This window comes from Arachis hypogaea, chromosome 4 (genome assembly GCF_003086295.3).
Source record: "Arachis hypogaea cultivar Tifrunner chromosome 4, arahy.Tifrunner.gnm2.J5K5, whole genome shotgun sequence".
NCBI classification, from domain to species: domain Eukaryota; kingdom Viridiplantae; phylum Streptophyta; class Magnoliopsida; order Fabales; family Fabaceae; genus Arachis; species Arachis hypogaea.
The window spans coordinates 9766329-9838417 of NC_092039.1; the positions used below are offsets into that span (position 1 = coordinate 9766329).

At 33.6% G+C, this 72089-nt stretch overlaps 5 protein-coding genes across 15 annotated transcripts; 4 read left to right on the plus strand and 1 right to left on the minus strand.

The window, feature by feature from the left end:
- The first annotated feature begins 8957 nt into the window (after nucleotides 1-8957).
- LOC112794615 (homeobox-leucine zipper protein HDG11) lies at nucleotides 8958-14124 on the plus strand. The gene is made up of 9 exons (XM_029297559.2): nucleotides 8958-9076; nucleotides 9830-9947; nucleotides 10016-10252; nucleotides 10725-11270; nucleotides 11565-11666; nucleotides 11757-11972; nucleotides 12047-12227; nucleotides 12537-12895; nucleotides 13663-14124. Exons 1-9 carry the CDS (start codon nucleotides 8958-8960, stop codon nucleotides 14086-14088), a joined length of 2304 nt encoding a protein of 767 aa, XP_029153392.1. The 3' UTR covers nucleotides 14089-14124.
- A 3178-nt stretch (nucleotides 14125-17302) lies between these two features.
- On the plus strand, nucleotides 17303-19643 carry LOC112796195 (uncharacterized). Its single transcript, XM_025838539.1, has 2 exons — nucleotides 17303-17998; nucleotides 18633-19643. Exons 1-2 carry the CDS (start codon nucleotides 17398-17400, stop codon nucleotides 19412-19414), a joined length of 1383 nt encoding a protein of 460 aa, XP_025694324.1. The 5' UTR covers nucleotides 17303-17397; the 3' UTR covers nucleotides 19415-19643.
- A 156-nt stretch (nucleotides 19644-19799) lies between these two features.
- LOC112796196 (putative germin-like protein 2-1) lies at nucleotides 19800-20556 on the minus strand. The gene is made up of 2 exons (XM_025838540.1): nucleotides 20439-20556; nucleotides 19800-20341 (listed from the first exon to the last, which is right to left on the minus strand). The coding sequence occupies exons 1-2, from the start codon at nucleotides 20554-20556 to the stop codon at nucleotides 19800-19802; spliced, it is 660 nt and encodes a 219-aa protein (XP_025694325.1).
- A 3091-nt stretch (nucleotides 20557-23647) lies between these two features.
- Nucleotides 23648-30820, plus strand: LOC112796197 (uncharacterized). Of its 10 annotated transcripts, none has more exons than XM_072235034.1 (13): nucleotides 23648-24148; nucleotides 24415-24535; nucleotides 24933-25053; nucleotides 25450-25571; nucleotides 25950-25993; nucleotides 26712-26814; nucleotides 27047-28337; nucleotides 28468-28715; nucleotides 28800-29006; nucleotides 29103-29195; nucleotides 29287-29394; nucleotides 30074-30463; nucleotides 30551-30820. In XM_072235034.1, the coding sequence occupies exons 7-8, from the start codon at nucleotides 27578-27580 to the stop codon at nucleotides 28665-28667; spliced, it is 960 nt and encodes a 319-aa protein (XP_072091135.1). In that variant the 5' UTR covers nucleotides 23648-24148; nucleotides 24415-24535; nucleotides 24933-25053; nucleotides 25450-25571; nucleotides 25950-25993; nucleotides 26712-26814; nucleotides 27047-27577; the 3' UTR covers nucleotides 28668-28715; nucleotides 28800-29006; nucleotides 29103-29195; nucleotides 29287-29394; nucleotides 30074-30463; nucleotides 30551-30820. The 10 variants fall into 9 exon arrangements, with proteins under 10 accessions (XP_072091135.1, XP_072091137.1, XP_072091141.1 ...); XM_072235035.1 differs by having other exon boundaries at nucleotides 23695-24148; nucleotides 25908-25993; XM_072235033.1 differs by having other exon boundaries at nucleotides 23700-24148; nucleotides 27604-28337.
- Nucleotides 30821-32184: 1364 nt separating this feature from the next.
- Nucleotides 32185-35794, plus strand: LOC140184394 (uncharacterized). 2 transcript variants are annotated; one of them, XM_072235042.1, is made up of 4 exons: nucleotides 32185-32442; nucleotides 35066-35132; nucleotides 35249-35288; nucleotides 35425-35794. In XM_072235042.1, the coding sequence occupies exons 1-4, from the start codon at nucleotides 32251-32253 to the stop codon at nucleotides 35567-35569; spliced, it is 444 nt and encodes a 147-aa protein (XP_072091143.1). In that variant the 5' UTR covers nucleotides 32185-32250; the 3' UTR covers nucleotides 35570-35794. The 2 variants fall into 2 exon arrangements, with proteins under 2 accessions (XP_072091143.1, XP_072091144.1); XM_072235043.1 differs by having other exon boundaries at nucleotides 35079-35132.
- Nucleotides 35795-72089: the final 36295 nt, after the last annotated feature.

Sequence of the window (72089 nt, forward strand, 5' to 3'; positions counted from 1 at the left end):
TATACATACTAATTTTGATCTTTAAGATGTTTATTGTGTTATTATTTTGTTGTTAGGTTACATGGGTTGAGCATGTTTTAGCGGATGACTTATTCTAAACTCACCCTCTCTTTAGAGATCTGCTTGTTCACAGTGACACTGCATATGGAGCAGAAAAATGGTTCATGGAAATCCAAAGGGTGTCTGAAAGATTTGCCAGCTTCATTTCTAATGACTTTAGTAATGTCATTATGATATTAGAGGAGGTAAAGTAATTAAAAATACATTTAAAAATAAAAAATAAATTATTTTTCAATTACTAACATTTTAAAACTTATTTAAACATAAGATGGAAAATTCTGTTTTATACTTTTATCTAATAATTAGTCAATATTTATTTATTTATTTTTAGTTTTTGTTTTTCTCTCGCAATCTACAGCATATGTATTTCCTTAATTTGTTGACTAATTATTGATTATAGAAAAAAGCTGGTTCTTTAACAAAACCAATTTATTTATTGTTTGATCACTAATATAATAGTTGAATACATACATACTGGTTATGCATAAAACTTAAATATTAAGTAACTATATTAATTATATATAATAAATCAGTATCCAAATTAACCATATGCATAAAAATTCTATTAAAAATAACTTATGAAGTACGTACATTTTGTTAAATTATCGTGTCTATGTGTCGGACACATTTTGGACACGACATTTACTGACACTCATCCGACGCTGAGTTGTGAAAATTTAGGCTAGATGACTATAAGCTAAGTTGGAATGAATGAGTATACTTAATGTTTAGTAACTTTGGTAAGAATATGGTATGAATGATGAATTGATAAATGATGAATTGATGATGAATTTGGTGCTTGTTGGATGAATTATGAATGATGAACTGATGATGCTATATGTATGCAGGAGGCTTCTTAGGTAAGGAAAGAATATTTGGGCCCTTAGTGGTTCAAGATTCTTTATAAATCTTATCCATTAAAAATTTAAATCAACAGATGAAATTAAAATGTTATTTTTATTATATAAAAGATAATTCTATAAAACATACTTATATTAAAATATTAAAAAAATATATTTAAAAATATCTATTTTATCCTTCTTCTTTGTTACCACTTTATTTTTTTTTAACATTTATATGTGACTAAATTTTTTTTTGAAAGTAAAAATAATGATAAAACAGAAGAAGTGGGAGATAATTGTTTGCCAATTGTTAGGAGAGGTTGATGGAGATAAATAAAATAGAGGAATAGTGGGAGATAACCATTTCAATTCTCTTCTCATTTTTTTCTGTTTTATTTATTGTGCATCAACTTCATGCCATCTTTTAATTGGTATTAGCATCTTATAAATAATTAAATATAATTTTTGAAAATAATAAAAATATTAATAATTTGAATTGGACCAAACTCTTAAAAATGAAATATTTCAAATAATAGGAAAGATAGACGATTTTAAATAATATGAAAGATAAACAGTCCATTTTAAATAATAAGAAAGATGGATTGTCCATTTAAAATGAGCATAGTTAAAACATTCCCTATTAACGTATTTTAGATGGATTATCCATTTTAAATCATTTTAAATAATTTAAACGTGTTAAAGTATTTATTTTAAATGAACAGTACATCTTTCCTATTATTTAAAATGGATTGTTTATCTTTCTTATTATTTAAAATCGTTTATCTTTCCTATTATTTGAAATGTTTCATTCTTAAAAGTTTGGTCCAATTTAAATTATCAATAATTTTTATTATTTTCAAAAATTATATTTAATTATTTATAAGATGCTAACTCATACCAATTATCTCGTGGCAAGTTTGCTCGACTGTGCATAAAAATCGACTTTGGAAGGCATCTGGATGCCTCTTATATAGTGAATGATAAAACCTATTATGTGGAATACAAAAGACTCCATATGATTTGTTTTAAATATGGTCACTTTGGTCATATCAAGGAAATTTGCACCTTTAAGAACACTACTAAGCAGAATAAAAAATCTGAAAGATCATCCCAATAGGCCAATATGGAAAACATGCAAGACAAGGACCAGCAAGGCCAAAATGCAACGATGATGAAAATTGGAAAAGGCAATAAGGGCAAGCAAGTAATTTCTGACCAAAGAAAATTTAAGAATGGATGGTGGTGAATCGGGAAAAAAGGACAAAGAAAAAAAACCAACCTCCTACCAAGGACGATAATGGCACAAAATGCAAAGGGGACAGAAAAGGTGGAGAACCTGTGGGGAAAAGACTAGGTACAAGTTTCTTTCCAATCATTTCATGCATGAGCACAATAATGAGAATCTCGAGGCCACTAAAAGTACTATTTTAGTTCGTACAGAGACACCTCAGGTAACCACCAAAACCTTTTTGTCTGGTAATGATATAAGGAGAACCAAGACTAATATGGGCCATGACACACCCCAGCCTGCCATACAACCTGTTCCTCAACCATTGAATAATAAATAGAGGCCTACTCAGATAGACCATGACTCTATATCCATCCTCAAAATAAGACACCTTCAGCCACTAATAGAGGCTAATCCATTGCCTTCCAAAGTTTCCTTAGCCCAATATCAACTATCCCACAACCCACTCTTGCTCTTTCTACCCAACCTAACCTTGCTCCGGTTGACTCCCCACCACCCCAATCTATAGATTTTTCTGAAGAAATGATTTTCATGGAAACTCCCTTAGAAAATATAAAAGTTTGTACAACATGTCAAACTCTTTCACATAGTTGGCATTGTGGGATTAGATTGGAAAATCTTCCATCTCTTCTAAGAAACCTTCCACCTCTGTTCCTTTTTCTCGAAAAGCCTCTAGAATTGTTGGAGGGAATAAATGTTGAAGTCTGTGATAGTTTGGCAAGGGTTATTCTTTGTTTAGGTTTTTTGAACTTTTCAAGCATGTCATCGTAAGCGAATTCTTGACATCACTGAGGCAATGTAACCTTGATAATCTTTATTCAAGCTATCAAGAATAGTTTGAATGTGATCATCCTCTTGAAAAGGATATTCAATTGCTAATAACAAATCTATCAATTTTCTAATTGTAGTAATATAGTCAGCTATAGAAGAAGTCTTTTTTTTATAGATTGTAGCTGAGATTTTAGACTTTGGATCTTAGTTCTTGATGATGTAGTGAAATATTGAGTAATACAATTCCACAATTTATAGAAAGTAGTGTAGTGAACTACCTTATTTTTGAATGTAATGCTCATGCAGGTCACTGTCCAAGTCATTAGGACACGATTAATTTGCTTCCATTCTCTGAATTTTGATTATTCTTTCTTCTTGGATGATGAAACTTTTTTAAAATTGTCTTCATCACTTTTCTTGGTGGAAACAGCTTCACTTAGCTTGTTTCAGATGTTGTTGTAGCTGAATCAGATTGCAATAGAACTTTTGCAGGATTAATATGATCCTTCACCTTCACTTTCAAAGATTGAAGAGTGAGCACTATATTATGGCACCATGTGAAGAAATTGTTCTCCTCTAATTTGTCAGGTAGTGGAGTTAAGGAGTCTTGATAGTGGTTGAATTGGTAAAAGAAAAGTCATGAATCTAGATTAGGCTCTTGATACCATGTTGTGATTTTTTGAGAAGAAGAAATTAAGAACTGAAAGTGATCAAAGGCAACAAACAAAAGAACAAAGAACGAAGAAAGATAATTCTGATTTCTTGAATAATACTTCTCATATGATTCTAATGAAAGCATTATATTGCACCAGTAAAAGGACTTGATATATATACTAGTACAAGAGCTTTGCACCTTGCGCAAAATAATTATAACCACTAATTAATCATAACATTTTTTCAAATTGATTCTTAACAATATTTTTAATTGACTTTAGGGTTAAGTACGATTTTGTCCCTAAGATCTTTTTTTGTCCCCAACCTTTTTTACTTACAAATAAAATCATCTCTAAGGTTTTAAAATCGTCCTTCGAACCAAAATACCCTCTACCTCTACCTCTACCTCTTCATCACTCATCAGTACCTTCTTCTCCATTCTTCCAATTCCTGATTTCTCTCTCATAACTCACCTCCTCCACTAGATCGTGTCGTCCTCGGCCTGCTCGCCACCTTCTTCGCTGTCATCGCTCCTGCCTGCTCACTGCCTCTTCCAACTTTTCCTCTGCCTCACTCTCACTCTTGCCTTCAGTTTCAATCCACTGATGCTGCCATCCTGCTTCTGACCTTGAGCCCTCGCACCCTCACTGCCCGTCACCCTCACTGTCGTGTCGCATCGCATATGCATCTAGCCACTCGCCGAGTCTCTCTCTCTCTCTCTCTCTCTCTCTCTCTCTCTCTCTCTCCATAACCCCATCAGTCTGTCAGTGCGCCTTTGCATCATCTCACCTCTCCTTCATTTGTCTCGCTGTCTATCTCCCCTCTTAGCCTCTGCATCATCGACGTCCTTCTCAAATCTCTTCTCAGTGGTGGTACGGCAATTTTAGATTCTAAGTGGTGGTAGACAGCTTCTCTCTCTCTTTCCTTTTGTGAATTGCTGATTTGATTGCTTGGTTTTACCAATTCAATAAGCACCATTGAAGTTGTTTGACCTAGCACTTGCACAGATTCAATACTGAAATTAAAGAAAATAGAATAAAAGTTTGGTCTTGTTGTTCTGCTAATGCTGATTATTAGTTTTTATTTTCGGTAATTACTTTATTCTGTGGTTGCTATGATTTTTCTCCCACCAAGCTAAAACAAGCTTCCATGGGGAGTTCAATTTTTGTGAAGCCTTACTAAGAATCTTCAGGAATGTAACTTGGTGATTGGATTTTGTTTTATTAGATTGCAATGAATGATTTTGTTGTTGTTCTTGAATTTGAATATTATATTATTGTTGAATATTGTGAATTATTCTTGTTGGTGTTTCATTAATGGCTTTTTTGTGGTTCCATGTTCCTCCATTAATGGCTTCTGTTCTTTTTCTTTCTTTTTTTTTAATTTTACAATTTTTTTGTTAGGGGTAATTTAATCCAAAATTTTAAGATTTAGGTCAAAAGGACGATTTTAAAACCAAGTTAAACCTTAGGAACGATTTTGTAAGAAAAAAAAGGTTTGTGACAAAAAAATTTTCGGCCTATACCTTAAAGACCAAAATCGTATTTAACCCACTGACTTTACCCAAGCTATGTTATATGTTATGCCTTCACAGTCTTGCTGTAAACTCCGCTAAAATCGGTAAATAATTAGCTAATAAATTAAATTTTAAATAGAAAAATTCAAAATGCAAAACTAATATCAAAATAGGATAGAGCTCATCAAAATGAAAATTTTGATATAAATTTCAAAAAATTTGACCCAAAGTTGGACCTGATGGGCCGAACCAGTTGAACTGGGGTCCAAACCAGACTCATGGGTCTAACCGGACCCATAATTAAAAGAAGCAAGCAGCTTCTTCTTCCCCATTTCATGCAGCAACGCAAAATAGATTGGGGGAGGGAAGAAGAGCTCTCAGACCCTCTTCAACTTTTGATCCACCATAACTCTTCCGCCAGAGCTCCGATCGCTGCACCGTTTGCGACCATGCGTCCAGCGCGTTGAGCTCTACATTTCAGTCAAATCAATTTTACTAGTAAGCTCCCTCTTTGTTCCAGAATCTCTATTCTCTTCTATTCTTGGATTTGAAACCCTATGGCAAGATTCTTCCCAATTCGATGTTCTAGGTTCGATCTAGCTTGCGGGAGTTATTGAGTTTGAGTTGCTATGCGTATGGGTGAGGTAAGAATGCCCTAAACCTTAACTCAATTTTAATTTCATTAGGTAAAATCTGAATTTGGAGTATATATGTGTAGTAGGTGTGAATTAAGTTCATATATATGCATTGGAATTAAATTTGGAGCATTTGAAAGTTTGTTGGTGATTGAAGTCAAGACTTGGGTTGGTTTCTCAAGCTTGTGAGGGGTTGTGATTGTGTTTGTGTGGCTGTCTTGGTCCAAGGCGGTGATCAGTCAAGGCATAGTTTAGGTTTCGCGCGTTTAACATTTAACGTGTTGTGAAAATGTAGGTTAGAAAGCCATAAGTTAAGTTGAAAAGGTTAAATGTATTAAATGGTTGTCTTGTGATGATGTTGGATAATTATATGATTGAGTTTAAATTAAAATTTATGAGCTTGAGTTGCTGATGTTGTGGTATGTATGCTCTTGGATTTATTTATGATGGGTTGGTGTTTGTTAATAAGGAGTGGTTATATGAGTTGATGGATTAATATATGTGAAGGGTTGATAATGTATTAATGGAATGATATATGTATGTATATGGTATATGTTAATGCAAATTTATGGTTAAGACTATTGGATTTAATTTGAATTTTATATGAAATTTTAGATATCGTATGCTGCTGCTGTTTTCTAGTTTCTAAGCACTATAGAGCAGTCAATATTTATCCTCTGTTTCTGAGGCTAGTTAAACCAGAAAATTGTAATTTTTGGTTTGTTAGAAAGCTTATTCCGAGCTGAACGTCTGGACATAAAGTTTGCCCGATTCTGAGTTTATTTATTAAATTAAAAATAGAAAAGAAAATAGAGTGTCGAGGATGTCTTAGTGATAGTCATGGGTCTGAAAAGTCAAAGATTAATCTTCGTGTTATGTGATTGATTTAATGTTAGTATTGGGTTGATTTTAAAATTATTCGATACTAAAAAGGTTGAGAAGAGTTTGATAAATGGTTTGGTCAGGACCCGGAAAGGGTAAACGTGATGAATTATAAGGGAATGATGCGAAAGTTAAATGAATACATGTTGCTATGCCTATAAAGAACGAATGTAAGAAAATAATGATGATAAATAATGAGATTTGGGAATGACTGTGTGTGACCGAAATGGTCGATATGGCAAGTTGAGGACGGAAGTTCCCTCTCTTGTCGTGATGCAGATGTGGAGAAGGTGGAAAGGCACTCTCCTTCGTATTGTTTCCCCCACATTCTTTTCTGGTTGCAAGGTGGAAAGGCACAGTTCTTCAATGTGGAAAGGCACTCTCCTTTGTATATCCTCCAAGAGAAGGTGGAAAAGCACACTCCTTCGATGTGGAAAGGCACTCTCCTTCGTTTATGATCCTCCTGGAGATGCGCAACCTAGAGACCAATGTCTGGGTTAGCTACCAGATGTGTCGAATTCTGGCAAAATAACTGACACGTGAGCTCACAGCTAGTATGATAGACATTCATCATATGCATATGTGTGCTTTGTTTGCTATGCCTTAATTAGGAATGCCTAATTGATATATATCACATGCTACTTGTATATTTGCTACTTGTATTATATGTTCATTACTTGTGCTTGAACTTGTTTGGTTGTTTGTTACCTGTTGCATTATGGATGATGGAGGGATGGAGGAAACGGAGAAATAGTTTGGTGTTAGGTGTGGATTGAAATTGGGTAAGTTAGGTAGATTTAGAATACCTATCCCTGTTTATGGTTTTTGTTTAGTAATTAAGTTGGATAATTGAATAACGGAGTTCTAGGATTGCCTATGGGATTTCCAGGACCTTATTTATTATACACGTGGTACCTTTACCATGCTGAGAACCTCCGGTTCTCACTCCATACTATGTTGTTGTTTTCAGATGCAGGTCGAGAGACTCCTCGCTAGGCATTTGGAATCTTGAAGCGGAGTAGTTCTGGGTCATTTTGGGTTTACTGTTTGTATGTATATACTTATGTACTTAGCCTGCTCTCTAAGAAACTTGTTATTTTTTTCTCATAGAGGTTACAGGAGATTTAGGGTCCTTTTTCTTTATTCTGGTTTTTTGGATGTTTGTATATGTATGTATATATATTCTCCGGCCAGCCTTGACTTCGCAGGTTGAGTAAGGAGTTAGTTATACTGTATTCTTGGCCCTCTTTTCTCTCTCTTGCTTATTTATATCTTGAACTTTTAGGTTTCTTAGCACGCAGGTAATTTTTTCCCGAGCAATGCGCTTTTTATTTTACAAATTTCGTTTTACCCATTTTTCAAGACTCCTAGTTTATTATATTCATTCTATTATTATATATATGTATTTTATTTTTAGAGGTCGTAGTGCCTCACCATCTCTTTTTACATCCTAGGTGTAAAGTTCTATGTGGTAGGGGGTTACACTTGCTACTCTAGTTGTCGACTAAGCTCTATGTAAAATAGAGAGATATGCTTTTTTGAATCTGGCACATTCGCAGTAAAATGATCATCAAATTTATAAAGAGACCAATTTTATATAAAATATGTCATGAAATTACTTCTTCCAAAATTTTAAATTGACAGGAGAAGATACATGAATGGTTATCCTTCAAACAAGATGTTCTTTTAAATTTTACGTAAATTTTTACATAAGGTTTTTTTCTCTTCTTTATATTTTTGCCTTATGCTAAATTTTTTTTTTAGGTTCAACGAAAATCGAATTTTAGGCCTTACCCTCATAAAAGTTCTAATACCATATCATAAAATCACTTTTTACAAAAGATTAAATTTATAAAAAGAGACACATAAATAATTTTGCGTGTTATAAAACACATTTAATAGAATAATTTTTAAATAAGGTACTCTGGCCATTAACTTTTTTTTATTTCCAAATAACTGTTATGCTTAATTGCAAATGAATTTCATTTTCTCCTTTAAAAATATTTTATTGTATTACTTTTTGTCCAAGAATTAATTGCTCCTTATTAGATTTTTTTTTCCTTTTCTGTATTATTAATAGTTTGCCTTTTCTGGCCATTGACCCACGAAGGTTATCATAACCATGTGTAGCAATTCATTGAGGTGTCCTAATGGATTACTAATCAGTAGTATAATATATATATATATATATATATATATATATATATATATATATATATATATATATATACATTAAACATAAGATTATGCAGAATAGTCCCAATCACACAGAATTAGGGTAGAGGCTAAGAGAGAAAAGAATCTACCACTAAGAAATTGCAAGTGTATTTTGTTATCAAAGTTGAAATATGAGTTCTTCAGTGACAGGAGCTGCTGGATCTGGTGATGATGGAAGAAGTAGTAACAACAAAGGAAAAAGACCTGCCTACAAACGCCTTACTTCTGCTCAAACAGCTAAACTTGAAAAGTAAATTGCTTATATCTTGTTTATCAATCTTTATCGTTATTTTTAATTATAAAGATAAAATATACTTTTTATTTCTAACGTTTTCGATTTTTTTTAAATACTTATAACGTTTAATTTCGTCTAAAAAATTGCAACCCTTAAGAACAAAATACATACTTTATCTCAATTATAATCATAATTATTTTTGTGTCGTCTTCTCATTATTGTTGTTTTTATTGCGCATGCAACGACCCGGTACGCTGCAAAATTATGTGAATCTCTAATTAAATTTACTCTTCAACCAGAAGTCCAAAACTATGAGGAAAGAGAAATAACGCTCAGAGACAATAGAATCTGATTTTGTCAATAATTATTGTTTTGAGATGTAGATTTGATTAATTGCGCCGAAATATTTGATTCCCTACGGATTTTCTGTTTTCTCAAAATTAAAGGATCAAAGACCCAAATGAAGTAATTGACGGCAACAAGGACATAAATTACACGACGAGATAATCAGCCTAACGAATAAAATTTAAAATACTTCAATAAATTTAAATGTAAAAAAAAAAAGAAATAAATCTAAATATTTATGTTGCTTTTGGATTTTAAAAAATTACAAATTAGCTTTAGTGTAATAATGATTATTTATATTCAACAAAATTTTTAAATTAAAAATTGTGTAAATCCTCAACGATCTAATTAGCTTGTTCCTTGTTAACAGTTACAGTTATGAATTATCTCTTAACATCTCAATTTTTTATTTTGGGAATCTAGGTACATTATTGATTGTCCTCATCCTGATGAAGCTCAACGAAGGCAACTTGCTGAGGAGGTTGGGATAGAGCCAAAACAAGTCAAGTTTTGGTTTCAGAATAAGAGAACTCAAATAAAGGTGATTTTTTTTTTTTTTAAGCCTCAAATAAAACTTAATGATCATCATATTACAAACATAATTTTCAGAATCAACATGAGCGAGCAGATAACAATGCTCTTCGGGCTGAGAATGAAAGGATACAAAACGAGAATCTCCTAATGAAAGAGGCACTTAATAATATACTTTGCCCTTCTTGTGGGGGCCCACCTGCCGCTGGTGAAGACCATGAACACTTCATGCAGAAAATGCTTCTTGAAAATGCCCACCTTAAGGAAGAGGCAAGCCTAAACTCCTTCAACACATCCTCTTTTCAACATGTTTCGGTATTGAGGATTATTATAATTTATTATTTTGAATAAATGACCATTTGTATTTATAAAAGATTAAAATACTGACATATGTATTCATACTAAATCGAAACTAAATTTGTATTTATGTAAAATGTTCTCTGTGTAACAAAAATACCTTATTTTTAGAGAGTTGTAGTGACACGTAGGGTACTTTTGTCACATATAAGGTATTTTATGTGAGTACAAATTTAATTTCGATTTAATATGACTACATATATGAATATTTTCATCTTTTATGGATACAAATGATTATTTATTTTTATTATTTTTAATGATTATTTAATTATTAATGTTTAAAAATATGAGATAAAATACTTTTAATGCAATAATCAATTAGTGCTACCACATTTCTAAATAATAAACATAATTATTAGTTTTATAAACGAAAAATGAATAGAAATTAAAGTCGGAATTAAGTATCCTTGTTTGTGAATTGGTATTTCAGCATGGGAAAATATCAAACATTCTTTCAAGGTACTTGGAGAAAGAGGTGCTACACCCTGAAGATATAGAGCAGCTAAACGCAATTCCGAACAACATAGACATTGCGGGGTCATCATCAACAACACCACTGTATGATTTCTCAGTTGCAAATGGAACCTTGTTGAACCAACAACAAGGGGTTAGCATCAATGATGTTGTTGCAGGCCCTTCTTCTTCACTACTTCATCATCAGAACTATGTTCCACCACCAATTGTTGCTGATAATAATAATAATGGGGAACAAGGTGTGGCAGTAATGGAGGTTGCATTGGCCTCCGAGGTTGCGGCTACCGCCCTGGATGAACTGCTTAGGCTTATTCGCCTCAATGAACCGTTCTGGGTTGGTTCTGCTTTTGATGGGAAGCTTGTGCTTCACGGTGAAAGCTACGAAAAGATGTTCCCTAGGGTTTATCAATTCAACGATGGAAACTCTCGTGTTGAATCATCAAAGGAATCAGGGATTGTCAACATAAGTGGGATTCAACTGGTTGATTTGTTTCTTGATTCGGTTAGCCCATTGCATACAACTCTTCTTTATATCATATAAAGAATAAAAGATGACAATGTCATTTCACACATATTTTATTTTACAGTATAATAAAATTATTCTTTTCATAAATGAAAATTTAAAAATTAATTATTTTTATCGGTAAAATAACACATAATTGATTGCTTGCATACAATTCTTTAAAGATATTATACTAAAACTAGCTATTAAAATCAGTTAATATATATTTGTGTATAAATAGATGTGTTGTTTAATTTGTTTCATCGTATATTTTATGAATATATGTATTTTCAGGAAAAATGGGCGAATGCTTTTCCAACAATAGTTACAAAAGCGCAGACACTTGAAGTCTTTGAAATTGGATTGCCAGAAAGTCGAAGCGGAGCCTTACAATTGGTACTAAACTTTCATTCTTCAAATTAAGAAGTGATGATGATTTGAAACAATAATTAATAGTTATATATGTATGTATGTATGGATGTGCAGATGTATGAAGAGATGCACGGGTTTTCACCATTGGTGGCATCTCGTGAATTCCAATTCCTCCGGCACTGCCATCAACTGGAGCCTGGATCGTGGATCATAACAGATGTGTCTTTCGATTCGCTTCGAAACTACCCCTTTCGCCTTCCTCGCTCTCGCTCTTGGAGACGTCCCTCTGGATGCTTGATCCAGGAACTCCCCAACTCCACTTCTTGCATGGTAATAAGATAACATGTATGTGATTGAATCATCATCAGTAATAATATATAACAATCTTGGTCACGATGCTTTAGGTTACTTGGATCGAACACGTGGAAGTGGATGATAAGATTCAGACTCACCGGCTTTACAGAGATCTTGTTAGCACCAATGCTGCATATGGAGCACAGAGATGGATTATGGAACTTCAAAGAATGTGCCTCAGATCTATGAGCTATGCTCTTGAAAACATACCTGATCATGAATATGGTGGAGGTACTTAATTAATTTAATTTGAAGTTTACGTTAAATATATTTAAAAAAAAACACATAAAAGAAGGAAACATTTAGGAGACGGCAATTTTATTCAATTCTGCCCAGCATGTAACCAATAAAAAAATGAGTCATCTTTTATCATTAGATAAAATCTCACACTATTAAAAATATCATTAATGGCTATTTGATGACTACAAATTACAAAAATTGCTGGTCCTAACACTCCTCATTCAAATAAAGGAAAATTAAATCATGCTTATAGAATATTTAAATGGATATAATATTGCATTTGATGAATTGTATGATCAGTGATAAATACAAATGAAGGAAGGAGGAGTGTGATGAGGCTAGGTCAGAGGCTGGTGAGGCTATTTAGTGAGAATTTGAACATGAGTGGAAAGGTGGAGTTTCCGCAGTTGAGTGTGGAGTACAACAGTGGGGTGAGGATCTCAGCTCGAAGATGCACAGAGAAAGGGCAGCCAAATGGGACCATTGTGATTGCTGCAACGTCTCTTTGGCTGCCTCTCCATTACCACACAGTGTTTGAATTCTTGACTGATATCAACAAACGCTCTCAGTGGGATGTTCTTTTCTGCACAACTCCAGTCCACTACATTGCACACATCTCAAATGGAACTCATCCTGCCAACAATACATCAATTATCCAGGTATACATTAATTATCGCCTTCATTTTTTAAATGATTTCTTTTTTAACATTTTTAATTTAAATTTAAATTTACTCTATTAAAAATTAAAATTATAATCTGTGTATATTAAAATCAGTTACTAAAATTAATCTCTAGTATAAAATATACGTAAAAAATAATTAAATTATATATATTTATTCACAAATATATAGCGAATAATTTTAATATATATAATTTTGTAAAAATTAAAAAATAGTGATCTAATTAATTAAATACTTAAATTTTAAATTCTTAATCTTTTTAATCATTAAATCTGTCAATAAGAATTAAGAAATATTGATCTAATAAATTAGATACTTAATTTTAAATTCTTCATATTTTTAATCATCAAATCTTTCAGTTATAATTAATGTTTTACTAAAATTTAATAAAAAATTAATTTGTCTAATAAATTAAAAATTAAAAATTAATTTAGTTATTAAAATTTATTAAAAATTAAAATATTTAACTAAAATTTCGTATTTTAAACATGTATATATAAAAAATTAATTATTTTTAAAAAATATATTTGATATAATATATATATTAAATAAAGTAAATGAAATGACACTTATTTATATATAAATATGTAATATCTTTTTTAATGATTGATTTTTAATTTAGGTAGATCCATTTTGTACTCTAAATTTTATGGTTATTGTTGTTGTCTCAAGTTTAAGTAACTATAAACTTGATAAAACAAACAAAGTTGAAAATTATATTAATAAGATGACGGTATGTGGTGCAGCCATTCATGTCAAGCGAGAACAATGCCGTTATAATTCAAGAAAGCTTCATAGACCCAGTGGGATCATCTTACATAGTGTATGCTCCAGCTGACGTGGAAGCCATCCACGTCGCCATTAGCGGCGAGGACTCTTCCACCATCCCTATCCTTCCCTCAGGATTTGTTGTGTGTGGAGATGGCAGAGCATCAATGATGAGCAACAGCACCATTATTGCACCATCGGTTCTTGGTGGAGTTGGAAGCTATGGCTATCAGCATAGATCAGAAGGAGGGTCACTGTTGACGGTGGCATTCCAAATTCTGGTTAATACCATCACTTGTGGACCCAACCTAGTGAATATGGAATCTGTGGATTCTATTAACACCCTTTTGACTTCAACCGTCCAGAAGATCAAGGACGCTTTGAACTGCAATGCCTTGCACTGATTAATTAATATCCTTTTTTTGTCTTTTTGGGAATAAATTGCGGCAGAGAGTGGTACTTTGACTGCTTTCATTGACATTTTCTTAAATAAAATTATGGAACATCTTTTTTCTTTCAATTCTCTAGTTATATGTATAAGTGAGGATTATGAAATTATCCCCCTTTTTGTGACATGTCTCGAAATTTTGTCTTAAAGTTTTTTAAATGAATTTTGGACGACGTTCAATTTTAAGCATCACAAACTTACATACACTATATATTCATACATATATTTAAGTGTTTTATTTACTATTTGACAATGGAATGCTCTGATAAAGATGCATAAAACGTCTTTATGTAAAAATATTTACATGTCATATTATAATCAACGTATTAATGAATCGGTTATTTTTAAATTTTTTAATAAATTAGAATAAAACCGATTTTTTTTATACCAATAACAATAAATCTAATTTTTTTTAGGAATTTAATTGTATTTTTAAATTTTTAGGAATTTAAATATTCAAAAAATAAAAAATCAGGGATATAATTATTTTTTTATAAAAAAATTTAAAGATATTCAATTTAAATAGTATAATTCGATCGCATAAAATTAAGTTTAATAATTATAATGTAAACAATTGAGTTTATTATTATTGTTATAATAAACTGATTTTGTTCTAATTTATAATAAAAAATAAATTAGTAATTAATTTAATAAAGATGTTTAATAATAACATAATATGTGTCAACGTATTTAAAAAAAAAAGACATTTTAATGTCTTTATTAAAGTTCAATTACAAGGTTTAAGATTTAAACTCAAATACGGCATCTTAAAAACTAAAAAGTACCATATATTGACAGTGTGACACTCAATCAATTTACTTTTGCAAAGCCTACTCTTAATTTTTTTTTTTTATGGTGACAAAAAACCTACTCTTAAAAGTTTGGATGTGTATTGCTCTTGCCCTACCAACTTATGGGCTGTGGCTTGTTATTAATCTACTCTATCTCTAGCCTACTCTATGTCTCTATTTTGGGCGATTTTTGGATCATTGAAGATGTATGTATATGTAGTAAAAGTATGGTAAAATATTGTTTTAGTTTTAACATTTGGGTGAATTCTATTTTAATCTTTAATCTTTAAATAGTTATATTTTTATTCTAAAATGTTTAAAATAGTATTAATATTATTCTATTGTCAAATTATTTATTAACACTTAATAAAATTAATATACTATTAATAATACTTTTGTTAAAACTGAATTTGTTCAATTCCTTCTCTCATCTTATTTTTTCAACAAGTCCAAACTTTATTTTTCTACTTTTTTTTTCTTCTTAAATTTCTCTTAAAAAATTAATAGTGTAAAAAGAAATAGAAGAATAGAATTTCAACTTGTTGAGAAGGTATAGGTAGGAGACTGAAATTAAGCAAATATAGTTTTAACAAAAACATTATTAATAGTACATTAATTTCGTTAAGTGTTAATGAGAGATTTGATGATGGAATAATATTGATATCATTTTAAACGTTTTGGGATAAAAATATGACAATTAAAATTTTAGGGATCAAAATAGGATTTACCCCAAACGTTGGAGGATCAAAACAGTACTTTACCCATAAAAATATTGAGTGGTCGAATAGTCGGTTCACTCTCGCCTTTTTAAACAAGTGTCGGAAATTCAAATTTCGTTTTGTATATGCAACAATTTATTAGCCAACAACAAATCTTAAGTGAAATTTAAATTCGTGATAAATTAGTATTTAGCCTATCAAATAGATACAGTAAAAAAAATTTCTAACTGTTTTTTCTATGCATATGTAATGGTCTATGTTAATATATTTCTATCGAACAAAAACAAAATTATTCATATATTATTATAAAAATATTAAAAAATATCTTAGTTAAAAAAATTAAAGTAATTTTATAAAATTATTATGAATTATTTTTTCTACATTTTTTCTCTATTTCGCTAATTTTACTATATATTTTTTATTCGCTTTTTTTAATCATTTATTAAAGATATACAATAATTGAATATATATATTTAAATAGATAATCATTTGTCAAAAAATAAGTTTTTTAATTAAAATAGGCAATTATTATGAAGAGGAAAACAACTCACGTCGGTTCACTTAGTTTCATAGCAAACCTGATTATAAAGCAAATACATAAATACATTCCTGCCTTTATGAATTTTGGAATGCTCTGATACAAAAACAGTGCCTGAACCAACTTAATTTACTTTTAAAATAATATTTTCTTGAAAAGGTCTCTCTTATATTTGTTTGGAACAAAAGCTTCTTGTGACGGAGATAAAATAAGCTGGTACTACCGTTCTAACATGCTCAAGCTTAATATACGCGAAGGAATTCAAGAAGGAATCACTTTAAATGGAAGTGGAAAATTGAACCTAGTCATACATGCATGACAGCCGCCATGAGTGACCAAAATTATTATTGATACTATTTTTCATTCCGAACAAATAATACATCTATTTTAATATCCTCCAAAAACTCCAAAATATAATAGAGAGAATAATACACTTCATATGTGTTAGGGATAATAATTATAGCATAGGAGTTTTTAAGAGAATATATTTGAGCTGCCATATAAATGCAAAGGGCCCTGGTATATATATGTTTGTTGAGAATAAGTCAACCTTTAATTAACAATATCATTGAACACTATATACGGTAATTAAATATTACGCTGCCTAACTCTTATTTATAGGTCTATCATTATTACAATAACTTTTCTTGTCCTGTAAATATTGTTATATTCAATTATTCATATTGGCACACTAATTAAGGCAACACCTTACAACAAGCAACAACTAACCGGGGGGAGTTACTAACTAACAACATTGCCATTGCCAATCTGCCATGCTGTCTTTTAGAAATAAATTATAGAAGCAGACCACAAAAAACAAAAACAAAACGAATAAATAAATAAAATTATTGTCTTATATATATACAACCACAATAAAGTGAGTTGAACAAATTTAATTTCTTAAGGAACCTAGGGAAAGATATGGTTACATACTATAACTGAGAATAGAGAATAGTAATCAATAAAGAAGACGTATAAAAACCAAAAAGGTTATGATCCGGAACTTTAGGCATGCATGTGTAGAATAATATAAAATGTATTATAGAATCTAATCTTCATGGTTCAATGCCTATAAAAGGAAATGCTCTTGGCATGACATTCCCATCACTTATCAAACAAATATATATAGCTACAAATAATATATAGTAACAAGAGCTATATTTGAATCATCAAATTGAAGGGCTAATTGATCTATATATTAAAAATATATAGCATCAATGGGTCAAATGATTGTTCAGGTGGTTTTGGTGGCAGTTATGGTGGTGCTTGTGGGAGTGGCTGGGGCAACTCCTCCTGGGATAGCGAAGAATCCAAGCCATGCAACTTGCAAAATAAAGAAGTATAAACATTGTTACAATTTGGAGCATGTTTGCCCCAAATTTTGCCCTGATGGATGCACTGTGGAATGTGCTTCTTGCAAGCCCATTTGTGTTGGGGGTTCTAACCCTACTCCATCACCATCAGAAACACCCTCAACACCTTCTTACTATCCACCTCCATCAACACCTTCAACTCCTTCTTCTCCTCCTCCTCAAACTCCTTCGCCTTCAACACCTTCTTCAACTCCACCACCAACAACTCCTTCATCTCCACCACCATCAACACCATCTCCAACTCCTCCACAAACTCCTTCAACTCCTTCATCTCCAACTCCTCCTCAAACTCCTTCACCTTCAACTCCAACTCCTCCTTCTGGACCAAAAACAGCAAGATGCAGGAACAAGAACTACCCTAAGTGCTACAACATGCAATTCACTTGTCCTAGCGCCTGCCCTGCTGCATGTGAGGTTGACTGCAACACTTGTAAACCTGTTTGCAGTAAGTACATATATATACACACCAACCATCTTATATATACAAAAAAAAATAAATAAATAAATATCAGTCACCAAATATTTTTTTTATATAAAATACATGTTAATAATATTAGAAACCAGCACATTTTGTAATTTGTAGTTATTAATTAATTATTATTAATATTTTTAATGATGTAAAATTATATTTAATAATATAAAATTACACATTTTTTATTGATTAAATACTAATTAAATTTTAATAAAAATACTCGTTATTTCTTAAACTTTCTCAATTCCAAATACACATAACAAAATAAATTAAGTTAAAACTCAGTGAAGTCGATTTTTACGTGAGGTTGATATTTGAGATCAGTTAGATAATTTCACTAATTTGACTAAATTTTCATCCAACAGCTCTCAAATATCAACTGTAAAGTCGATTTCATATGAGTTTTCACACTCAGGTAAAATCGACTTCACGTGAAGTTGATACTTAAGAGCTATTAGATGATTTGACTGATTTGACTAAATTTTTCATCAACAGCTCTCAGATATCAACTTCACGTAAAATCGACTTCATATGAGTTTTCACTTTATACCTAATATATTGAATTATTTAACTTTTGGTATAATATATTGAATTATGTTTGGCACAGATTGTGACAGACCAGGAGCAGTTTGCCAAGACCCTCGTTTCATCGGCGGCGATGGCACCACATTCTACTTCCACGGCAAGAAAGACACCAACTTCTGCCTCGTCTCCGATCCAAACCTCCACATCAACGCCCACTTCATCGGCAGAAGAAGCCAAAACATGAAAAGAGACTTCACCTGGGTTCAATCCATCGCCATCCTCTTCAACAACAACCACACACTCTTCATCGGGGCCCAAAAAACCGCCGCATGGGACGATTCCAACGACCGCGTTGACCTCTCCTTCGACGGTCAACCCATCACACTCCCACAATCAGAAGGAGCCACGTGGACATCCCAAACCTCCCCCAGCGTAACCGTTTCTAGGGCTGAAGACTCCGCCACCAACAGCGTGGTTCTTGAGGTCGAAGGGAAACTGAAGGTGAGCGCAAAGGTTGTTCCTATAACTGAAGAAGATTCTAGAATTCATAGCTATGGGGTTACCGAAGAGGATTGTCTTGCGCACCTTGATTTAGGGTTCAAGTTCTTGGATCTGAGCAGCGAAGTGAATGGGGTCTTGGGACAAACTTATAAGGAAAACTATGTGAGCCGTTTGGATATTGGAGCTAAGATGGCCGTGATGGGTGGTAGTGGAAGTGAATTCGAGAGTTCTAGCTTGTTCTCCACAGATTGTTCTGTTTCTCGTTTTGTTGGTGACAGTAATAATATTGGAGAGAAGAGCAGTTTTGAAGGGTTGAGCTGCCAAAGTGGAATTGATGGACAAGGAGTTGTTTGCAGGAGATAGGTTATTGTTTCTGCAGCTTTATGTTAATTTGATTATCAGACACCTTTACTTGTTTAATTTGTTTATGTTTTTATCTTATGAGAATAAATTACATAATCATCAAAGAACACTGGACTAATTTGATGATGCTGTAATGGTTATTAATTGGAAATTATTGTCGCTAGCTATATATATTCATGGTTACTGTATTACATGAACATCATATAATAAATTTATAATATTTATTTCATATCTCACTTTCAAAACACCAAGCATCATTTTATTCACACACCAAATAGTATTACACATATCAAAAGCCACTCAAGATACAACAAATCAACAAGAATATAATAATCAGAACATAAAAACAATTGTGCATAAATTAGTTAAATTCTTTCTACTCATTTCAATTCTTGAACTTGGACTGGAGATAACCGATGGTAGTTTCATCCAAGTGAAAAGCCTTAACAAGAACATCAGTAGCAATTTCAGGTGTAGATCCAAAAACAGCATTACCAACAGTGATAACTCCGGGATTTTGACTACTAAGAGCAGCAATGGCAACAGCATTACTGTTGCCTACATTTCTCTGATAGTGAACAAGTCCCACCGGAAACACAAAGACGTCACCCTTTTGTAGAACTTTCCGAATGTGGCGGTTTTCGGGGTTGGAAGTGACGAATCCAACCTCCAAATATCCATCAAGAACTGTCAAGATTTCGGAGGCGCGAGGATGTGTGTGAGGAGGGTTAATCCCCCATGGAGCATAATCAATGCGAGCTATGGATATGCCGAGTGTGTTGAGTCCTGGTAGCTGAGTTGCAGCCACTGGAGTGACTTTAGATCCACTAGGGTTTGAGGTGTTTCCAGCTATGTGAAGACCACTGAAGCAGAAATCATTTGCTTCAACAACTTTCGGATCCTTGCACACCAAACCATTCACTAACACTGCCATGCATAATTTGAAATAATTTAATTTAATTAAACCTTTCCCCATGAAGAGAAACTGTTGGTTAATTAAGATAAGAAATATATATATACATACCTTGGCCTTGTGGGTCTGAGACGCAGAAATCCTGAAGAGCACTATTGTCAGTTGCCGTGACAACAACTGAAAGTGATAGAGCTAAAATTGCTACCACCAATGAAAAATTGTTAGCCATTTCACAAAGAGGAGCACAATAAATTAAAGCAATATAGCAGATTTTGTGAAGGGTTTTAATTTGTGTGTGTGTTTTAGTGTGTTAGTTGATGGACAATATAGGATTGCACTAAGGCATTTATATAGCAATCTAATGATGATGAAGATGTAAAATTAAGCGCATCAAATACTATATGCCGTCCTAATAATTAATCAATCAAGAACTGAAATAGTCATCGATCTTTTGAAATATGTTATATTGTTGATTAGTACACTAACATAAGGTGTATGAGTTTTGCTCATGCTGGCATGCACAGTCACAGAGAAGCAGTGTCTCGTAGAGTATGAAATAGTGCCGGCCAAGAGTGTTTGGTTAATTAATGAGTCAACGTAGGAATCTTGATTGATTAATTTGAACCAATCAATCAACACTTCAACACTTCCATTTGTGATTCTGAAACACATTCAATACGAGTTAGCAATAAAATAAGGGTGGTTCTGAATTTAAATGGAGGGCAACAGCCTGTATTTGGATTGAAGCTGATGTACTTATTTAGGTCTTTAGAGTTGTATGATCGAAAAGCTTCTTTGTTAATTGTTGTTATATAATTTTAAGAAACACGTGGTTGTCGTATTTATACGTCGGAGACATTTTGACCTTTATATATACTTGATTAAAATCCCCCAAGTATCCTGAGATTGACGCTCTATATTAGAATCGTTCCTTAAATTTGAATTACACCAATTATATTTTTGAGATTGAAAAAATTATATTATATTAGTCTCTGATTTATTTTTTTATTAATAATGCACTGACATAATTCGATGACGTAAATCTTTAGTGACACGTGTTATTTTATGATTTGGCCACATATAAAGGTATGATGATGTATTGGTCAGCAACACATGATATGCTGAAGTAAATAGTTATGCTATGTATCACAATGTTATTTTGTCACATATCAGATTATATGTCACAATGATATTTATCTATGTATCATCTTCTATGTCATCATTATATATGCACTAAATTGACCTCTTACTGTATATTAAATGACTCATTTTAGTCTCTAAAATTAAATGTTGTGCACCAAATTAGTCCCTTCATCATTTTATTGTCATTTTTTTGTAAATTTAAAATTTTTAATATTTTTTATACACTAATTTTAATTATATTTTTTATTATACAATTTTTTATAATAATTTTTTAATTAATAATTTTAATTTGTATCATTAGAACACATGTTAATTATATCAAAAATTTTATTATTATCTCTTTTGTTGTACTATTTAAATTATAATTACAATAACTTAATAAATACTTATATTAATCAATAGTATAATATATAAAATAGCTATCTAACTAAATTATAAATAAAATAAATTATTATAATTAACGGTATATCTGCGAACAATTTAGTCCGAAGTGTATTTTTTTATGTACAATTATATATAAAAATATTTTTTAAACACACTTAATTTATATGTCAACATATCTAACTTTATTTTTGACTAATATATTTAAAATTGGTATAAAAATAATATATATTATTAATTAGTAATACAAAATTGTTCTATATAATTAAAAGAAAAATATAAAAAAGAGGCATGCTACACATATAAGTTTTTTTGGCTTATATGTCTTATCAGTTGGTACAAATTCAATAAAACACACGCATTACACTCTCACATTTAAGAATAAAACCACTTCCTGTTTTCAAAGCGCGCTACTCACCATGCATTATGAACGAATCTTCTTTTTCTTCCTCCATGAAAACGAGTTTCTTGCCAAATTTAAAAATAATGGAACTTCAGAAATATACCCAAACGATTACAGAAATACACCTAAACGGTTACAGGAATTCACCCAAATAATTATAGAAATACACCCAAAGGATTACAGAAATACATCCAAAGGATTACAAAACTACACCAAAAGGATTTGAGAAATACACCCAAAATTCGTTGAAGTACACCTTATGCATAATTCAAAATTTTTTATCTTTTTTCTCCTCATCTTCTGCTGTTTCTTCTTCTTCAAAAATGATTTCAGAGCTTGATGTCAAAAAAAATGGAAATCGAGAATAACGAAGAAAGAAAATAGAGAGAAAAGCATGTAAATGAATAAGGAGAAAGAGAATGTAAGAAACGAAAGAAAAGAAGAAGAAGAAAAGACGAAGAGGAAGAAGAACGTACAGCAAGAAGAAGAAGATGCAGTGAAAACGTACAGTAACAGTTCGAAGTGCGTTAATATAAATGACTTGTAAAGACTTGTATAAACAAACGCTTGTATGTGGAGAATTATTCTATAAAAAAATATTTTAAAAATTAATTTATATTCTAATAATAATAAAAATATTTAAATATTATTGTAATTTATTTTAAAAAATTTAGGTTTTCTATATATGGTGGACCCTCTCAAATACAAATTTAAAATTAGGAGTAAAGTATTATTTTAATTTTATTTTCAACGTTTAGAGTAAGTTTTATTTGTGTTCCTAACGTTTAAATCGTTTTATTTGTATTCCTGATGTTTGTAAAAGTGATTTAATCATTCAATATTATCCTACCGTTAATTACACATCATGAGTTTTAGTTGGAGTTCTAAAAATCTCTTTTTAAAATTAGAATACAAATATCTAAGACAGAACCGATGATCTACTATAGATAATAGTTCATCAAAAGTTGAAATTAATTCCTGTAACATTTATATAATTCATTTCTTTAGAAACATAATTGAATTTAAACACAAATAATGGATATGATATTGAAATCGAACACACACTACAACATTTTTGGCCTAAGGTAACCCTTATTCGAAGTAACATTTAACAAAAGTTGCCTTAAATAGGCAAAGACAACATTTTTGACGTGTTACCTTTGAATAAGGCTAAGATAACTAAATTTTTGGCCACCCACAAAAATTGTTGTCTTTGATATCTAAAACAACACTCAATAAATGTTACAATATAAAATATTTAAGACAACATTTTTAAATAAAAATACAACATTTTATAAAAGTTATAAAAAAATTAAATAAATAACATTTATAAAAAGTTGCCTAAAATTATTTACAGTTACAAATTTTAGAGAGAAACTTTTTATATTCCCACCAATTATTTTCCAATCAAATAACTTAAAAAAAAAAGAAAGAAAAGACACAATGCTCTTCATCAGTTCATCACTTCATTCGTTCATCACTTAGCTTCCTCATTTCATCAGAGATACTCTAACCCTAACATTATCACGCAGACGGTCACACCACCGATCGCCGCTCTCCTCCTCATCGACCGCAACTCTCAATCGCTTTCACTCCAAACGGCGACGGCGTGGTTCTCCCTTTCACGGTCATCGGAACGTTGCTCTCATCCACGGGCTCCTGCGCGGTGCTCTCCTCCACGGGTGTCGGCACGGTGCTCTCCTCCACGGGCATCGGCGCGGTGCTGTCCTCCACGCACGCTGCTCCACGGCTCCCCCTCTTTCTATCTCGGCTCCAAGTACAGGGTCATGTTGGAGAAACCCCTCTCCTTCTCCCGTTTCCACTTCTTCCCCTGTCTCGCCTTCTCCTCTTCGCAAGGGCTGTAACCCCCCTCATCCTCCTCCTCTGCTTATTGGTAAGAAAGCTTCTTAATTTTACTATGGAATGAATATTCTGAATGTATTGATTGTGAATGAAGAATTGGGACTATTCTGAAATTTAGTATGTAAATTGAATTTTTGAATGCATGTCTTTTTGGGGCTTCTCAATAATTCTGAATTTAGGGGTTTGCTTTCAATTTTTCTGAAGTTTTCATGTGGATCAACATCTTCCTGGTGCTTTTTCATTTCCATCTTTTTGACCCTGGTTAAACAAATTTCCACTATTATATTTTTATTGCAGCTTCTATTCTTAAAGCTGTGTTAAGGTACGGAAAGAAGCAGTTTGCGGTTGATGAGACCAGGCGTGATATTTAGAATTGTTCAGTGCCTTCATGCAATGAAGCACCAGTATTGACCACTTGGTGTGAACTTTTCTTATTGCTTTTTCTCTTTTTCTTATCTTCGTGAACTTAGATAAAACAAAATTGGAAGCATATATCAAGTATAGAGTCATCTTTTGCTTCTTACTTAGATTTTTTTTCAACATCAGGTTGGTAAGAAAGCTTCTTAATTTTACTATGGAATGAATATTCTGAATGCATTGATTGAGAATGAAGAATTGGGACCGTTCTGAATTTTAGTATGTAAATCGAATTTTTGAATGCATGTCTTTTTGGGGCTTCTCAATAATTCTGAATTTATGGGTTTGCTTTCAATTTTTCTAAAGTTTTCATGTGGATCAACATCTTCCTGGTGCTTTTTCAATTCCATTTTTTGACCCTGGTTAAACAAATTTTCACTATTATATTTTTATTGCAGCTTCTATTCTTAAAGCTGTGTTAAGGTACGGAAAGAAGCAATTTGTGGTTGATGAGACCAGGCGTGATACTTAGAATTGTCCAGTGCCTTCATGCAATGAACCACCAGTATTGAGTACTCGGTATGAACTTTTCTTATTGCTTTTTCTCTTTTTCTTATCTGCGTGAACTTAGATAAAACAAAATTGGAAGCATATATCAAGTATAGAGTCATTTTTGCTTCTTACTTAGATTTTTTTCAACATCAAGTTGGTAAGAAAGCTTCTTAATTTTACTATGGAATGAATATTCTGAATGCATTGATTGTGAATGAAGAATTGGGACTGTTCTGAATTTTAGTATGTAAATTGAATTTCTGAATGCATGTCTTTTTGGGGCTTCTCAATAATTCTGAATTTAGGGGTTTGCTTTCAATTTTTCTGAAGTTTTCATGTGGATCAACATCTTCCTGGTGCTTTTTCAGTTCCATCTTTTTGACCCTGGTTAAACAAATTCCCACTATTATATTTTTATTGCAGCTTCTATTCTTAAAGCTGTGTTAAGGTACGGAAAGAAGCAGTTTGCGGTTGATGAGACCAGGCGTGATACTAGAGAATTGTCCAGTGCCTTCATGCAATGAACCACCAGTATTGACTACTTGGTATGAACTTTTCTTATTGCTTTTTCTCTTTTTCTTATCTTCGTGAACTAGATAAAACAAAATTGGAAGCATATATCAAGTATAGAGTCATCTTTTGCTTCTTACTTAGATTTTTTTCAACATCAGGTTGGTAAGAAAGCTTCTAAATTTTACTATGGAATGAAATTTCTGAATGCATTGATTGTGAATGATGATTGGGAATGTTCTGAATTTTATTTTGATTATGAATTCTGAATGCATTGAATCTTAATTTTTTGGGATTCTTTATAATTCTGATTTTAGGAGTTTTATTTCAATTGTTCTGAAATTTTCATGGCTCTGATTGTTGCTTCTTAGGGTTTTCTGAATTTTTGTGCATCTTATTTCTGATTTCTGAAGCTATTTTCTGGGAAAAAATACGACGATCTGCAAAAACTGTTAAGGTACATCCTCTGTATGATTTCACAATTTCTTTTCTTTTTGTCAGAATTCTCTAAATTGATGTGGTGAATGCTATGACTGTAGTTTCATACTTTTGGGTTATTATAGCCAACTAATATCATGAATCATCATCCTGATTTAGAATATATCACAATTCAGACCTTATTTATTCTTCTGAATCATATTGCTGTGCCCGTACTTATGTTCTTGATTGTATATATGGTTTTGAATACAAGTATGTGCAATTTCTATTCTCTTTTTTACATAAATTCTTAGATATCACCAAGCATCTAACCTACATCAAGCAGTTAGAAAAATTAAAATCTTAACCCATATAGTTCAATGTTACTCTTTATATATATATATATATATATATATATATATATATATATATATATATATATATATATATATATATATAATTTAATAAAAGTTCAATTAGCACAACACAAATTGGGCATGCAAATCATACATTTAATTTATATCAATCAATAGAAATATATAAATCAATATAGAGAGATAAAGGGATAATTAAAAAAATAACCATATAAATTAAATTAAAATACTTGGATCTCAAGACAAACCCTACCTTGAACCTTTTAAATCTTTCAGTTACTCTTAAAGTCTAGTATTATGTTCCATGAATTACAAGACTTTATGTAGTAAAAGTTGTAACTAAAGAGTTATGGAATCTTGGGTTTTCACTGTGTTTTTTTTCAGCCGCTCAAAAACAGAATTAAGTTTATGACATTCCTCTTGGGTTTGAAGAACATTAGTGGACATTCTGGGACTTGAAGATTGCAATTTGTTTAGCCATGACTCCGTAAGTTTTTTTTTTATCTTACTTATACTTGTATGTTTTCATATGTATATTATGACCTTTGTGCAATTTTTTTTTCATGTTGAATGTCTTTATGTGTCTTTTTCATTGTTTCTTAATTTTAATAATAATATTTTTATGTGCCTTTTTTATGAATTTATATACTTACTGTGCATAAACATTATTATTTACATGGTTATTAGTTAAATAGTAGTAATAATATATGAATAATTAGGTTTTCCCAAGACCTAGAGAAAGATTGGATGCGTTTACCGAGAGATAAAGCCGAGTTTAGTAACGGTGTCAATGACTTCTTAGACTTTGCTTACTCCATCGGATACCCACAAGGAGAGGAAATTTTATGCCCTTGTGCAAAGTGTTGTAATTTCTTGTGACACAAAAGACAAACAATTTATATTCATTTGATTGCCTTTGGATTCGTTAATGGTTATACGAGATGGATTCATCATGGGGAAAGCGTAGTCGGCATGGATGTTGATAGCGATAGCGATAATGAGATTGACAGTGAGAGTGAGACTAACTCGTACGACGACATGGACGCCTTGTTGAACGATAGATTTCGGGATGTGGCACAAGTGGAAGGGATAAAAGAAGCTATGAATGAAGATGCAAAGAAATTCTATAACTTGGTTGAAAAGGCTAGCAAAGAACTGTATCCCGGTTGCGACGGGTTTTCTACGTTGTCTTTCACCATCCGATTATACTTGTTAAAGTGTCAACATGGGTGGAGTAATGCCTCTTTTACATGGCTGTTTTAATATTTTTATACAGCAACTTAATGGAAAACGGAGCAACTTCAAAGAGGAAAAGACTAGTAAAAAAGTATCAAGCTCATGCAAAAGTTAAGGAATTTGAAATGAAGGAAGTATCTTCTGCTGCGAAACTAGTTCGGAATTTTATAACCAAAGGTGATAAAGGAAGTAATCAAGCCAAAATAGCACAACAGCCTAGGAGAAAAATTTCAGAAATTGGAGACAAATATAGTAGGGAGAATTCAATGGAAGGGAGAAATAAAACACTTGTAGACAATGTTATGAACCGGTCTTTGAGGTCTTCCCAAAACCAAGTGAGGAGTAATGTTCAACTAGAAGAACAACCAATTCCTAAGAAGATGAAGAGTAAGGCAAAGTTTCCAGCAATGGCTCTTGATGCCTTTTTGCATACAGAAGGAGTAGAAGTGGAAAGAGAAGAGGAAGATGACTTTGAGTCAATTGGTGAGGATGCTGGAGCTACTGAAAAAGAACCAGCTAACTTGATAAACTTAAAAAATAACTTAAAGCGTCCAGCAATGACTCTTGATGCTTTTTTGGGTGACCAAGGAATTCATGTGGAAAGAGAAGAGGAACATAATGAAGTTCCAACTACTGAAGATGCTAGATCTAGGCCATCCCCGAATATTGGAGAAAATGTTCATATCCCCTCTGAGGAAGATTATATTGGTGAACATGAAAGTGACAATTTTGATGTAGAAGGAGATCAAGTTATGGAAGAGGCTCATGTAGAAGGTGATGTAATTTAGTTTGTTGCTATTTGTTTTACATTTTCTTTTTATCTATGAGCATGGGACTGCCCTTTCCATATCTTTCACGGCTGTCTTTGGTTTTAATTTGTACTATTTCTCAATTTTTAATTTAGATACTTCAAAGGTTAAAAAGACTCGTGGAAAAACAAGATGCCTAAAGATTTATGCAAGAACTTGGGAAGAAAGGGAGGAAGTGACTTTTGATCAGGGAGCAGCCGTGGGGCCAACAGCTCAGAGAGTGAAGGATTTAACTAATTTTATTGGAACAATGGGAAGGAATAATGATTTTATTACCTTGATGTACACTAATTAGAAAGCTGTGCCTAAGCAAATCAAAAAGCGCATTTGGAAGTATATTAATGTAAGCTCTATTTATCTTTATGTTTATGCCATATGTTAATAATTATTTTATGCATATGATATGATGAAATTGATGTGTTTGTAGTCAAAGTTAATTCTTCCAAAATCTTCAAAATTATGGGTGATGACTGGTGTTCAAGGAGTATGGAAGCGTTACAAAACAAGAATAAAAAAGAAGCATTTTGAACCATATTTTGGAAATATTGAGGATATGTTGGTGAATCGTCCTTTGGAAATTCCAGAAATACAATTTCGGAAGCTAATTGCATATTGGAGTATTCCAACTGTCAAAGTGAGCTAGAGGATTTCAATTATTATTATTTGATATGATCAAGTATAATTCTTTCAATTTTTATATTTTTTTCATCATTGTTTATTTTAAACACAGGCCATGTGTGTTATAAATTCTGAAAATCGCAAGAAACAACAATGGAGGCATAAAATGGGCCCAATCAATTTTGCAAGAGTGCGTGTTGATTTGGTAAGGTCACATTTGAGTTAAAATTCTCTACTTGTTACTTCTCCCTAATTTTAGTATGTTATAACTTTGTAATTGTTATCTTGATCTGTAGCGTGAGAAAAAAGAGAACAAAGAGGAACCAAATCAAGCTGAAATGTTTGTTGCAACTCGGAATGGACTAAAAGGGAAAACACTTGATGTAGAAACACAAGCTGTTATTGTAAGTTCCTCTATAATTTTCTTGTTTTAGTAGTTGTTTTATGACTGTCATGGATGCTATTTTTTTGCTGTTTTATGGCTATCGTGATTATTGTTATGATATCTATTTTGCGGCTGTTTCATGGCTGTTTCATGGGCGGTTTCATGGCTGATTTAGTTGCTGTTTTATGGCTATTTTATGCATATTTTATGGCTGTCATGACAGCTATTTTATGACTGTTTTATGGCTATCATGGTTGTTGTTTTAGTATCTACTTTATGACTATTTTGTGGTTGTCATAGTTGCTGACTTGCTGCTTTCTATGTTTTGTGGTATCTATTTTGTGTCTGTTTCATGGCTGTTTCATGGGCTGTTTCATGGCTGATTTAGTTGCTGTTCTATGGCTATTTTATGTCTGTTTCATGGCTGATTTAGTTGCTATTCTATGGCTATTTTATCCATGTTTTATGGCTATCATGGAATGCTATTTTATGGTTATTTCATGGCTGTTTTATGGTTGATTTAATTGCTATTCTATGACAATTTACAACCATGTTATATGGCTATCATGGACTGCTGTTTTATGGCTCTTTTATGGCTATTTTGGATTGCTGTCCCTGTTAGTTATCAATAGGTTTTTGGATTCTTTCATTGAATTTTTATCACTAAAAATAGACATATCATATATTTATGTGTATAGGATAAACTTGATGATATCCAAGAAGCTGGAGAAACTCCTACTAATGCATTTCAAAAAGTTTTTGGTAAAGAGAATTCAGGAAGAGTTCGATGTTATGGAAGAACTGTTACAAAAACTTCTCTTAAGAAAAATAAAGAAATAGATGAAATCAAAAAATAAAGTGAAGAGAAGGTAATAGCTTTAAAAACTGAATTAGACGACCATAAGCAACGACTGCAAGGATTGGAAGATATTGTCAAACTTATGTTGCAACAAACTTCTCCTGGTATGAATGTTGATGAAGCGCTTTCTCTCTTGCGATCTAAGCAATCGTCTGCAAATAGTGTACAAGATCCAAATTTAGTTCCTCGGCATTCTCCTCCATCGACTCATATACCAAATCATGAATAGGTATATGTATGCTAATTGTTGTACCACTTGAGTATACATATTATTGTATAGCTGATGTTTTGACTATAATTTTTTTGTTCATTTAAGTTTGACTACAGCTTTCTTATTGTTGGAGGAAGTTTTTTGAAGACATAAAGACAATTCTTGCCACAATGGTGAAGCACAAAGTCTTCTTAGTTTTTAGTGGACAACTTAGTTTCTTTTTTGTTTAAGTTCATTAGCAGAAAAACATGTATTTTGCTTACTTAGGTTTATTATTTATTTGACTTGGTAACTTATTAGCAAGTATATATGTTAATTGGTACTTGGAAGACCTTTCTATATATATATGCAATATATAATATTATCTTATTCAAATGCGGGTGTTATATATTCTTCAAATATCATATAAATATAACAAAGATAAAAAAAATATTATTTTAGATATTAAAAAAGAGAATCTAAGAAAAATTCAATAAGGTGTTGCTTTAGGTATTAAAAAAAGACAACTATAAATAAACCTACATAAGTGTTGCATTAGGTCTATAAAAAAGGCAACTTAAAAAAATTTGGACAAGTGTTGCTTTAGGTATATGAAAATGCAACTTAAAAAACCTGGACAAGTGTTGCTTTAGGTGGAGGAAAAGGCAACTTAAAAAAATTTGTACAAGTGTTGCTTTAGGTATATGAAAAAGAAACTTAAAAAACTCTGGACAAGTGTTGCTTTATATATTAGAAAATACAACTCGTAAAAAGTGTTGCCATAGCGTTTAACTTAAAGCGTTGTGTTTGGGTGCTCTAAGGCAACCCTTTCACGGAGTTGCTTTATTTTGAGAAAAGGCAACGTTTTTTGAAAGCTGCCAAAAAAAGGGTTCCCTTTAATATACAAAAGCGTTGCCTTAGACCAAAGGTAACGGCCGTATAGCCAACCCCCCAAAAAGCGTTGTCTTTTGTCGGAAAGTGTTGCCTTTTATCAAAGGCAATACTTTCTCTTATTATAAGCAACGTTTTTAAAGGGTTGCCTCAGCCCGAATTTGTTGTAGTGACATCTAAATAAGATTTAATTGAAAATAAATATATCTAAGTGAGAATAATTGAAAAATACAATTTTATCTATTAATATAATTGACAATAGAATAACATTAAATTACTTTTATAAATGTGAAGAATATAAATAGGACAATTAAAACATTACAAAAAAAATAAAATATACCCTAAACACGTTAAAAACAAAAATAATACTTTACTATAAAATTAAAAAATTCATATGTTTCACGTTTGGTCATTTGTGTAAATGTCCGTGATTCATATATATACCACTTAATGAGTATTTGGGTGGAGTTAATATTATATAAACGGTATATAATAATAATAATAATAATAATAATAATAATAATAATAATAATAATAATAATAATAATAATAATTGAGATGCAAAATAGTTTTCGGATAATTCAAACTTCATATATTTTTATCAAATTCAATTTATTATTTTAATAAATACATTAATTATTTTTAGGGCTTAATCATTTTGAATGGTTAATTGCTTTTATAAATTTTTCGAAGGGAACATGATTATGTTGATAAGGAACAGATTAAAAAAGACTCTTTTCAAAGATGATGTGCTACAAAATGGTAACACATGTATTTTACCGAAAGCTAGGTGTCTTGTAACGTGGCAATAAACGTTACATATGAATGTTGACGTGTTAGTTTCATTTGTATAACAGAGATACATTACTAGAAGCAATTCTTTGATACAAACCGAGTCATTCACCTGCGAATCAAGAAAGAAAGAAAGAAAGCTAATGCAGTTGCAAAAGCTTGTCCAAGAAAAAGAATCAATAAAGTGGTGCATCATAAGATCGATGAGGGCTTGGAACGTGAACAAAGTGGTGCATGGTGAGCAAGCTCCGAGGCCTCATCATGAATTCGGCACCGTTTCTCCATCTCCTCTTTCTTCCTCGATTAATTGTATCGATGCTAAAAGAACCAACCAGGTAACTTCATTTCAGTGCAGCAAATTTTATGATATATGTTTTTCTTTCAAGAAAAAGTGGATATTAATTTGACCCTGCTCATTTTGATACCCTAATGAAAGAGGGTGAAAACGGTGTCAAAGTAGCGGTTAAAAATAAATTTGATAATTAGAATTTAAGAATTGATAGAAATTACTATTAAAATAGGTTGTCTATATTTAATTTTATTTTAAAGTATTTGTTTATTTAGAATGGGTTAAAATTTAAAAGTGAAAGAGAAATATAAATATATATATATATAATTATTTCATAAAATATACACAATAAATATATTTAATATATTTTTTTCATTTTTCTTCGTAAGTGTATGTGTCTTGTATTTTTATTTTTTAACACAGATCAGAGTTACTTATAAAATGTCTTCAATCAACAACAATAATTAGGCATCCGAATGAAAACAATTTTTGGTATTCAAAGAGCGTGAAAAATGGTTGAAAAAGATAATGTAAAACCAGAAAATATGGAGAAATTAACAGAAACTCAGAAGGACGAATTGAAGAATAAAAAAAAGAAAAATTAATGTGCACATATTATCATTTATCAAGGTTTAGATGATGATATGTTTGAGAAGATTGTTGATATAACCAACGCAAAGAAAACTTGGGATACTCTTTAAAATTCCGTCATAGGAGTTGAAAAGATGAAGAAGGTTCGTCTTCAAATTCTAAAGGCTGAGCTTAAGTTTCTAACGATGAAGGAGATTGAATCTATTTTGGATTATTTTACCAAAGTTTTTGCGATAGTGCACCAAATGAAAAGGTTTGGAGAAATTAGAAAATGTTCGTGTTGTTGAGAAAATCCTTCGTTCTCTCAATTCAAAATTTTATCATGTGGTGGTAGCCATTGAAGAGTCTAAAGATTTGGATACGATGTCCATTGATCAGTTGAATGGTTCTTTACGGGTTCAAAGAGAAAGAATGGATAAAAGTAAGTAAGAACATGTGGAACATGTCTTGCAGACAAAACTTTCGTAGAATGCTAGAAGAAAAGCCAACGAAAGTGGAAGACAAGGACGAGGTCGAGGCCGTAGACGAGGATGGAGACGTGGTTACGGAAGAGAAAAAAATGAGAAAAATTATTCTCAAGAGAGAAGAAATCAAAATTTAATTTTTCTTGAGGTCGTAAAAGAGGAACGGTTGATAAAATACAAATTGAATGTTATTCATGTGAAAAGAATGGACATTATTCTTAGGAGTGTCAGACATACAAAGAAGAAGAAAATAAGTTTGTTGTACACAGTGAAGATGTTGAAGAATCAACATTATTCCTTACGCTCAAGAAATATCAAAATTCTGAAGATAGTACGTGGTATCTTGACAATGGAGCTAGCAACCATATGACAGGTGATTGGAGTAAATTTGTAGTACTCAACACCAATGTAAAAGGACACTTGCATTTTGGTGAGAAATCAAAGGTAGAGATCAATAACAAAAGGACGATTCTATTCGAGCTGAAAAACGGAAGTTATAAGATTCTTTCCAATGTCTATTACATCCCAAAATTGAAGAATAATATTTTGAGTATTGGGCAACTTTGGAGAATGGTTGCAAGATAGTCATGGAAGATCGGCTAATTTTGGCTTAGAGATAAAAATAAAAATCTTATTGCTAAGGTTTTGTGACAAAAAATCGTATGTTTTTTTTAAACATAAGGAGTGGTGGAGTTATATGTTTGAAGCAATGTTTTGAAAACCGGTTTGAACCCCGGTCAAACCGATCAAACTGTGAACCGGACGCGAAAATGGTTCGGCAATTAGTAAAATCGTGAAAAATGAAAACTAGAGTTGAACCGATGAACCGACCGATTCGAACCAAACCGTGACCTGGCCGATTTTTGGGTTGGGCAGCAAAACGCTGCTGTTTACGCCACTGAAGCCTTAGATCAATGATGTGAATCCCTAATTGGCTTCAGCAGTTCAGCCCTTCACAATTCTCATCGAGCAAGGTTCGGCGTCACGGGTTCGGCGTCGCCCAGTCACCTCCGTCGCCGGTGTCACCCAGTCACTTCTATCGCCGGCGTCGCCCAGTCACCTCCGTCGAGCAGTCACCTCCGTCGCGCAGTCCCTTCCGTCGCGCAGTCACCTTCTTCGACCAGTCACCTCCGTCGCGCAGCAGCCGTCGTTCGTCGAAACAGCCACCTCCATCACGCAGCAGCCATCGTCCCTTGAAGGTGCTCCACCACTACTTGAAGCCGTCGCCTAGCCAGTCACCTCCATCACCCGGCGTCGCTGTCTCCCAAGTCCCACTCTCCCTGTTGCATGTTCTGCACTTGAAGCCTTGAATGTGCCTTCGAGCTTTCAAGAGTTTCAGGTAATTTTTTTTTAGTTATGAACTTATGATTGTTTGATTGAATTATTGAATAATTGTTGCATGATGAATTGCTAAACTGTGACTGTGAACTCTTTGATTGAGTAGCTCTTTGATTTTGCTTTGTTTACTATCAACCTCAAGTTATGATTTTGGATTGAAAATTAGGATAACTCTATTTTCATGCTAGCATTCGTAAACACTTTTGGCATATTGGTAAGTGAAGTTGAACACTTTGTTGAAGGGATATATGACTTGATGCCTATGAAATTGCGAAGGGTGATGTTTCAGGGTCTCTGGTGGAGTTTGACAGGGCAATTGAGTTGGACCCTCGTCAAAAGGCGTGTATGTTTATAAGCATTTTGAAAAAAAAGCGTTATATCAGCACTTTGTATTGGAATGATTGTAAATTGAGTTCAAGTTACATGAAATTTTATTGTGCTCATTGTGTTTGTTACCAGATCTTTGGCAAAGGGGCCTCTCCCTTTACTACCTTGATAGGTACTCACTCTACAGTCTACACTATTTTGTTATTTATTTGAGTTTAATTACTATTCACATGGAATTGCATATTTATAATGTATTGCTTATGAATCTGTAACAAGGGGGACTGAATTGGATTCCCATTTTGTCATAGATTTGAAGAAGGAGCTGAGCAGTTTTGGCTAGATGTTGCACAAAATCCGAATGATACCGAAGAGTCCATATGGTGTTTTCTCTGTGAAACTCAACTGTATGGAGTGAATGAAGCACAGAAGCGATATCTTGAGGTGAGTCACTAATTATGTTACTGGAATTTAACAAGAAAAATGAATATGTGAATCTTCACAAATCTGCAGCAAGTTATGGAGGATTTTGATTATTGATGACAAACTTGGATCATTTTGATGTTGCTATGTTATGTTTGATTGGTTGTTTTATTTTTGACTTTTGAATTTGTATTTGAATGAGATTATAACATTCTGGTTTATATAGTACTTTTAATTTGAATGATATTTTAAAGTTTACATTAGACTATAATTATATTTTCATGTGTTTATTTATATTTTATTTATTATTTTATTATAAAACAGTTTTTCGGTTCAACCACGGTCGAACCGGTTGAACCTATAAATCAGTAAACCAGTAGTTAAAGGGGTTCGATGACCGGTTCGGTTTTCAGAACCTTGGTTTGAAGTCATGTATCGAAGATCCATCATGAATTTGGCATATAAGATATGGACATTTAAATTTTGGTGGGATCAAAGAATTGGGAAAAAGAATATAGGAATTTCAACTATTGATCATCCTCATTAGTTATGTGAAACTTACTTACTTGAAAAACATTCAAAAAAGTTTTTCAAAGCAGCCTAAATCAAGAGTTACCAAGCCACTTCAGCTTATCCATAACGTTTATGGACCTATCAAGCCTTTATCACTTGGTAAAAGTGCTTATTTTCTATTTTTTATTGATGATTATTCAAGGAAAACATGGGTTTATTTCTTGAAGCAAAAGAGCAAAGCATTTAATGCATTCAAGAAGTTCAAAGTCCTTGTTGAAAAGGAAAGTAGCTATGAGATAAAAGCTCTCAGAATTGACAGAGGTGGAGAATTCATTTCAAATGAATTTAAGACCTTCTATGAAAACCATGGTATTCGACGTCTCCTGACTGCTCCTAGATCACCTCAACAAAATAGAATTGCTGAAAAAAAAAGACAATTCTAAATATGGCGAGAATGATGTTGAAGATCAAGTCAGTGCCAAAATAGTTATGGGGAGAAGCAGTTGCATGTGCAATTTATCTCTCAAACCACTCACCTACCGAGATTTTAAGAGATATAACACCTCAAAAAGTATGGAGTGGTTTCAAACCTAATGTGTCACATTTAAAGGTTTTTGGATCTGTTGCATATGTCCAAATTCCTGAGCAAGAAAGATCAAAGCTTGATGATATGAGCCAAAAGGTCATATTTATTGGCTATGAAGAGAATACTAAAAGCTACAAGTTCTTCAATCGTGACAACAATAAAGTAATAATAAGTAGAGATGTTGAGTTTGAAGAAAGTACAAAATGAGATTGAACTACAAAAAATGATGCTACTTATGATTTTTGCCTTACTTTGAGGAAGAAGAAGCTCCAATGAAAGAAGTGCAAGATAAAACTGATCCTTCAACACTAGCATTAACCCCACTATCATGATCATCGTCATCTCCATTCTCTAGTTCAAGCGAAGGCCCTCGCAGATATCGAAGTCTCACTAATCTCTATGAGCAAACTAAAATTCTAGAGGATGAGAATTTATTGTGTCTACTTTCCATATTTTGAAGTTGTTGTCAAAAATAAAAAAAAGGATACAAGTTATGAAGGAGAAAATTCAATCAATTGAGAAGAATAACACTTGAGAATTTGTATCACTTTCAAGTGGTCATCAGGCTATTGGAGTCAAATGGATCTACAAAATTAAGAAAAATGCTAAAGGTGATGTAAAGAGGTACAAGATAAGACTCGTTGTAAAGGGGTATAAGCAAAAGCAAAGAATATATTATAATGAGATGTTTGCTTCTGTTTCTCGCTAGAAAATGATAAGGCTATTGTTATCACTTGCAGCACAAAACCACTAGAAAATCCACCAAATGGATGTGAAGTATGTCTTTTTGAATGGTAATCTTTTGGAAGAAGTTTATGTTGAACAACCTTTAAATTTTGTTGTTGAAGATTGTGAAGATAAAGTGTTAAGGCGTAAAAGGACTTTACATGGACTAAAGCAAGTTCTAAGAGATTGGAATGATCGTCTTGATACGTATTTTCAAGACAACGGCTTCACTAGGTGCATATATATATATATATATATATATATATATATATATATATATATATATATATATAGTACTAAAAAATACTGTCAATGGGATAGTAAAATCTAATAAACCAATAATGAACTAAATATTAATACTCACTTGATGATGGAGTAATATAAACTTATATTATAATTCAGAGGTTTGAACCAAAATACAAAGGATGAAACTTTTTAATACAAAGATTGCAATGAAAGCTTAAAAGTGTTTTAGAGTGTGAGAGGATGTGTGTAAAATTACGAATGATCTACAATCCCCTCTCCCCCCCCCCCTTTTCTTTTATAGTGGGCTATGTCCTTTATTCTGTTACATTTTAATCCCCTGTTTTGCTAATTCGTTTGCTCTTTTTGTGAGCTAATTCAGAGGCTCTGTCTCCGAGTTAATGTCTTCTATTCTAGTTTTTTGAAAATTGGTAGCTGGTTTTGTATTTTCTGCTATGATTTTGTTAGAATCCTACTGATGACTTTTGTTCTTTTCTACATGCGATGCTTTTGTTGCTTTTTGAGATTGTCTTGACACCTTTTTTCTTGATTTTGTACAAGTGTCTGTTTTCTGATTTCGGAATTTTTTTTTTACTCTTCAAATGAATCTTGCTATCTAGTATGTGCAGTCCTGGGCTGGACTGGACTTCTTCATCTTCGTCTATTGGTTCTACTTTTATTGCTTAGAGAATTATGGATCTCTTCTTCTGAGGTGGCCGCTGCAAGGACCACCATCATTTGTTTTTTATGGGTTAGAAAACGAATTTCATTTTCGAATGATATTTTTTCGAAACCTAAACTGTGGCTTGGGGGTTCTGCTCTTTTTTGGGATATAGTCATCCAATTATCAATTGTTCTTTTACTAATTAAGTTCAGGTCACATTTATTTCACTATTTTACTTTTATGTTTCTAATTAAATATTGCATGCTTGGAGTGTCTTCATATCCTACGGAATCATATTCCCATGTCATTATCCAGCATATTTTCATAGTGAGAATGAAGAAAATCAGCTTATATCCATCCAGAAATGATGTTTTGTTTTTGAAATATTCATAAGTCATGCTGGCTTCTTTTGGAAAAATTGCTTCTATTGGTGCAAACCCTTGAAATCATATCTGGAACCATTTGAAAACTGTAGAGAAATTTATTTTTGGAACCATATGAACCATGTAAACCCCGCTAAAATCGGTAAATTATTAGTTAATATATTGAATTTTAATTAGGAAAGTTAAAAATACAAAACTAATATTGAAATAGGATAGAGCTCGTCGAAACGAAAATTTTGATACCAATTTCGATAATTTGGCCCAAAATCGGACCGGAAGGGCCGAACCGGTTGAACCGGGGCCCAAACCGGACCCATGGGTTCAACCGGGCCCCTAACATAAATGAAGCAGCAGCTTCATCTTCTCCATTTCACCACAGCAACGAAAAACACAGCAAGGGGGAGAAGAGAAGAAACCTAACCCTCACCATTCCTTCCAACTACCATAACTTCCTCATCCGGGCTCCGATTGCCGCACCGTTCGCGGCCACGCGCTCAGCGCGTCGAGCTCTACCTTTCTATCCAAACAATTTCTCTGGTAAGCCTTCTATTGAGTTCAGAATCTCTATCCCTCTTTCTTTGGTAAACTTGAAAACCTATAGTGAATCTTGTCTAATTTTTGTGTTCTAGGTTCAAGTTAGATTCCGGAACTTGTGGGCTCAAGCTATTGAGCATATGGGTATGGTAAGAACACCCTAACCCTAGCTCAATCTTGTTTTTGGTAATAGAGAACTGAATTGGAACATATATATGTGTATTAGGTGTAGTTTAAGAGGGTGTTTATGCATTGAACTTGAATTTGGATTACTTGGAGCTTTGTTGGTGACAAGGCTTGCTTTGGGGCTGTTTGATTGAGCTTGGAGGGGCTGTGATTTTATGTTGAGAAGCTGCCTTGGGTGAATTAAGTGATCGGCCAAGGTATGGTTTAAGTTTCGCACGTTTAATATTTACGGTGTTGTGAAAACTCAGGTTAGAGGAACCATAGAATAAGTTGGATTGTTTGTTGTATTTAATGATTAGCCTTGTAATGTTGTTAGAATAGATTTGTTAGTGAATTTATATATTAGAATTATGAGGTGTGAAAGCTATTAATAGTGTGCTCTTATATTTATTTATGATGGATTAGAATTGGTGTTTGTTAATAAGGATGTAGAGTTGTGTTGTGGTGGTATTGTATATGCTGTAACTAATTATGTAATGATCGGAATTGCATGAGACCAAGTTTGGGCTAAACTTGGGAATATAAGGAACTAAACTGGAAATTTTGGGACTTTTTTGTTAAATATACAATTTATGGCAAATTTTTAAAGTTAGGTTGTTAAATCTGTCCAGCAGCAGAAAAGATCAAACAGGCAGCAACTTGTTTGTCTTGCTGCGACTTTTACGAGTTGAGTCTTGGAGCGAAACCAATTTTGTTATAAAATTTGATTAACTTTCTTTAGTTCTCTAAAATTTCAGAATTTTAAGAGTTGAGGATTGGGAGCTGTGAATTTTTGAATATTGGTGGTCAAAACTAAAAAGAAACAGATTTCAGCAAGCTATGCATCAACTTCCAATGCTTGTAACTCTTAGAATTAAATAGAAATTGGGTTGCAACCAAGACACACTTGTTTTTAGATGAGCTAGGGGTTCTCAAATCAAAATTTAGCTTAATTGGAGTTTTGTAATAAAAGTTATTCCAATTGAAAGGTACTAAGCTTGTTGGTTTTTAAAACAGATTTTGTCTCATTTTTACTTAACTTCCAGGTAATGTAACTTTTTCATTAAAAATGGTATTGACTCAGAACCAATTGAGAAAGAAACCTGGATGAGTAAATTTTAACTACATTAATTTTCAAAGTCATTGGATTTAACTTGGATTTTATATTGAATTTTGAATATCACATGCTGCTGCTGTTTTTCTGGTTTTATGCACTGCAGAGCAGTCACGGTTTTTCCTTTATTCCTGAGGCTAGAAAAATCAGAAAATTATGATATTTAGTTTGTTAGAAAGCTTATTTCAATATGAACGCCTGGACATAAAGTTTGTGCAATTCCGAGTTCATTTGCTATATTAAAAATAGAAAAGAAAATAGAGTGTCGAGGATGTCTTAGTGATAGTCATGAGTTCGAGAAGTTAAAGTTCAATCCTCGTGTGATGTGATTGATTTAATGTTAGAGTTGGGTTGATTTTAAGATTATTCGATATTAAGAAGGATGAGAAGAGTTTGATAAAAAGTTTGGTCAGGACCCGGAAAGGGTAATCAAGTTGAATTATAAGGGAATGACGATGAAAAATGTGAAAGGGAGGTTGTTAATAAAAGGAGTTAATATGCCATGGCTTGATGAATGATTAAATAATGATTATGACTATGAAATGGCTTATGAATAATGCTATCTGAGATACGAGTTCCCTGGGTAAGAGCCGTGGCTCGCCACCACGTGTTCCAGGTTGAATCTCGATACTCTGTTGACCCTACGTCGTAAGGGTGACCGGGCACGTATAAATTCCCGGGTATGGATAGCCCCCATTGAGTGATTATATGATGATTGAATGTGAACTCTATGCATAGACTCTTGGGGATGCGCGACGGGGGACAGTCTAAGGTTTTCGGACTTGTCGGGTTGGCTGGATAACCGACAGATGGGCCCCATCAGCCATAGGACAGGCATGCATCATATGCATTTGTTTGTATTGATTGCTATGCATTTTTTTGGGTATGCCTAATTGATATATATTACCTGCTATTTGTTATACTTGTTATTTGTACTATTTGATCATTACTTGTGCGTGAACTTGTTTGGTTGCTTGTTTCTGTTACATTCTGAATGATGAAAGGATGGAGAAAACGGAGGAAATGGTTTGATGTTAGGTTAAGCTTGAACTTGAGTAAGTTAGGCAGATTTAGAATACCTTCCCCTGTTTATGGCTTCTGTTTAGTACTTAAGTTGGTTAATTGAATAACGGAGTTCTAGGATTGCCTATGGCATTCTCAGGACCGTATTTCTTATACGCGTGGCACTTTTACCATGCTGAGAACCTCCGGTTCTCATTCCATATTGTATTGTTGTTTCTCAGATGCAGGTCGAGAGGCTCCTCGCTAGGCGTCTGGATTCTGGAAAGCGAAGTAGTCCTTGGGTATATTTTGGTTTCTATTTGTATATATGTATGTATATGTGTAGCTTACTCTCCAAGTAACTTATGTATGCTGCTCCTCTTAGAGGTTGAGGGAGAGATAGGAGTTTACTTTGGTATTTTGGTATATTTTGGGGACACTTATGTATGTTTATATGTATATATGTATCCTCCGGCCAGCCTTAGCTTCGCAGGCTGAGTCAGAGGCTAGTTATGTTGTTCCTTGGCTTTTCTTTATCCCTTCGTTTATTGTTTTATCATGTTCCTATTAGGTTTCTTAGCACGCAAGTAATCCTATTCCTTGAGCGTTGCGCTTTTTATTTTGCGATTTTTGTTTACCCGCTCTGTTTCAAGGCTCCTAGTATATTATTTCTTTCAGTATTATATGTATATCCTTACTATTAAAGGTCTGTAATACCACACTACCTCTGTTCTATGACTTAAGCATAAAACACTGTGTAGTAGGGTGTTACATTATGGTATCAGAGCTGTTCGTTCCTATAGAGCCTGAGGACGGACTGATTGTGCTTTTGTGCATTCTCTGTGTATGTGTTTATGTGCTATTAGGATATCTAATTGATGTATGTGGCATAAACGTTCCTGAGCATGCATTTGGGACTTAAAGCACTGAACTTGCGATATTGAGACTGATCAACTTGATATCACCTGTTTGGTGTGTATAGGGACCAGATGTCTACTCGCGGACGCGGACGCGGGCGAGGTAGAGGCCGAATAGGCAATGCCATGCCTGAGGCATCAGGAAACACTCCTAATCCTATAGACTTCATGGCTGCATTAGGCAATATGGCAGCAGCAATGCAAGCAACAGCTGAAGCCCTGGGAAATCAAATTAATAATGGAAATAATGGCAATAATGGTGAGAATGGTCCTATGTCACTGCATTCCTTCCTGAAGGTTCACCCTCCAACTTTCAGAGGGACCTCGAATCCGACTGATGCTGATAATTGGATACAGGCCATTGAGCGAGCATTACAGGCTCAACAGGTTCCGGATGAGCAGTGGGTTGAGTTTGGGACCTATCAGTTGCATGGTGAAGCTCAGCACTGGTGGCAGGGCATGAGGCGCATTTTGCAACCTGATGGGATTGTGATATCTTGGGAGTTGTTCCGAGATGAATTCTATAAAAAATATTTCCCCACTTCAGTTAGAAATGCCAGAGAACTCGAACTCCTTCAGCTTAAACAGGGACAGATGACCATCACTGAGTATACCAGTAAGTTTGAGGAATTGTGCCGCTTCTCACGCATCTGTCAGGGAGCTCCTGAGGACTTTGCTGAGTGGAAATGCATAAAGTATGAAGGAGGCCTTAGGAGTGACATTCAGAGCTTTGTGGCGCCTATGCAGATTCGGGTGTTTTCTGAGTTGGTAAATAGGAGCAGGGTGGCAGAGGATTGTGTTAGAAGGGCTGCAGCAGAAAAAGGGGGTATGAGGATGCCATTCCAGAGGACCACAGGGAGAAATTTTGCACCCAGAGGCAGACAGTTCAAGCGTGGTAGCTTTGTTCCTCAGAATAATCAGGGGCAAGGCAACTCCAGGAGGCCTAATACCAATGCTAATCAGGGAAGGAGACAGGGTAAGCAGCCACAGCAGGATATGAGTTGCCACAGATGTGGAAAGTATCATTCAGGACAATGTAGGTTTGGGACTGGAGTCTGTTACTCCTGTGGGCAGCCGGGACACTTGGCTAGTGGTTGCCCCGAGAAGAAGAGATATGAGACAGGCAGGGTGCAGCAACCAGGAAGGGTATACACTACTTCTTCTATAGGCGCTGAGGGGTCAGAGGCATTGATCCGAGGTAAATGTGAGATGGCGGGTAAAACTTTGAATGCTTTGTTTGATTCTGGAGCTTCACATACTTTTATTGCATTTGAGAAGGCTGATAAGCTAGGATTGAAAATAGTAGTACTGGGGTATGATTTAAAGGTATATAATGCTACCCACGAGGCTATGGTGACTAGATTAGGGTGCCCCCAAGTTCCTTTTCGAGTACAAGGGCGTGATTTCGTGCATAACTTAATTTGTTTGACGATGACTGGTCTTGATCTCATTCTGGGATTGGACTGGTTATCCAAGAACCGCGTTCTATTAGATTGCTCGGCGAAAACAGTGTATTTCATGCCTGAAGACACTGAAGGGCCGGTTGTAGTGAATAACTACTACTTGAATTCCATGATGGTGAACTGTTCTGGGGCTGAATGTCAGGGGATATTGTTGCTAGCTGCGGGTGTTTCGGGTGATGATCAAGATTTGGAACAAATCCCAGTTGTGTGTGAGTTTCCGGAGGTGTTCCCTGATGATATTGATGAATTTCCACCGAAACGGGAAGTTGAGTTTGCTATTGATTTAGTACCTGGGGCCGGACCAATCTCGAGTGCTCCTTACAGGATGTCGCCTCTAGAAATGGCCGAATTGAAGTCTCAACTGGAGGATCTGTTGGGTAAGAATTTTATCCGACCAAGTGTATCTCCGTGGGGTGCGCCAGTATTATTGGTGAAGAAGAAAGATGGAACCATGCGCTTATGTGTTGACTATAGGCAGCTGAATAAGGTTACAGTGAAGAATAAATATCCGCTGCCAAGGATTGATGACCTGATGGACCAATTACAGGGAGCTGGCGTGTTCTCCAAGATTGATCTACGATCCGGATACCACCAGATAAGGGTTAGAGATGAGGATATCCCAAAGACTGCCTTCAGAACGCGCTATGGCCACTATGAATATACCGTGATGTCCTTCGGACTAACTAACGCTCCGGCGATATTCATGGATTACATGAACAGAATTTTCCATCCATATCTGGATAAGTTTGTTGTTGTGTTTATTGACGACATTCTTATCTATTCTAAGACTGAGGATGAGCATGCTGAACACTTGCGAACAGTGCTACAAATTCTGAAGGATAGGAAGTTGTATGCCAAGCTATCCAAGTGTGAGTTCTGGAAGTCTGAGGTGAAATTTCTTGGCCATGTGGTAAGTAAACAAGGAATAGCAGTGGATCCCGCTAAGGTTGAGGCGGTGATGAATTGGGAGCGGCCAACTTCAGTGACGGAAATCAGGAGTTTCTTAGGCTTGGCGGGTTATTATCGAAGGTTCATTAAAGGGTTTTCACAGCTCTCTTTACCCTTAACGAAGCTGACCAGGAAGGATGTTCCTTTTGTGTGGACTCCCGAGTGTGAGGAGAGTTTCCTTGCCTTAAAGCAGATATTGACTACCGCCCCTGTACTAGTGTTGCCTGAGCCGAGAGAACCATTCGAGGTGTACTGTGATGCATCCTTGAAAGGTTTAGGATGCGTGTTGATGCAGCATCATAAGGTTGTAGCTTATGCCTCACGTCAATTAAGACCTCATGAAAGAAACTATCCGACTCATGATTTGGAACTTGCAGCCGTTGTCTTTGCCTTGAAGATTTGGAGGCATTATCTCTATGGAGTGAAATTTCAAGTCTTCTCGGACCATAAGAGTCTGAAGTACCTGTTTGAACAAAAAGAATTGAATATGCGTCAGAGGAGGTGGATGGAACTTCTGAAGGATTATGACTTCGAGCTAAACTATCATCCGGGAAAGGCGAATGTAGTGGCGGATGCCTTGAGTAGAAAATCCCTATGTGCTGCTTGGATGATGCTGAGAGAGGAAGAGTTGTTGAGAGCCTTCGAAGGATTGAAATTGGGAATCAGAGAAGAGTTTGGGACTTTATGCTTAAGCCAATTACAGATCTCAAGCGAATTCAAGGCTGAACTGATAAAGGCTCATCAGAACGACCAAGAATTGTATAAGATTTTGCCGGCGATTGAGAAAGGCAAGCAATGGAGAGTGTCAGAAGATAGAGATGGATTGTGGAGGTTCAAGGGCCGGATAATTGTGCCAGATGTTGGGGATTTGCGACATAACATATTGAAGGAAGCTCATAAGAGCGGGTTCTCCATTCATCCTGGAAGCACTAAGATGTACCAAGACTTAAAAACGATGTTCTGGTGGCCAGGAATGAAAAATGATGTGGCGTTACATGTTTCTAAATGCCTAACTTGTCAGAAAGTTAAGATCGAACACCAAAAGCCAGCAGGAACCCTTCAACCTTTGGAGATTCCACAGTGGAAATGGGAGAGCATTGCTATGGATTTTGTTTTGGGCTTACCAAGGACTCGGACCGGTTGTGATGCTATTTGGGTGGTTATAGACCGATTGACCAAATCAGCTCATTTTCTGCCTATTCGGATAAGTTGTTCTATGGAGGAGTTGGCGCGCTTATATATAAAGGAGATTGTGAGGTTACATGGCGTACCTTCCACCATTGTATCGGATAGAGATCCTCGCTTTACATCACGGTTCTGGGGTGCATTTCAACGAGCTTTTGGCACTCAATTGAGCTTAAGCACTGCCTATCATCCTCAGACGGATGGCCAATCAGAAAGAACAATCCAAACCTTGGAAGACATGTTAAGAGCTTGTGTTTTGGATCAACCGGCGAGCTGGGATCGATATATGCCTTTGGTAGAATTTGCTTATAACAATAGCTATCATGCAAGTATTGGAATGGCTCCATATGAGGCTTTGTATGGAAGAAAATGCCAGTCTCCATTATGTTGGTACGAAGCAGGAGAAAAGAGCTTGATAGGACCTGAAATGGTAAGTGAAACCACTGAGCAAATAAAGAGAATTCGGAGTCGAATGCTTGAAGCTCAAAGCCGTCAGAAGAGCTATGCAGACCGAAGACGGAAGCCTCTAGAATTTGAGGAAGGAGAGTACGTCTTCTTGAAGGTTACTCCAACCACTGGAATAGGGAGGTCCATCAAAACCAAGAAGTTAAATCCCCGTTACATTGGACCGTTTGAAATCCTGAAGAGAATTGGACCAGTGGCGTATAGGATCGCGTTACCACCACATCTTTCGAACCTGCATGACGTGTTCCATGTATCGCAGCTTCGTAAATACACTTTTGATCCTAGTCATGTCCTAGAACCGGAATCAGTCCAAGTGAGAGAAGACCTGACGCTTCCAGTAACTCCGGTTAGGATTGATGATACCAGCACCAAACGTCTCCGCGGAAAGGAAGTTTCTTTGGTGAAAGTAGCTTGGAGTCGGGCAGGTATTGAAGAACATACCTGGGAGCTTGAATCAGAGATGCGAAAGGACTACCCACACCTCTTTTCAGGTAACTCCCTCTGAATTTTGAGGACAAAATTCCTAATTAGGTGGGTAGGATGTAAACCCCGCTAAAATCGGTAAATTATTAGTTAATATATTGAATTTTAATTAGGAAAGTTAAAAATACAAAACTAATATTGAAATAGGATAGAGCTCGTCGAAACGAAAATTTTGATACCAATTTCGATAATTTGGCCCAAAATCGGACCGGAAGGGCCGAACCGGTTGAACCGGGGCCCAAACCGGACCCATGGGTTCAACCGGGCCCCTAACATAAATGAAGCAGCAGCTTCATCTTCTCCATTTCACCACAGCAACGAAAAACACAGCAAGGGGGAGAAGAGAAGAAACCTAACCCTCACCATTCCTTCCAACTACCATAACTTCCTCATCCGGGCTCCGATTGCCGCACCGTTCGCGGCCACGCGCTCAGCGCGTCGAGCTCTACCTTTCTATCCAAACAATTTCTCTGGTAAGCCTTCTATTGAGTTCAGAATCTCTATCCCTCTTTCTTTGGTAAACTTGAAAACCTATAGTGAATCTTGTCTAATTTTTGTGTTCTAGGTTCAAGTTAGATTCCGGAACTTGTGGGCTCAAGCTATTGAGCATATGGGTATGGTAAGAACACCCTAACCCTAGCTCAATCTTGTTTTTGGTAATAGAGAACTGAATTGGAACATATATATGTGTATTAGGTGTAGTTTAAGAGGGTGTTTATGCATTGAACTTGAATTTGGATTACTTGGAGCTTTGTTGGTGACAAGGCTTGCTTTGGGGCTGTTTGATTGAGCTTGGAGGGGCTGTGATTTTATGTTGAGAAGCTGCCTTGGGTGAATTAAGTGATCGGCCAAGGTATGGTTTAAGTTTCGCACGTTTAATATTTACGGTGTTGTGAAAACTCAGGTTAGAGGAACCATAGAATAAGTTGGATTGTTTGTTGTATTTAATGATTAGCCTTGTAATGTTGTTAGAATAGATTTGTTAGTGAATTTATATATTAGAATTATGAGGTGTGAAAGCTATTAATAGTGTGCTCTTATATTTATTTATGATGGATTAGAATTGGTGTTTGTTAATAAGGATGTAGAGTTGTGTTGTGGTGGTATTGTATATGCTGTAACTAATTATGTAATGATCGGAATTGCATGAGACCAAGTTTGGGCTAAACTTGGGAATATAAGGAACTAAACTGGAAATTTTGGGACTTTTTTGTTAAATATACAATTTATGGCAAATTTTTAAAGTTAGGTTGTTAAATCTGTCCAGCAGCAGAAAAGATCAAACAGGCAGCAACTTGTTTGTCTTGCTGCGACTTTTACGAGTTGAGTCTTGGAGCGAAACCAATTTTGTTATAAAATTTGATTAACTTTCTTTAGTTCTCTAAAATTTCAGAATTTTAAGAGTTGAGGATTGGGAGCTGTGAATTTTTGAATATTGGTGGTCAAAACTAAAAAGAAACAGATTTCAGCAAGCTATGCATCAACTTCCAATGCTTGTAACTCTTAGAATTAAATAGAAATTGGGTTGCAACCAAGACACACTTGTTTTTAGATGAGCTAGGGGTTCTCAAATCAAAATTTAGCTTAATTGGAGTTTTGTAATAAAAGTTATTCCAATTGAAAGGTACTAAGCTTGTTGGTTTTTAAAACAGATTTTGTCTCATTTTTACTTAACTTCCAGGTAATGTAACTTTTTCATTAAAAATGGTATTGACTCAGAACCAATTGAGAAAGAAACCTGGATGAGTAAATTTTAACTACATTAATTTTCAAAGTCATTGGATTTAACTTGGATTTTATATTGAATTTTGAATATCACATGCTGCTGCTGTTTTTCTGGTTTTATGCACTGCAGAGCAGTCACGGTTTTTCCTTTATTCCTGAGGCTAGAAAAATCAGAAAATTATGATATTTAGTTTGTTAGAAAGCTTATTTCAATATGAACGCCTGGACATAAAGTTTGTGCAATTCCGAGTTCATTTGCTATATTAAAAATAGAAAAGAAAATAGAGTGTCGAGGATGTCTTAGTGATAGTCATGAGTTCGAGAAGTTAAAGTTCAATCCTCGTGTGATGTGATTGATTTAATGTTAGAGTTGGGTTGATTTTAAGATTATTCGATATTAAGAAGGATGAGAAGAGTTTGATAAAAAGTTTGGTCAGGACCCGGAAAGGGTAATCAAGTTGAATTATAAGGGAATGACGATGAAAAATGTGAAAGGGAGGTTGTTAATAAAAGGAGTTAATATGCCATGGCTTGATGAATGATTAAATAATGATTATGACTATGAAATGGCTTATGAATAATGCTATCTGAGATACGAGTTCCCTGGGTAAGAGCCGTGGCTCGCCACCACGTGTTCCAGGTTGAATCTCGATACTCTGTTGACCCTACGTCGTAAGGGTGACCGGGCACGTATAAATTCCCGGGTATGGATAGCCCCCATTGAGTGATTATATGATGATTGAATGTGAACTCTATGCATAGACTCTTGGGGATGCGCGACGGGGGACAGTCTAAGGTTTTCGGACTTGTCGGGTTGGCTGGATAACCGACAGATGGGCCCCATCAGCCATAGGACAGGCATGCATCATATGCATTTGTTTGTATTGATTGCTATGCATTTTTTTGGGTATGCCTAATTGATATATATTACCTGCTATTTGTTATACTTGTTATTTGTACTATTTGATCATTACTTGTGCGTGAACTTGTTTGGTTGCTTGTTTCTGTTACATTCTGAATGATGAAAGGATGGAGAAAACGGAGGAAATGGTTTGATGTTAGGTTAAGCTTGAACTTGAGTAAGTTAGGCAGATTTAGAATACCTACCCCTGTTTATGGCTTCTGTTTAGTACTTAAGTTGGTTAATTGAATAACGGAGTTCTAGGATTGCCTATGGCATTCTCAGGACCGTATTTCTTATACGCGTGGCACTTTTACCATGCTGAGAACCTCCGGTTCTCATTCCATATTGTATTGTTGTTTCTCAGATGCAGGTCGAGAGGCTCCTCGCTAGGCGTCTGGATTCTGGAAAGCGAAGTAGTCCTTGGGTATATTTTGGTTTCTATTTGTATATATGTATGTATATGTGTAGCTTACTCTCCAAGTAACTTATGTATGCTGCTCCTCTTAGAGGTTGAGGGAGAGATAGGAGTTTACTTTGGTATTTTGGTATATTTTGGGGACACTTATGTATGTTTATATGTATATATGTATCCTCCGGCCAGCCTTAGCTTCGCAGGCTGAGTCAGAGGCTAGTTATGTTGTTCCTTGGCTTTTCTTTATCCCTTCGTTTATTGTTTTATCATGTTCCTATTAGGTTTCTTAGCACGCAAGTAATCCTATTCCTTGAGCGTTGCGCTTTTTATTTTGCGATTTTTGTTTACCCGCTCTGTTTCAAGGCTCCTAGTATATTATTTCTTTCAGTATTATATGTATATCCTTACTATTAAAGGTCTGTAATACCACACTACCTCTGTTCTATGACTTAAGCATAAAACACTGTGTAGTAGGGTGTTACAAACCAAGAGCAAAAATTTGGAGAAAAATACAGGACGTTCCACCAGGCATCTATATAATTATAATAGAAATAGTGTTGTCCAAATTTTCTAGTAAAATTTTTTACAATGAAAGGGAGATTTTTTCCATTCTGATCTTTCATTGTAAAAGTTTTACTTTCATAATCTTAATTTTTGAGAATATTGTATCTTTTGTGATCGGGTTTTTATTATGAGTTAATTTAATGGATCCTGTGTCTACTAAGATAAATTCATAAAAGATTCGAATTTTTTGGATGTTTGTTGGAGGGTAATGAAAAGTACTTGAAAAAACTGTTTTATAAAGGGTTTCTTCTATCCATCTTAAACCACTCTTTCTCTAAAGTCATTATTTTTAGAGGTATTGATTTTTCATGGTAAGGATGTTCTTCAGATAATGGTTTAGTTTTAAACAAATATGATGGCTGCAATAATGTATATCTGTTAACTATAGAGACCTCATATAAGTTTTTAGTTGATGCTGATAATTTTCACTTTTAACAACCTGTGATATCGTCAAGGATTTAATAGATAGTTGCTTAGTTTGTATTGAAGTTGCTGGTTGGTCAAGAGGTTGATCATAATCTTCACTGCTTGCTTGTTTCTTGCTCATTTTTACCTTGCAAAAATTTTCTTGTTAAAAAATCAGGTAATGCATTTGATTCTCCTTTAATATGTTCAATAGAAAAATCAAAACATGATAATATAGCTTGCCATCTAGCAAATATTTGTTTAGAAACATCATTCTTTAATACATTAGGAGCTAGTTTTTAATCAGTTCTAATCAAGAAAGTTTTATTAAACAAATCTTTCTGAAAACGTGAAACACATAGGATAATGGTTAATATTTTTTTTAATGGTAGCATAATTTTTCTGGGATGATTCCATACACCCAAATGATATTTAGCTATTTGTTCTTTTGAGGAGTTTGGAAGGACTTGTTTAAGTATTCCTCCATACTATAATTCTAAAGCATCTGTTTCTACGATTAGACTTGCGTTAGGGTCTGGTATACTCAAACAAGGAATTTCTTTTTCTTGTTTGAGTATACCAGACTCTAAGGCAAGTCTAATCGTAGAAACAGATGCTTCAGAATTAGGGTATGGAGAAATACTTAAACAAGTTCTTCCAAACTCCTCAAAAGAACAAATAGTTAAATATCATTCGGGTGTATGAAATTCATTCCAAAAAAATTATGCTACCATTCAAAAAAAATATTAGCCATTGTCCTATGTGTTTCACGTTTTCAGGAAGATTTGTTCAATAAAACCTTTTTGATCAGAACTGATTGCAAAACAGCTCCTAGTGTATTAAAGAATGATGTTTCTAAAAAAATATTTGCTAGATGGCAAGTTATATTATCATGCTTTGGTTTTTCTATTGAACATATTAAAGGAGAATCAAATGCATTACCTGATTTTCTAACAAGGAAATTTTTGCAAAGTAAAAATGAGCAAGAAACAAGCAAGCAGTGAAGATTATGGTTCACCTCTTGACCAACCAGAAACTTCAATACAAGCTAAACAATTATCTATTAAACCTTTGACGATGTTACAGGTTGTTAAAAGTAAAAAATCATCAGCATCAACTAAAAGCTTATATGAGGTCCCTACAGTCAACAGGTATACATTATTGCAGCCATCAGATTTGTTTAAAACTAAACCATTATCTGAAGAACATCCTTACCATGAAAAATCAATACCCTTTATAAAACAGTTTTTCCAAATACTTTTCATTACCCTCAACCAAACATCCAAAAAATCCGAACCTTTTATGAATTTATCTTAGCAGACACAGGGATCCATTGAATTAACTCATAATAAAGACTCGACCACAAAAGATACAATATTCTCAAAAATTAAGATTATGAAAGTAATAACATTATCAGAATGGAAAAAACCTCCCTTTCATTGTAAAAGTTTTACTAGAAAATTTGAACCACAACACTATTCCTATTATGGTTATATAAATGCCTGGTATCTTTCTCTAAATCTCCACTCTTGGTTCATATGGTTCCGAAAAGAGATTTCTCTACAGTTTTTCAAATGGTTCTAGATATGGTTTCAAGAGTTTGGACCAATAGAAGCAATTTTTTCAAAAGAAGCCAGCATGGCTTATGAATATTTTAAAAATAAAACATCATTTCTGGATGGATATAAGCTGATTTCCTTCATTCCCATTATGGGAATATGCTTGATAATGACCTGGGAATATGATTCCACAGGATATAAAGACACTCCAAGCGTGCAATATTTAATTAGAAATATAAAAGTGAAATGGTAGAATAAATTTGACCTGAACTTAATTAGTAAAAGAACAATTGATAATTAGATGACTATATCTCAAAAAAGAGCAAAACCCCCAAGCCACAGTTCAGGGTTCGAAAAAATATCATTCAAAAAAGAAACTCGCTTTCTAGCCCATAAAAAATAAATGATGGCGGCCCTTGCAGCGGCCACCTCAGAAGAAGAGATCCATAATTCTCTAAAAGCAATAAAAGTAGAACCAATAGATGAAGATGAAGAAGTCTAGTCTAGCCAAGGACTGTACATACTAGATACACAAGATCCATTTGAAAAAAAAAAGTTTCAAAATCAAAAAACAAACACTTGTACAAAATCAAGAGAGAATGTGTCGACAATGTCAGAAAGTAACAAAAATATTGCATGCAAAAAAGAACAAAAGTCATCAGCAAGATTCCAACAAAATTACAGCAGAAAAAACAAAATTACCTATCGGGTTTTAAAAAATTAGAACAGAGGATATTAACTCAGAAAGAGAGCTTCTGAATCAGCTCACAGAAAGAGTAAACATATTAGCAAAATTAGGGATTAAAATGTAACAGAATAAAGGGCATAGCCCACTATAAAAGGGGAGGGGGAGGGAGTTGTAGATCATTAACAATTTTACACACATCCTCTCATACTATGAAACACTTTTAAGCTTTCATTACAATCTTTGTATTAAAAAGTTTCATCCTTTATATTTTGGTTCAAGCCGCTGAATTATAATACAAGTTCATATTACTCCATCATCAAATGAGTATTAATATTTAGTTCATTATATATATATATATATATATATATATATATATATATATATATATATGTACTTTATGTAAAAGAGGAAAGAAGAAATTTGTTATTTGTTTGTGTCATGTGGATGATCTTATATTCACAGAAAATAATCAAATAATATTTGAAGAATTTAAGAAGGTAATGGTTCAAGAATTTGATACGAGTGACATGAGTTTAATGTCCTATTACCTGGGAATTGAAGTGAAACAAATGGAGGATGGAATTTTCATTTCACAAGAAGCTTATACAAGAGAGCTATTAAAGAAATTCAACATGTTGGGCTGCAATCCTACCAATACACCTAGAGTGTGGAGTTAATCTTTTCAAAGAGAAAGAAGGTGTATGAAAAGTTGCTCAAACGTTATTCAAAAGCCTCGTAGGGAGTTTAAGGTATTTGACCTTTACCAGACCTGACATTTTGTTTTCAGTTGGATTAGTTAGTCATTACATGGAGAATCCAATAAAAACCCATATGAAGGCAGCCAAGAGGATTCTTTGCTATCTTAAAGGCACTCTTGAGTATGGCGTGTTTTATTCAACTTCAGATGAATTCAAATTAATGGGCTGTTGTGATAGTGATTATGCTGGGGATATTGACGGCAGGAAGAGTACTACTGGATTTGTTTTCTTTCTAGGAAATAATGTAATTTTTGGTGTTCAAAGAAACAATCTATACTCACTCTTTCAACTTGTGAAGCTGAATATGTTGCTACCACTGCTTATGCATGTCATACAATTTGACTGAGGGAACTTCATTATAAAAGTGAAATGGTAGAATAAATTTGACCTGAACTTAATTAGTAAAAGAACAATTGATAATTAGATGACTATATCTCAAAAAAGAGCAAAACCCCCAAGCCACAGTTCAGGGTTCGAAAAAATATCATTCAAAAAAGAAACTCGCTTTCTAGCCCATAAAAAATAAATGATGGCGGCCCTTGCAGCGGCCACCTCAGAAGAAGAGATCCATAATTCTCTAAAAGCAATAAAAGTAGAACCAATAGATGAAGATGAAGAAGTCTAGTCAAGCCAAGGACTGTACATACTAGATACACAAGATCCATTTGAAGAAAAAAAGTTTAAAATCAAAAAACAAACACTTGTACAAAATCAAGAGAGAATGTGTCGACAATCTCAGAAAGTAACAAAAATATTGCATGCAAAAAAGAACAAAAGTCATCAGCAAGATTCCAACAAAATTACAGCAGAAAAAACAAAATTACCTATCGGGTTTTAAAAAATTAGAACAGAGGATATTAACTCAGAAAGAGAGCTTCTGAATCAGCTCACAGAAAGAGTAAACATATTAGCAAAATTAGGGATTAAAATGTAACAGAATAAAGGGCATAGCCCACTATAAAAGGGGAGGGGGAGGGAGTTGTAGATCATTCACAATTTTACACACATCCTCTCATACTATGAAACACTTTTAAGCTTTCATTACAATCTTTGTATTAAAAAGTTTCATCCTTTATATTTTGGTTCAAGCCGCTGAATTATAATACAAGTTCATATTACTCCATCATCAAATGAGTATTAATATTTAGTTCATTATATATATATATATATATATATATATATATATATATATATATATATATATATATATATATATATATATGTACTTTATGTAAAAGAGGAAAGAAGAAATTTGTTATTTGTTTGTGTCATGTGGATGATCTTATATTCACAGAAAATAATCAAATAATATTTGAAGAATTTAAGAAGGTAATGGTTCAAGAATTTGATACGAGTGACATGAGTTTAATGTCCTATTACCTGGGAATTGAAGTGAAACAAATGGAGGATGGAATTTTCATTTCACAAGAAGCTTATACAAGAGAGCTATTAAAGAAATTCAAGATGTTGGACTGCAATCCTACCAATACACCTAGAGTGTGGAGTTAATCTTTTCAAAGAGAAAGAAGGTGTATGAAAAGTTGCTCAAACGTTATTCAAAAGCCTCGTAGGGAGTTTAAGGTATTTGACCTTTACCAGACCTGACATTTTGTTTTCAGTTGGATTAGTTAGTCGTTACATGGAGAATCCAATAAAAACCCATATGAAGGCAGCCAAGAGGATTCTTTGCTATCTTAAAGGCACTCTTGAGTATGGCGTGTTTTATTCAACTTCAGATGAATTCAAATTAATGGGCTGTTGTGATAGTGATTATGCTGGGGATATTGACGGCAGGAAGAGTACTACTGGATTTGTTTTCTTTCTAGGAAATAATGTAATTTTTGGTGTTCAAAGAAACAATCTATACTCACTCTTTCAACTTGTGAAGCTGAATATGTTGCTACCACTGCTTATGCATGTCATACAATTTGACTGAGGGAACTTCATTATAAAAGTGAAATGGTAGAATAAATTTGACCTGAACTTAATTAGTAAAAGAACAATTGATAATTAGATGACTATATCTCAAAAAAGAGCAAAACCCCCAAGCCACAGTTCAGGGTTCGAAAAAATATCATTCAAAAAAGAAACTCGCTTTCTAGCCCATAAAAAATAAATGATGGCGGCCCTTGCAGCGGCCACCTCAGAAGAAGAGATCCATAATTCTCTAAAAGCAATAAAAATAGAACCAATAGATGAAGATGAAGAAGTCTAGTCTAGCCAAGGACTGTACATACTAGATACACAAGATCCATTTGAAAAAAAAAAAGTTTCAAAATCAAAAAACAAACACTTGTACAAAATCAAGAGAGAATGTGTCGACAATCTCAGAAAGTAACAAAAATATTGCATGCAAAAAAGAACAAAAGTCATCGGCAAGATTCCAACAAAATTACAGCAGAAAAAACAAAATTACCTATCGGGTTTTAAAAAATTAGAACAGAGGATATTAACTCAGAAAGAGAGCTTCTGAATCAGCTCACAGAAAGAGTAAACATATTAGCAAAATTAGGGATTAAAATGTAACAGAATAAAGGGCATAGCCCACTATAAAAGGGGAGGGGGAGGGAGTTGTAGATCATTCACAATTTTACACACATCCTCTCATACTATGAAACACTTTTAAGCTTTCATTACAATCTTTGTATTAAAAAGTTTCATCCTTTATATTTTGGTTCAAGCCGCTGAATTATAATACAAGTTCATATTACTCCATCATCAAATGAGTATTAATATTTAGTTCATTATATATATATATATATATATATATATATATATATATATATATATATATATATATATATATATGTACTTTATGTAAAAGAGGAAAGAAGAAATTTGTTATTTGTTTGTGTCATGTGGATGATCTTATATTCACAGAAAATAATCAAATAATATTTGAAGAATTTAAGAAGGTAATGGTTCAAGAATTTGATACGAGTGACATGAGTTTAATGTCCTATTACCTGGGAATTGAAGTGAAACAAATGGAGGATGGAATTTTCATTTCACAAGAAGCTTATACAAGAGAGCTATTAAAGAAATTCAACATGTTGGGCTGCAATCCTACCAATACACCTAGAGTGTGGAGTTAATCTTTTCAAAGAGAAAGAAGGTGTATGAAAAGTTGCTCAAACGTTATTCAAAAGCCTCGTAGGGAGTTTAAGGTATTTGACCTTTACCAGACCTGACATTTTGTTTTCAGTTGGATTAGTTAGTCGTTACATGGAGAATCCAATAAAAACCCATATGAAGGCAGCCAAGAGGATTCTTTGCTATCTTAAAGGCACTCTTGAGTATGGCGTGTTTTATTCAACTTCAGATGAATTCAAATTAATGGGCTGTTGTGATAGTGATTATGCTGGGGATATTGACGGCAGGAAGAGTACTACTGGATTTGTTTTCTTTCTAGGAAATAATGTAATTTTTGGTGTTCAAAGAAACAATCTATACTCACTCTTTCAACTTGTGAAGCTGAATATGTTGCTACCACTGCTTATGCATGTCATACAATTTGACTGAGGGAACTTCATTATAAAAGTGAAATGGTAGAATAAATTTGACCTGAACTTAATTAGTAAAAGAACAATTGATAATTAGATGACTATATCTCAAAAAAGAGCAAAACCCCCAAGCCACAGTTCAGGGTTCGAAAAAATATCATTCAAAAAAGAAACTCGCTTTCTAGCCCATAAAAAATAAATGATGGCGGCCCTTGCAGCGGCCACCTCAGAAGAAGAGATCCATAATTCTCTAAAAGCAATAAAAATAGAACCAATAGATGAAGATGAAGAAGTCTAGTCTAGCCAAGGACTGTACATACTAGATACACAGGATCCATTTGAAAAAAAAAAGTTTCAAAATCAAAAAACAAACACTTGTACAAAATCAAGAGAGAATGTGTCGACAATCTCAGAAAGTAACAAAAATATTGCATGCAAAAAAGAACAAAAGTCATCGGCAAGATTCCAACAAAATTACAGCAGAAAAAACAAAATTACCTATCGGGTTTTAAAAAATTAGAACAGAGGATATTAACTCAGAAAGAGAGCTTCTGAATCAGCTCACAGAAAGAGTAAACATATTAGCAAAATTAGGGATTAAAATGTAACAGAATAAATGGCATAGCCCACTATAAAAGGGGAGGGGGAGGGAGTTGTAGATCATTCACAATTTTACACACATCCTCTCATACTATGAAACACTTTTAAGCTTTCATTACAATCTTTGTATTAAAAAGTTTCATCCTTTATATTTTGGTTCAAGCCGCTGAATTATAATACAAGTTCATATTACTCCATCATCAAATGAGTATTAATATTTAGTTCATTATATATATATATATATATATATATATATATATATATATATATATATATATATATATATATATATGTACTTTATGTAAAAGAGGAAAGAAGAAATTTGTTATTTGTTTGTGTCATGTGGATGATCTTATATTCACAGAAAATAATCAAATAATATTTGAAGAATTTAAGAAGGTAATGGTTCAAGAATTTGATACGAGTGACATGAGTTTAATGTCCTATTACCTGGGAATTGAAGTGAAACAAATGGAGGATGGAATTTTCATTTCACAAGAAGCTTATACAAGAGAGCTATTAAAGAAATTCAACATGTTGGACTGCAATCCTACCAATACACCTAGAGTGTGGAGTTAATCTTTTCAAAGAGAAAGAAGGTGTATGAAAAGTTGCTCAAACGTTATTCAAAAGCCTCGTAGGGAGTTTAAGGTATTTGACCTTTACCAGACCTGACATTTTGTTTTCAGTTGGATTAGTTAGTCATTACATGGAGAATCCAATAAAAACCCATATGAAGGCAGCCAAGAGGATTCTTTGCTATCTTAAAGGCACTCTTGAGTATGGCGTGTTTTATTCAACTTCAGATGAATTCAAATTAATGGGCTGTTGTAATAGTGATTATGCTGGGGATATTGACGGCAGGAAGAGTACTACTGGATTTGTTTTCTTTCTAGGAAATAATGTAATTTTTGGTGTTCAAAGAAACAATCTATACTCACTCTTTCAACTTGTGAAGCTGAATATGTTGCTACCACTGCTTATGCATGTCATACAATTTGACTGAGGGAACTTCATTATAAAAGTGAAATGGTAGAATAAATTTGACCTGAACTTAATTAGTAAAAGAACAATTGATAATTAGATGACTATATCTCAAAAAAGAGCAAAACCCCCAAGCCACAGTTCAGGGTTCGAAAAAATATCATTCAAAAAAGAAACTCGCTTTCTAGCCCATAAAAAATAAATGATGGCGGCCCTTGCAGCGGCCACCTCAGAAGAAGAGATCCATAATTCTCTAAAAGCAATAAAAGTAGAACCAATAGATGAAGATGAAGAAGTCTAGTCTAGCCAAGGACTGTACATACTAGATACACAAGATCCATTTGAAGAAAAAAAGTTTCAAAATAAAAAAACAAACACTTGTACAAAATCAAGAGAGAATGTGTCGACAATCTCAGAAAGTAACAAAAATATTGCATGCAAAAAAGAACAAAAGTCATCAGCAAGATTCCAACAAAATTACAGCAGAAAAAACAAAATTACCTATCGGGTTTTAAAAAATTAGAACAGAGGATATTAACTCAGAAAGAGAGCTTCTGAATCAGCTCACAGAAAGAGTAAACATATTAGCAAAATTAGGGATTAAAATGTAACAGAATAAAGGGCATAGCCCACTATAAAAGGGGAGGGGGAGGGAGTTGTAGATCATTCACAATTTTACACACATCCTCTCATACTATGAAACACTTTTAAGCTTTCATTACAATCTTTGTATTAAAAAGTTTCATCCTTTATATTTTGGTTCAAGCCGCTGAATTATAATACAAGTTCATATTACTCCATCATCAAATGAGTATTAATATTTAGTTCATTATATATATATATATATATATATATATATATATATATATATATATATATATATATATATATATATGTACTTTATGTAAAAGAGGAAAGAAGAAATTTGTTATTTGTTTGTGTCATGTGGATGATCTTATATTCACAGAAAATAATCAAATAATATTTGAAGAATTTAAGAAGGTAATGGTTCAAGAATTTGATACGAGTGACATGAGTTTAATGTCCTATTACCTGGGAATTGAAGTGAAACAAATGGAGGATGGAATTTTCATTTCACAAGAAGCTTATACAAGAGAGCTATTAAAGAAATTCAAGATGTTGGACTGCAATCCTACCAATACACCTAGAGTGTGGAGTTAATCTTTTCAAAGAGAAAGAAGGTGTATGAAAAGTTGCTCAAACGTTATTCAAAAGTCTCGTAGGGAGTTTAAGGTATTTGACCTTTACCAGACCTGACATTTTGTTTTCAGTTGGATTAGTTAGTCGTTACATGGAGAATCCAATAAAAACCCATATGAAGGCAGCCAAGAGGATTCTTTGCTATCTTAAAGGCACTCTTGAGTATGGCGTGTTTTATTCAACTTCAGATGAATTCAAATTAATGGGCTGTTGTGATAGTGATTATGCTGGGGATATTGACGGCAGGAAGAGTACTACTGGATTTGTTTTCTTTCTAGGAAATAATGTAATTTTTGGTGTTCAAAGAAACAATCTATACTCACTCTTTCAACTTGTGAAGCTGAATATGTTGCTACCACTGCTTATGCATGTCATACAATTTGACTGAGGGAACTTCATTATAAAAGTGAAATGGTAGAATAAATTTGACCTGAACTTAATTAGTAAAAGAACAATTGATAATTAGATGACTATATCTCAAAAAAGAGCAAAACCCCCAAGCCACAGTTCAGGGTTCGAAAAAATATCATTCAAAAAAGAAACTCGCTTTCTAGCCCATAAAAAATAAATGATGGCGGCCCTTGCAGCGGCCACCTCAGAAGAAGAGATCCATAATTCTCTAAAAGCAATAAAAGTAGAACCAATAGATGAAGATGAAGAAGTCTAGTCTAGCCAAGGACTGTACATACTAGATACACAAGATCCATTTGAAAAAAAAAGTTTCAAAATCAAAAAACAAACACTTGTACAAAATCAAGAGAGAATGTGTCGACAATCTCAGAAAGTAACAAAAATATTGCATGCAAAAAAGAACAAAAGTCATCGGCAAGATTCCAACAAAATTACAGCAGAAAAAACAAAATTACCTATCGGGTTTTAAAAAATTAGAACAGAGGATATTAACTCAGAAAGAGAGCTTCTGAATCAGCTCACAGAAAGAGTAAACATATTAGCAAAATTAGGGATTAAAATGTAACAGAATAAAGGGCATAGCCCACTATAAAAGGGGAGGGGGAGGGAGTTGTAGATCATTCACAATTTTACACACATCCTCTCATACTATGAAACACTTTTAAGCTTTCATTACAATCTTTGTATTAAAAAGTTTCATCCTTTATATTTTGGTTCAAGCCGCTGAATTATAATACAAGTTCATATTACTCCATCATCAAATGAGTATTAATATTTAGTTCATTATATATATATATATATATATATATATATGTACTTTATGTAAAAGAGGAAAGAAGAAATTTGTTATTTGTTTGTGTCATGTGGATGATCTTATATTCACAGAAAATAATCAAATAATATTTGAAGAATTTAAGAAGGTAATGGTTCAAGAATTTGATACGAGTGACATGAGTTTAATGTCCTATTACCTGGGAATTGAAGTGAAACAAATGGAGGATGGAATTTTCATTTCACAAGAAGCTTATACAAGAGAGCTATTAAAGAAATTCAAGATGTTGGACTGCAATCCTACCAATACACCTAGAGTGTGGAGTTAATCTTTTCAAAGAGAAAGAAGGTGTATGAAAAGTTGCTCAAACGTTATTCAAAAGCCTCGTAGGGAGTTTAAGGTATTTGACCTTTACCAGACCTGACATTTTGTTTTCAGTTGGATTAGTTAGTCGTTACATGGAGAATCCAATAAAAACCCATATGAAGGCAGCCAAGAGGATTCTTTGCTATCTTAAAGGCACTCTTGAGTATGGCGTGTTTTATTCAACTTCAGATGAATTCAAATTAATGGGCTGTTGTGATAGTGATTATGCTGGGGATATTGACGGCAGGAAGAGTACTACTGGATTTGTTTTCTTTCTAGGAAATAATGTAATTTTTGGTGTTCAAAGAAACAATCTATACTCACTCTTTCAACTTGTGAAGCTGAATATGTTGCTACCACTGCTTATGCATGTCATACAATTTGACTGAGGGAACTTCATTATAAAAGTGAAATGGTAGAATAAATTTGACCTGAACTTAATTAGTAAAAGAACAATTGATAATTAGATGACTATATCTCAAAAAAGAGCAAAACCCCCAAGCCACAGTTCAGGGTTCGAAAAAATATCATTCAAAAAAGAAACTCGCTTTCTAGCCCATAAAAAATAAATGATGGCGGCCCTTGCAGCGGCCACCTCAGAAGAAGAGATCCATAATTCTCTAAAAGCAATAAAAGTAGAACCAATAGATGAAGATGAAGAAGTCTAGTCTAGCCAAGGACTGTACATACTAGATACACAAGATCCATTTGAAAAAAAAAAGTTTCAAAATCAAAAAACAAACACTTGTACAAAATCAAGAGAGAATGTGTCGACAATCTCAGAAAGTAACAAAAATATTGCATGCAAAAAAGAACAAAAGTCATCGGCAAGATTCCAACAAAATTACAGCAGAAAAAACAAAATTACCTATCGGGTTTTAAAAAATTAGAACAGAGGATATTAACTCAGAAAGAGAGCTTCTGAATCAGCTCACAGAAAGAGTAAACATATTAGCAAAATTAGGGATTAAAATGTAACAGAATAAAGGGCATAGCCCACTATAAAAGGGGAGGGGGAGGGAGTTGTAGATCATTCACAATTTTACACACATCCTCTCATACTATGAAACACTTTTAAGCTTTCATTACAATCTTTGTATTAAAAAGTTTCATCCTTTATATTTTGGTTCAAGCCGCTGAATTATAATACAAGTTCATATTACTCCATCATCAAATGAGTATTAATATTTAGTTCATTATATATATATATATATATATATATATATATATATATATATATATATATATATGTACTTTATGTAAAAGAGGAAAGAAGAAATTTGTTATTTGTTTGTGTCATGTGGATGATCTTATATTCACAGAAAATAATCAAATAATATTTGAAGAATTTAAGAAGGTAATGGTTCAAGAATTTGATACGAGTGACATGAGTTTAATGTCCTATTACCTGGGAATTGAAGTGAAACAAATGGAGGATGGAATTTTCATTTCACAAGAAGCTTATACAAGAGAGCTATTAAAGAAATTCAAGATGTTGGACTGCAATCCTACCAATACACCTAGAGTGTGGAGTTAATCTTTTCAAAGAGAAAGAAGGTGTATGAAAAGTTGCTCAAACGTTATTCAAAAGCCTCGTAGGGAGTTTAAGGTATTTGACCTTTACCAGACCTGACATTTTGTTTTCAGTTGGATTAGTTAGTCATTACATGGAGAATCCAATAAAAACCCATATGAAGGCAGCCAAGAGGATTCTTTGCTATCTTAAAGGCACTCTTGAGTATGGCGTGTTTTATTCAACTTCAGATGAATTCAAATTAATGGGCTGTTGTGATAGTGATTATGCTGGGGATATTGACGGCAGGAAGAGTACTACTGGATTTGTTTTCTTTCTAGGAAATAATGTAATTTTTGGTGTTCAAAGAAACAATCTATACTCACTCTTTCAACTTGTGAAGCTGAATATGTTGCTACCACTGCTTATGCATGTCATACAATTTGACTGAGGGAACTTCATTATAAAAGTGAAATGGTAGAATAAATTTGACCTGAACTTAATTAGTAAAAGAACAATTGATAATTAGATGACTATATCTCAAAAAAGAGCAAAACCCCCAAGCCACAGTTCAGGGTTCGAAAAAATATCATTCAAAAAAGAAACTCGCTTTCTAGCCCATAAAAAATAAATGATGGCGGCCCTTGCAGCGGCCACCTCAGAAGAAGAGATCCATAATTCTCTAAAAGCAATAAAGGTAGAACCAATAGATGAAGATGAAGAAGTCTAGTCTAGCCAAGGACTGTACATACTAGATACACAAGATCCATTTGAAGAAAAAAAGTTTCAAAATCAAAAAACAAACACTTGTACAAAATCAAGAGAGAATGTGTCGACAATCTCAGAAAGTAACAAAAATATTGCATGCAAAAAAGAACAAAAGTCATCAGCAAGATTCCAACAAAATTACAGCAGAAAAAACAAAATTACCTATCGGGTTTTAAAAAATTAGAACAGAGGATATTAACTCAGAAAGAGAGCTTCTGAATCAGCTCACAGAAAGAGTAAACATATTAGCAAAATTAGGGATTAAAATGTAACAGAATAAAGGGCATAGCCCACTATAAAAGGGGAGGGGGAGGGAGTTGTAGATCATTCACAATTTTACACACATCCTCTCATACTATGAAACACTTTTAAGCTTTCATTACAATCTTTGTATTAAAAAGTTTCATCCTTTATATTTTGGTTCAAGCCGCTGAATTATAATACAAGTTCATATTACTCCATCATCAAATGAGTATTAATATTTAGTTCATTATATATATATATATATATATATATATATATATATATATATATATATATATATATATATATATATATATATATGTACTTTATGTAAAAGAGGAAAGAAGAAATTTGTTATTTGTTTGTGTCATGTGGATGATCTTATATTCACAGAAAATAATCAAATAATATTTGAAGAATTTAAGAAGGTAATGGTTCAAGAATTTGATACGAGTGACATGAGTTTAATGTCCTATTACCTGGGAATTGAAGTGAAACAAATGGAGGATGGAATTTTCATTTCACAAGAAGCTTATACAAGAGAGCTATTAAAGAAATTCAAGATGTTGGACTGCAATCCTACCAATACACCTAGAGTGTGGAGTTAATCTTTTCAAAGAGAAAGAAGGTGTATGAAAAGTTGCTCAAACGTTATTCAAAAGTCTCGTAGGGAGTTTAAGGTATTTGACCTTTACCAGACCTGACATTTTGTTTTCAGTTGGATTAGTTAGTCGTTACATGGAGAATCCAATAAAAACCCATATGAAGGCAGCCAAGAGGATTCTTTGCTATCTTAAAGGCACTCTTGAGTATGGCGTGTTTTATTCAACTTCAGATGAATTCAAATTAATGGGCTGTTGTGATAGTGATTATGCTGGGGATATTGACGGCAGGAAGAGTACTACTGGATTTGTTTTCTTTCTAGGAAATAATGTAATTTTTGGTGTTCAAAGAAACAATCTATACTCACTCTTTCAACTTGTGAAGCTGAATATGTTGCTACCACTGCTTATGCATGTCATACAATTTGACTGAGGGAACTTCATTATAAAAGTGAAATGGTAGAATAAATTTGACCTGAACTTAATTAGTAAAAGAACAATTGATAATTAGATGACTATATCTCAAAAAAGAGCAAAACCCCCAAGCCACAGTTCAGGGTTCGAAAAAATATCATTCAAAAAAGAAACTCGCTTTCTAGCCCATAAAAAATAAATGATGGCGGCCCTTGCAGCGGCCACCTCAGAAGAAGAGATCCATAATTCTCTAAAAGCAATAAAAGTAGAACCAATAGATGAAGATGAAGAAGTCTAGTCTAGCCAAGGACTGTACATACTAGATACACAAGATCCATTTGAAAAAAAAAGTTTCAAAATCAAAAAACAAACACTTGTACAAAATCAAGAGAGAATGTGTCGACAATCTCAGAAAGTAACAAAAATATTGCATGCAAAAAAGAACAAAAGTCATCGGCAAGATTCCAACAAAATTACAGCAGAAAAAACAAAATTACCTATCGGGTTTTAAAAAATTAGAACAGAGGATATTAACTCAGAAAGAGAGCTTCTGAATCAGCTCACAGAAAGAGTAAACATATTAGCAAAATTAGGGATTAAAATGTAACAGAATAAAGGGCATAGCCCACTATAAAAGGGGAGGGGGAGGGAGTTGTAGATCATTCACAATTTTACACACATCCTCTCATACTATGAAACACTTTTAAGCTTTCATTACAATCTTTGTATTAAAAAGTTTCATCCTTTATATTTTGGTTCAAGCCGCTGAATTATAATACAAGTTCATATTACTCCATCATCAAATGAGTATTAATATTTAGTTCATTATATATATATATATATATATATATATATATATATATATATATATATATATATATATATGTACTTTATGTAAAAGAGGAAAGAAGAAATTTGTTATTTGTTTGTGTCATGTGGATGATCTTATATTCACAGAAAATAATCAAATAATATTTGAAGAATTTAAGAAGGTAATGGTTCAAGAATTTGATACGAGTGACATGAGTTTAATGTCCTATTACCTGGGAATTGAAGTGAAACAAATGGAGGATGGAATTTTCATTTCACAAGAAGCTTATACAAGAGAGCTATTAAAGAAATTCAAGATGTTGGACTGCAATCCTACCAATACACCTAGAGTGTGGAGTTAATCTTTTCAAAGAGAAAGAAGGTGTATGAAAAGTTGCTCAAACGTTATTCAAAAGTCTCGTAGGGAGTTTAAGGTATTTGACCTTTACCAGACCTGACATTTTGTTTTCAGTTGGATTAGTTAGTCGTTACATGGAGAATCCAATAAAAACCCATATGAAGGCAGCCAAGAGGATTCTTTGCTATCTTAAAGGCACTCTTGAGTATGGCGTGTTTTATTCAACTTCAGATGAATTCAAATTAATGGGCTGTTGTGATAGTGATTATGCTGGGGATATTGACGGCAGGAAGAGTACTACTGGATTTGTTTTCTTTCTAGGAAATAATGTAATTTTTGGTGTTCAAAGAAACAATCTATACTCACTCTTTCAACTTGTGAAGCTGAATATGTTGCTACCACTGCTTATGCATGTCATACAATTTGACTGAGGGAACTTCATTATAAAAGTGAAATGGTAGAATAAATTTGACCTGAACTTAATTAGTAAAAGAACAATTGATAATTAGATGACTATATCTCAAAAAAGAGCAAAACCCCCAAGCCACAGTTCAGGGTTCGAAAAAATATCATTCAAAAAAGAAACTCGCTTTCTAGCCCATAAAAAATAAATGATGGCGGCCCTTGCAGCGGCCACCTCAGAAGAAGAGATCCATAATTCTCTAAAAGCAATAAAAGTAGAACCAATAGATGAAGATGAAGAAGTCTAGTCTAGCCAAGGACTGTACATACTAGATACACAAGATCCATTTGAAAAAAAAAAGTTTCAAAATCAAAAAACAAACACTTGTACAAAATCAAGAGAGAATGTGTCGACAATCTCAGAAAGTAACAAAAATATTGCATGCAAAAAAGAACAAAAGTCATCGGCAAGATTCCAACAAAATTACAGCAGAAAAAACAAAATTACCTATCGGGTTTTAAAAAATTAGAACAGAGGATATTAACTCAGAAAGAGAGCTTCTGAATCAGCTCACAGAAAGAGTAAACATATTAGCAAAATTAGGGATTAAAATGTAACAGAATAAAGGGCATAGCCCACTATAAAAGGGGAGGGGGAGGGAGTTGTAGATCATTCACAATTTTACACACATCCTCTCATACTATGAAACACTTTTAAGCTTTCATTACAATCTTTGTATTAAAAAGTTTCATCCTTTATATTTTGGTTCAAGCCGCTGAATTATAATACAAGTTCATATTACTCCATCATCAAATGAGTATTAATATTTAGTTCATTATATATATATATATATATATATATATATATATATATATATATATATATATATATATATATATATATATGTACTTTATGTAAAAGAGGAAAGAAGAAATTTGTTATTTGTTTGTGTCATGTGGATGATCTTATATTCACAGAAAATAATCAAATAATATTTGAAGAATTTAAGAAGGTAATGGTTCAAGAATTTGATACGAGTGACATGAGTTTAATGTCCTATTACCTGGGAATTGAAGTGAAACAAATGGAGGATGGAATTTTCATTTCACAAGAAGCTTATACAAGAGAGCTATTAAAGAAATTCAAGATGTTGGACTGCAATCCTACCAATACACCTAGAGTGTGGAGTTAATCTTTTCAAAGAGAAAGAAGGTGTATGAAAAGTTGCTCAAACGTTATTCAAAAGCCTCGTAGGGAGTTTAAGGTATTTGACCTTTACCAGACCTGACATTTTGTTTTCAGTTGGATTAGTTAGTCGTTACATGGAGAATCCAATAAAAACCCATATGAAGGCAGCCAAGAGGATTCTTTGCTATCTTAAAGGCACTCTTGAGTATGGCGTGTTTTATTCAACTTCAGATGAATTCAAATTAATGGGCTGTTGTGATAGTGATTATGCTGGGGATATTGACGGCAGGAAGAGTACTACTGGATTTGTTTTCTTTCTAGGAAATAATGTAATTTTTGGTGTTCAAAGAAACAATCTATACTCACTCTTTCAACTTGTGAAGCTGAATATGTTGCTACCACTGCTTATGCATGTCATACAATTTGACTGAAGATACTACTGAAGGAACTTCATTTTGAGTAAGCTGAATCCACTAAGAACATGATGGTTAAGGATTATGATTGGAGTTGAAAAATTATCAAGTTTAAGAGAAAATGTTAAAAATAAACTTGATGGTTAGAATTTAAGAATTGATAAAAATCACTGTTGAAATGGGTTTTTATATTTAGTTTTATTTTAAAACATTTGTTTATTTAGGATGTGTTAAAATTTAGATGTCAAAGAGAAATATAAATATGTATATAATCATTTTATAAAATATACACAATAAATACATTTAATATATTCCTCTTCATTTTTTTCGTAAATGTGTGTCTTGTTCTTTTATTTTTCAACAGTAGCAACCACTATTAATTTGGTATCGGATTTAAGTCAACACTAAATTTCAATATGATTGATTATTTTTTTAATAAGTAAATTTTTTATCAATAAATCTTTTCAAAGAAAAACAGTAGGATTTTTATGATTGATTATTTTTTAATAAGTAAATTTGTTATCAATAAATCTTTTCTAAGAAAAACGGTAGGTTTCAAGTTTCAACAATAAATTTTAAACAGTAGGATTTTTTTATCCAAAAAGGGGTTAGGGGTTCTTAATCATTAATTAATTTAACAATTCGATAATTCTTTTTATTCGTTAAATTTTGATACAATAAATTTTTAATCCCTTTTTTATTTTTATCTTTTTTCTTTTCTTGATATATGCTCTCAGATGTTGGATGTTGAAGAACCAAAGAGAAGTTCGAAAATACTGAGACCAAGCAGTATCCCTGATTTCTTAAAGAATTAATACATTAAAATAATTTGCTGTCCTTGTTGTTTATATAGATTTTGAAGAAGAAGAATAATAATATTAAGAAATTCCGGATTATTGGGTTTGATATTATTGTTGGTGTTATCATATATCTACCTGGAAGATTACGGACATTAGAGCATGTAGAATAAAAAAAAATGGTTACTTACCATTTCATTTCTTATTCTAATTTTCTCTGTTTTGCATATTCCATAATGGAACGAGGAGAGGAGAGGAGGAGAATTATCAGGAGCGATATCGGTTTTGACTACATGATTTTTTTTTTTTGGTATAAAGAATACAATAATAAAATAAAAGTAAAGTATTGTTTTTATTTCTAATGTTTGGGATAAGTCTTATAAGTTATAATTGTCTTTAACGTTTCATTCGTTCTATTTATGTCTTCAACGTTTCAAAATTGATTCAATGTTATTCTCCCATTAACTCTACTGACGGAACACTAACGGAACTGTCTACATGGACGCCTTTGTTCATTGTGGCAAACTATTTTCCTGGTGACCGTTACTGAGAATTGAATAAAAAAAAAAAGAAATTTTAATTTAAAAGGGTGATGAAACCCTAATTTGAGATAGCCCCTCTTGTAGATTCGTCTTCTCACCAGCCGTTTCTGTTGCAGTCGTTGCTGACTCCATGGCTTCGCAGGGCTCCCAGGCGGCGCGTAGCAGCAGTGTTTCGGGTCGAAACAGAAGCCAAGGCCGTCGACGGAGAACAACTTGTTACTGTGGGGAGAGGATAGTGCTTGCGACTTCATCAACGGCAGAAAATCTAAGACGGAGGTTCTGGGGCTGTGTTAACTATGGGGTAAGTAGAGAATGTAATTGCTGGGTATGACTGTTATTTGATTATCTTATTGGAATTTTCTTTTGGTTTTGGCCTAGATTGGAAAAGAGTGTGGGTATTTTGTGTAGGCAAAGTTAGAACAAGAGCCACAAGTTGCTTGATTGAAAAGAAAAATCACAGGCTTGAAGTGTAAAGTGACAACAGTTGAGAGGATGTTAACAATAGCAGTAGCAGTTGCTCTGATTGTATGGACATGTGCTATAAAATTACTGTGTGAAAAAATGTCATTGACAAGAAACGAGAGGTTTTTTTGCAATAAGGCTGCATAACATAGTCGCTAGTGTAATGTCTTGGCGATATGCCAATATGTTGTCTATATTTTGGGGTGTAATGTCTTGGCAATATGTTGTCTGTATTTTGGGGTGTGGCTATAGGGATTCACTTGGATTAAATGTAATATGTTGATTGAATGATTTTGAATGAAAATTTATTGTTAACCAATTTTATCTATTCAATTTACATTCTCATGATACATTATTAAAGTAACTATCTGTAGATATAATTAACTAAAACAATGAACCAGGAATAGCATAAAGTATTAAACTCAACATTAGGTCTAGTATGACAATAGTTCACAACTTAACCAACATAGATGTCATGTAGATGTCCAAGAACTGAAAATATAAATCAACCTAGATGCTAAACAGTGTTTATGAAGTAGTAGCACCACCAAATACAAAAAGTGAAATCAACAACCATAATTTTTAACCTGATATAAAATGAAAAGTACAAAATGCATCATAAGTCACAGAAATTCACAAGTCACAGAAAATTATTCCATATTGTTCCATGCTCTTGGTGGAGTCTTGGCCATGAATCTGAGCTGGGACTGGGTGACCCTCTTCATTGGACTTGGCAAAACCCTTGAAGTTGTTGGGGCTGGTGCGGAAGCAGTTTGTGAATGATCCACTTTAGCCCTTTTTGAAGCAGCTTGTGATTGATGGGAGCTGACAACTGGTTTTTTCTTTGAGTGTGGGTGGTTTTTTGTTGTTTTCCTTCTGCTTCCTACTGCCACTCTTAGTAACCTTACTAAAAGCAGTCTTGGCAGAGAGTTTGGCACTTTTTCTGACTCCTCTCCGTGACCTCCCCTTTAATGTAGAATCAGCAACATTGTTAACCTGCACAAAAAACAGATGGGCAGATAATTCAATGAAGCAAATGGTGAAGACAAAAGTGAGGGCAACAACAAATAATTAATGACATAGTCCTACAGCAGGGTTTGGAGTGACTTTGCACTTCTTTGGACAACTCCTTTTGTTATGACCAGAGCACAAATAATAAGAACACTTTTGTTGTTGTCCTTCACGAGATAGTCTAATCCTAGTTGGTTGGTCATCAGCAGCTCATGCCATCTTCTTCTTTGGCCTTCCAATAGGTTTTCTATAAATGGGAGGCAACACATCCTCGAATTGAGTTCTGTCCCAAAGATTGGGTCCATTAACAGGGAAGATAACATGTTGGTAGTAGGAGAGGTATGCAGCCTTTTTATAGTAGTCAGCAACATAACTATTTACTCATGTTCTTCAATGGCCTGTGAATCGGATACCTCTTTTTCATGTCATCCTCATCATCACTAAATGGAATATCTAGGAAATCCTCACTGTTATAACCTGCATCCTCATCACTAAATCACCTTACAATTTTTTCCTTTCTAAGATTTCGTGCAACTGGGTGTGAAGATTGACCCTGGGACTGACTAGGTGTAGACTCTTTTTCTCCCTCTTCCATGATGTTCACATCAACTAAACCTTCAGCTCCCTCCCTGTCATCATCACTGTCGCCAAAATCAAGACTACCAAGAGTGTGATCTGATGCATTCCCAGAATTTGAATCAGAACTCCATGAACTTTCACTCCCCCTAGATTCATAGTCATCATCATCAGAGGTCTCACTCCCCTC

Bases quoted from the DNA above. Each gene is read 5' to 3' on its own strand.
- LOC112794615 (XM_029297559.2), top strand. From the start codon at position 8,958: ATGAGTTCTTCAGTGACAGGAGCTGCTGGATCTGGTGATGATGGAAGA. The intron at 11,271-11,564 runs GTTAGCCCATTG...ATGTATTTTCAG, and splicing joins TTGATTTGTTTCTTGATTCG to GAAAAATGGGCGAATGCTTT. The intron at 12,228-12,536 runs GTACTTAATTAA...TTGTATGATCAG, and splicing joins TGATCATGAATATGGTGGAG to TGATAAATACAAATGAAGGA.
- LOC112796195 (XM_025838539.1), top strand. From the start codon at position 17,398: ATGGGTCAAATGATTGTTCAGGTGGTTTTGGTGGCAGTTATGGTGGTG. The intron at 17,999-18,632 runs GTAAGTACATAT...TGTTTGGCACAG, and splicing joins CACTTGTAAACCTGTTTGCA to ATTGTGACAGACCAGGAGCA.
- LOC112796196 (XM_025838540.1), bottom strand. From the start codon at position 20,556: ATGGCTAACAATTTTTCATTGGTGGTAGCAATTTTAGCTCTATCACTT. The intron at 20,342-20,438 runs GTATGTATATAT...TATGCATGGCAG, and splicing joins CTCAGACCCACAAGGCCAAG to TGTTAGTGAATGGTTTGGTG.
- LOC112796197 (XM_072235034.1), top strand. From the start codon at position 27,578: ATGGCTGTTTTAATATTTTTATACAGCAACTTAATGGAAAACGGAGCA. The intron at 28,338-28,467 runs GTGATGTAATTT...TTTTTAATTTAG, and splicing joins GGAAGAGGCTCATGTAGAAG to ATACTTCAAAGGTTAAAAAG.
- LOC140184394 (XM_072235042.1), top strand. From the start codon at position 32,251: ATGCAGTTGCAAAAGCTTGTCCAAGAAAAAGAATCAATAAAGTGGTGC. The intron at 35,133-35,248 runs GTATGTTTATAA...GTTTGTTACCAG, and splicing joins GGACCCTCGTCAAAAGGCGT to ATCTTTGGCAAAGGGGCCTC. The intron at 35,289-35,424 runs GTACTCACTCTA...ATTTTGTCATAG, and splicing joins TCCCTTTACTACCTTGATAG to ATTTGAAGAAGGAGCTGAGC.